Source organism: Anabrus simplex, chromosome 1 (genome assembly GCF_040414725.1).
Source record: "Anabrus simplex isolate iqAnaSimp1 chromosome 1, ASM4041472v1, whole genome shotgun sequence".
NCBI classification, from domain to species: Eukaryota; Metazoa; Arthropoda; class Insecta; order Orthoptera; family Tettigoniidae; genus Anabrus; species Anabrus simplex.
This window is the reverse complement of record NC_090265.1, coordinates 1,057,545,591-1,057,617,679: the sequence shown is the minus strand read 5'-3', so window position 1 is coordinate 1,057,617,679 and position 72,089 is coordinate 1,057,545,591.

Here is a 72,089-nt window from a genome sequence, read left to right as displayed (position 1 = left end):
ATAATAATTGTACCGGGCGGTACACCTCTACACCGTTTATTTAAAAGTTGCGCCAGTTGAAACTCCTCTTCTGGAGGAAGGTTGAACTTTATCTACTCTATTAATTCTCTACTTTCTCAGAAGATGTCACCACGTGGAAAATTTTGAGTTTTTGAACTGTGTCACTTTTGATGTGTTTTTGTTTCGCTTGAAGTAAGAAGTGTGAACTTTCTCTTCTAGAGGACACTACTGAAGATCAACAATAGTGCACCCTAGTGCGGAGTCAAAGAACTATTTTGTTGGAGAAAATTTTATTTCAAAAGTTTGTTTCTTGTTAAATTTCTTTCTGTTATGGTTTAAGTTGGCTGTTTACCTCTCTTTTTCCCCTTGTTTTAGATTTATCCAATCCCGAATTTCTTTTAGTAATTTCTGACCAATCTGGTGTATTTTCCCCCAACTTGTATCTGTTGCGGGGTCCTATCCAATAAAAACATTGTGGGCGGGTGTTTTCTTTCCCCTAACGCCTAGAAACTTCCGCGAGAGTATTTAAACTGCTGATTTTTGGGTCTCTGGGCCACTTCTGTTCCATCTTTCAGTGTGTTAAGTACCTAGCAGGAGGCGGGAGGCGCCTCTTTCTTCGGCAGCGGTCAACAATAAGGTAATGGCCGATTAATAAATTCTTTCTTTTCTTGCTCAGCAGTTTAACTCTCGGGGCGGGTGCGAAGCGTTCCACCATGTAACCTTTTCCTAAAATGTAACTAGTCTTTTCTTCTATTCTCTTGAAAAGCTACATACTGGGATAGAGAGTGCTAACCCTCTCGAGCTCCCACTCATAATGTTTTGAGGTGAACTTATTGTTTCACAACCTATTCTTCCGTAATGTAATGTAAATTGCTATTAAGTCACCTCTGTAGTATGGGATTAGCCCTTGTAACAACGGCCTAGTGCCAAGGTAGGTTTTAAAATCAAAGTGTATTAGGAGTGCAAGTTCGCCTCCTCTCAAATTGTTTTAGAGGTCATTTAATTAACCTGCTTTTCATTTAATAGACCTCAGTAGATTGGGTATTTTACCCCTGGGTTTGTGTCCGTTGTGGACAACTTGAAGGTGGAGTTTGGTGTGGCCTGGGAGAGGCTTAAATTAAAGAGCGGGTGGCTCTTTTGGAAACGGAGTGTTGTGTGCCTCGAGGAGGCTTAACTGTGTAATTTGGAGCAAGTGCTCCAGGGTTTGATTGGGGTCTTCTGCCCCTTTGTTAAAATTTGTATATCGGAAAGTTGGGCTAGTTGCTCAAGAATTGTGAACTCTGGGCTCGAAGCCCAAACTCTGTAACCCCTGTAATTGTACATTTCAAATTGTGTTTTGGCTACTAAGTACCTGTTCTTTGTTATTACTTAATATTGAAAAGAAAATATAACCTCGTTAAATTTTACATTACATTACATTTTACATTTCCGTAGTTTGAAAACCCATTCACGCCCGCACCTTCTTACACCTCTACCTACCGCTAAAACACGGTAACAAGTGGTAGCAGAGCGTGGTTGAATGGGTCTCAATTTAGCCCCTTTTGACGGCTAAACATTGTTTGTTCCGAACTCTAACTATTTTCCCAGTTGCTGGAATTTTTTGAGTTTTTCAAAATTGTTCTGTCACCATGCCCGGCCCTCGCGATGTTCTCCTTCTTAACTATTTGCGCAAGGAGGAGTTGATCTATGAACTAACTATCAGAAATGTGCAATCTGGAGGCACGGTTGCAATAGACACTAACAAGCTTAGAGAGTCTCTTGATTTGCCCATTTCCATCCCCAATTTGGGAGAGAAAGAAATTGACGACTCTCTTTCCACGATCACGGAGAATATTACTGGGCTAGCTTCTGTAGTTAGTTTTTTTGATGAAAATGATCCGTCTCCTAATCAAATTAAGCGTGTGCAAGGCAGGCTATATCATTTTTCGAATTGGGTTAACGATCTGTTGTCTCTAAAACTGAATGACGTTCAGAGGAAGGAAGCTAGTACGCTGCTTGAAAATATTTCTGAATTATCTAGTAAGGTCACTCAATTGTTAACTGGGGAAGTTCCTCCCAAATCTGATCAACCCACCATAGTGAATGCAGGTAGTGAGGAAGCGCCTCCCAAGGGAGAAGTTAATAGGATAACCGTTGCTGCTCAAACTATCCCTGCCCCATTGGACAACGAATCTGAACGTCGTGCATCATTGAGTAACATCCGTTCTGAATTGACTTCCTTGCCATTGAAACCTTTACCTACTATGTCACCCGGATTTAGTAGCTTGCCTCATCCATTGGCAATGTTGCTCAGAGGTATATCCAAGTTTTCTGTTAATACCACCAGTGACGTAATTTCATTTTTAAGATTTCTAGTGGAATTTCAGGATCATGCCCTTGTTTTTTCTCTGTCTCCATGTCAAATCTTGCAAATTATCTATCCGTATGCTATTGGTATTCTCTCCGACAAAATAGTAAGAGCCATAGCTGAACAGTCATCCATCGAAGATTTTCATGCACATCTACTTGCTAATTTTATTCCTGCCCGCGCAAGGTCATCTCTGATTCAGAAATACTATTATCGAGTACAGAGGTTGGATGAAAACTTGGCTGATTTCATACAAGACATTAAGTTTTATACCGGGGTGTTTGCTCTTCACTTCCCTGAGGACCAAATTGTACAAGCTATTGTGGAAGGCATTTCACCATCTTATAGGTCATACTTGTGTTTTGCGGCGTGCCCGCAAACTTTTTCTGAACTTGAAGCGTTGGCCGTCTCAGCGGAAGGAGTTAGATACGCCGATTCTTTGCGTGTAGCGAAAGAACCCCCGCCTTCCTTTAGTAACACTCGGCCTCCACCTCGCCGACCAGTCACACCCCGTAAATGTTATGCTTGCGGGTCGCCTGACCATCTTCGCAATAAATGTCCATTGGTCAAAAGTAGTAGGGCAAATAATGGAGCTGGTTCAGCACAAGGCTGTTTTAAATGTGGGGCCTTCTCACATATCGCCAAGAATTGTCCGAACTCAAATAGCACCCCCTCCTGCTCAACTTCTGGTGCAAATTCCACCTATGCCAATAATAAAAAGTGACTAGTGGCTTCGGTTGAGTCGACTAATCCATCTTCCCGAGACTCAGCCCCTAGTAAACAGATTGTAAATGCAGAGAACGATCAGCCTTCAAATTCATCTTTTGAATGCCCTAAAGAATGTCTTAGGATTGCGGCGGATACCCCCGCACCTGTTCCTTTTCTTAAGATTGAGTTAAATAACGAGCCTATAACAGCTCTCTTAGATTCAGGTAGTGTTTGTTCGATTATTGCGGCTGAATGGTATTCTAAATTGAAATCGGTTTGTAAACTTCCTGACTTTGTCTCTTCTCCTGTTCAATACGTTTCGGCTAATTCATCTCCATTAGAAATTCTAGGTTCCTTACTGGTCAAAATTCGTGTTTTTAAGTTTACATGGAAAATTAAATTGTTTGTGGCCAAGCAATTGTCTTGCCCCATTATATTGGGAGCTGACTTTATCTCTCACACTGGTCTTGTGCTCGATCTCAAGTCTAGGTCGTGCACATTCAAATTTGCTTCTAGTTGTAAAATACCACTATTAAAGTGTAATTCTGTGTCATGTTCTTCTATTTCGCCTACCCAGGATGAGATGTTGTTAGACCTTAGACATCTACCTGAGGAGCAGGCTGATAGTATTCGCAAACTGTGTCAGTCGTTTCCCGAGGTGTTCTCTGATACTCTTGGTGTTACTGACCTTATTGAATACAAAATTGAGGTTACGGATTCGATTCCTGTCCGTTTTCCACCGTATAGGCTATCTCCACCTAAAATGAAGGCTCTGAAGGAAATCATCGATCAGATGTTGAAGGACGGTATTATTAGGCCCTCTAAGTCAGCGTATTCTTCGCCTATTTTTCTAGTACCGAAACCCCAAGGAGGCTTCAGGCCTGTCATTGATTACAGGGCTCTCAATCGGAAGGTGGTGTTACAATCTGTGCCCCTTCCCGACCTTCATTCTTGTTTTTCATGGTTTTGTAAGGCCAAGTTCTTCACCATCTTGGACTTAAATCAGGCCTATAATCAAATTCCCCTTGCCGAAGAGTCTAAACACCTTACAGCGTTCGCCACGGACTGGAATTTATATGAATACAACCGCGTGCCTTTCGGGCTCCCCACGGGAGCAGCTGTGCTCACTAGGCTGCTAGATAGGGTCTTCTCCGACATCAAATTTGAATACTTATATCACTACTTGGATGATGTCGTCGTGTTTTCGGAGACCTTCGAAGAACATCTAGATCATCTGCGAGAAGTTCTGAATCGCCTTCGTAAGGCTGGGTTAACTGTTAAGTTGTCCAAGGTTGCCTTTGCTAAGCCCTCTATGTCTTTCCTAGGGCATATTGTGTCACCTGATGGTGTAGCAGTCGATCATTCTAGAACACAGGCCATCCGTGATTTTAAACCTCCCAAGGACATTAAAGGCATCGCCAGGTTTATCGGTATGGTGAATTTCTTCAGAAAGTTCATTCCTAACTTTGCTAATAGAGCGGCGCCCTTAAACCTTCTTCGTAGGAAAGGCATCAAATTCGAGTGGGGACCTTCTCAACAAGCCGCTTTTGAAGATCTGAAATTAGCTCTCTGTAATGCCCCTGTCCTTGCTATGCCTGATTTCTCAAAGAAATTCATCGTCCAAACGGACGCGTCGTCGTCAGCTGTAGCTGCAGTCCTTCTTCAAGAGACTGAACTAGGGAGGCGACCCATCGCCTATGCATCTAGGACTTTGTCGGCTCAAGAAGCCAAGTATTCCATCTATGAGCTCGAAGGTTTGGCAGTCTTATTCGCCTTAGAGAAGTTCCGTCTCTATCTGGAACATGTCAAATTCGACCTGGAAACAGATAATCAAGCCTTAAGCTGGGTCTTAGGTAGGCCGCGTCGTACTGGTCGTATAGCCCGTTGGGCTATTCGTATTTCCGCCTTCCAGTTTGATGTTAGACATATCAGAGGTACCGAAAATGTTGTTGCTGATGGACTCAGCCGTATGTTTCATAACGACGTCGAGACCCACGAACCGGTCGACAGTTCATCACCTTCCGAGTCCATGCTATCTGAGGTTAATGCCATCCTAACAGATGCTCCCATGCTTTTTAGGGATATCGAGAAATACCAACGTGAAGATCCGACGCTGGCTCCGATAATGGAAACCCTTTCTTCTGGGGAACATGTTGTCCCTTATGTTCTGAGGAATGGTGTTTTATGTTGCCCTTCGAGGCATGATAAGATGATGAAAGTTGTTGTTCCAGCAGTTCTTGTACCAATGATCTTCAAGTATTATCATGAGACCCCATTAGGAGGGCATCTGGGTATCTTTAAAACTCGTGAAAAGATTCGTGAAATGTTCATCTGGAAAGGTATGGACGGTGAAATCCGTGAACTTGTAAAAGCTTGTAAATCATGTTTGCTGAGTAAACCCACCATGTCCACCAAGGTAGGCCTTTTGTCTTCGCATCAAGCGTCGCGCCCCATGGAACGCCTGTATATTGATTATGTAGGACCCTTCCCCCAGTCGAAGGGAAATGCCAACAAATTCATCTTTGTATGTGTAGATGGTTTTACCAGATTTTCTTGGTTATTTCCGACTAAGCTGGCTACCGCTCAGTCCACCATTACCTGTCTAAATTCTATTTTTGCTTCTTTTGGTCCGTGCCAATATATTGTATCTGATAATGCTAAGGCGTTCACATCAAATCTTTTTCGTAAATTCTGTTTTGACTTGTCCATCTCTCATGTAACCACTTCTGCTTATTACCCTCAACCATCTCTGGCTGAACGGGTTAACCGTAATCTCAGGTCCGCACTTATTGCCTATCATCATGAAGATCATTCTAGGTGGGACACGTCCCTGCATTGGTTAGCTTTTGCTTTGAATTCGGCGGTTCATGAATCATACAAGTTTACTCCAGCTTCCTTGATGTTTAAGTTTGTTCCCAACACGCCGCTCTCTAACCTCTGGTCTCTGAGTGACATTCTGCCCGAGACAATAGATCCGGATAATATTAAAGATCTTTGGAAGAAGGCTAAAGCCAATCTTAAGGTATCTCATGAAAAGGTTAGGGAAAGGTATGATCGTGGACGGAGACCCACCCCTTTAAAGGTAGGTGACCAAGTAATGGTCAAAAATTTTGTTCCCGCGGGCAAGCTTGCCCCCAGATTTCAGGGGCCTTGTATCATTCTCGATTTTCTTACGCCGGTTACCTTATTGTTAAGTAATCCAGCCACCGAGAGGATATTTAGAGTTCACCTGTCCCAGGTGAAGCCGGTGTAATTTCTGTGTTAACTTGCTTTATATTATTTTGAAAGGATATGAAGGTTATATTTTTTTTTTGAGTTTCATTTTTAAGGCATTCTGCACTACCTATAATATTTTGTTTCAGATGTAAGCATTTTTGTAAAACCTGTCCCGACCCGTTAAACTGCCATTCTGTCCTTTCCACGGCCATTACCACGCTCCCGTCTCCTGCTCCACTACACTCAGTGGCTGGCTTAGATGAAATGCCATGGATATCTGCACGCCGCTGGCCCCTCAATCTCTTTACATGCCTGTGCCCTTAAAAGAAACATGATGGTCCAACACAATTCTGCCGCCTAGCTTTAATGTTTCAGTGCCCCCGCAGCCGCGCGGCGCCGTGCAGTAACTGGGGAGGGGGATGGGCCCCCTCCTCTCCAGCGAGGACGACATGTGCACGGCGAGCCGGAGCTCTCCTCCCGGCCAAGGCTGATGTGCGGCGCACGACCTGCTACTTGCCCGCAGCCTGTATATGTTCACCGCGGGCGCGGCGTGCTTCAACACCTCTGCTCCCCTCATGGTGCGGGCGAGCGGTATCTCAGGGTACTTAAGGGGTCCGAGCGGCCTCCTTTTGGACGCAAGCTGCAACGGCCGGTCCGGCCATCCAACTTCATCAACATCAACTACATGGACAGTTACTATAAGAGATAACTACACTTGGGAATTCAACAGCAATATTTGGTGGACATTGCAAATTTTTCCCTCACTTTTAAGTATTAAAAGCTTATCTTCAGAAATTCAACTTCTATAAACATAAAGACTTTACTTCTCCTGCAACAACAAAATTTTGGAACCGACTTAAGAAATTTCTCAAATCCTTCTGCAAGTTATCTTAATCTCAACCTCAAAACTTGGAACTTATTTTCAAACAAAAGTTTATGTTCTTCTGTGTTACCCCTTGGAGGAACTTTTGGGGGGGGGGGGGGAGGTCTGTACCGGGCGGTACACCTCTACACCGTTTATTTAAAAGTTGCGCCAGTTGAAACTCCTCTTCTGGAGGAAGGTTGAACTTTATCTACTCTATTAATTCTCTACTTTCTCAGAAGATGTCACCACGTGGAAAATTTTGAGTTTTTGAACTGTGTCACTTTTGATGTGTTTTTGTTTCGCTTGAAGTAAGAAGTGTGAACTTTCTCTTCTAGAGGACACTACTGAAGATCAACAATAGTGCACCCTAGTGCGGAGTCAAAGAACTATTTTGTTGGAGAAAATTTTATTTCAAAAGTTTGTTTCTTGTTAAATTTCTTTCTGTTATGGTTTAAGTTGGCTGTTTACCCCTCTTTTTCCCCTTGTTTTAGATTTATCCAATCCCGAATTTCTTTTAGTAATTTCTGACCAATCTGGTGTATTTTCCCCCAACTTGTATCTGTTGCGGGGTCCTATCCAATAAAAACATTGTGGGCGGGTGTTTTCTTTCCCCTAACGCCTAGAAACTTCCGCGAGAGTATTTAAACTGCTGATTTTTGGGTCTCTGGGCCACTTCTGTTCCATCTTTCAGTGTGTTAAGTACCTAGCAGGAGGCGGGAGGCGCCTCTTTCTTCGGCAGCGGTCAACAATAAGGTAATGGCCGATTAATAAATTCTTTCTTTTCTTGCTCAGCAGTTTAACTCTCGGGGCGGGTGCGAAGCGTTCCACCATGTAACCTTTTCCTAAAATGTAACTAGTCTTTTCTTCTATTCTCTTGAAAAGCTACATACTGGGATAGAGAGTGCTAACCCTCTCGAGCTCCCACTCATAATGTTTTGAGGTGAACTTATTGTTTCTCAACCTATTCTTCCGTAATGTAATGTAAATTGCTATTAAGTCACCTCTGTAGTATGGGATTAGCCCTTGTAACAACGGCCTAGTGCCAAGGTAGGTTTTAAAATCAAAGTGTATTAGGAGTGCAAGTTCGCCTCCTCTCAAATTGTTTTAGAGGTCATTTAATTAACCTGCTTTTCATTTAATAGACCTCAGTAGATTGGGTATTTTACCCCTGGGTTTGTGTCCGTTGTGGACAACTTGAAGGTGGAGTTTGGTGTGGCCTGGGAGAGGCTTAAATTAAAGAGCGGGTGGCTCTTTTGGAAACGGAGTGTTGTGTGCCTCGAGGAGGCTTAACTGTGTAATTTGGAGCAAGTGCTCCAGGGTTTGATTGGGGTCTTCTGCCCCTTTGTTAAAATTTGTATATCGGAAAGTTGGGCTAGTTGCTCAAGAATTGTGAACTCTGGGCTCGAAGCCCAAACTCTGTAACCCCTGTAATTGTACATTTCAAATTGTGTTTTGGCTACTAAGTACCTGTTCTTTGTTATTACTTAATATTGAAAAGAAAATATAACCTCGTTAAATTTTACATTAACTTTGATTCCGTAGTTTGAAAACCCATTCACGCCCGCACCTTCTTACACCTCTACCTACCGCTAAAACACGGTAACAATAATAATAATAATAATAATAATAATAATAATAATAATAATAATAATAATAATAATAATAATAATAATAATAGGGAAAGCATCAACAGTATGCCAGCACGAGAACTGACACGTGCATGCACGAACCTGTTAAGACTTACACATTTGTGTTTCATCTGATCGAGGATGTTCTCAAAATTTCCTTTGAAGTTTTGTACAGATATTTGGTTACTTCCAGTGAGATGAATTGGGCAGGTTTATCATTAAATGAAAATTTTCTAATCTTGATTTAAATTTAGGAAAATAGTCATATGGTCACTAGATACAGCACTGGGTAAGTTGGCCGTGCGGTTAGGGGCGCGCGGCTGTGAGCTTGCATCCGGGAGATATTGGACAACGAATCCCACTGTTGACAGCCCTGAAAATGGTTTTCCGTGGTTTCCCATTTTCACATCAGGCAAATTCCGGGGCTGTACCATAATTAAGGCCACGGCCGCTTCCTTCCAACTCCGAGGCCTTTCCTATCCCATCGTCGCCATAAGACCTGTCTGTGTCGGTGCGACGTAAAGCAACTAGCAAAAAACGAAAACACCATACAGTATTTAATAGATGATGGATGCAAAAGAAGTATATTTAACTACAAAGGAAAAGAAAGATAGGCTGATGACGACCGGACTATAATAGATTTGATGAACGAGAAATGGCAGTGAGACAGCAAGTAAACTGGAAAGGAACCGCTCACAAGTGAAGAGAGGTCAGTGAAGAGGACGACTATGTACGAATATTTTGACGTTTAATATGATTAATTGATAGTACTGTGACTCTTCAAGCGAGAAGCTTAGCGGGTGATTGTTACACCTGACAACCGAGTTTCGAATCTCGATGAATGCCCCAAAGAATTTTCTATCCTTCAAAGTGTATGACTTAATATTAACAGTCACCCAAGTTCTTCGCTTGAATTTTAAAATGAATAATCATGCAATGATAGGAAGTGTAACCAGCCTTAAACACCAAAACGAACCTGGGTAGCTCCAGTAACCCAAGTAATAACTTACGTAAGGCGGAGGAAATTTCTCTCAGAGTGCGGGAGGGGTTCCCTTCATCTAAGATATTAAAAGTGGAAGGATAATGACCCCAGATCTCGGATAATGTGAATGTCAAGGTGCAGAAGGATAAGGTCTATTAAGAGATGCTTCAAATGAAAGACAGTCTTAGATTCAGGTTCCATAATACTGTTTGGATTAAAAGAAAATAAGAGCTGACCTATCGTGCTCCATGGCTAAATGGTTAGCGTGCTGGTCTTTGGTCACAGGGGTTTCGAATTCGATTCCCGGCAGGGTCTGGAATTTTAACCATCATTGGTTAATTCCGCTAGCACAGGAGCTGTGCGTGTGTGTGTGTCGTCTTCATCATCAGTTCGTATTCATCACGACGCGCAGTCTACGGGATTGAAATCAGAAGACCTGCATCTGGCGAGCCGAACCTGTTTTTGGAAATCACTCAAGAAGGAGCCCACGAAAAGTAAATGTTCACAACCATAGAAGTATAACTTCAGTGACCGTCCTCACCGCACACGTACCGTAAGTTGCGGGGCCCGCAATAACCCACTAATCCGTATTATGTTTTATATTTGTAAGGATTAATTTAGGAATATATTGGAAATAATTACGATTGCATTACATTCGGAATATCGAATGACTGTGGAGGGGTTTGGACCTGTTCCTTTGAAACAAGTAGTAAATCCCCCTCCCCCTCTCACACACGCACACACACACACACACACACACACACACACACACACACACACACACACTCTGAGAGAGAAGTAAACACGGAGTTTTACGTCACTGTTAGTCTCTTGTTTTAAACTACAAGATTTTCCGTTTTGTGTGGAGTTCGAACCAGTAGAAGGTAACTGTCTAGTTTAAAAATCTCTCACCGAGCTCGATAGCTGCAGTCGCTTTAGTGCGGCCAGTATCCAGTATTCGGGAGATAGTAGGTTCGAACCCCACTGTCGGCAGCCCTGAAGATGGTTTTCCGTGGTTTCCCATTTTCACACCAGGAAAATGCTGGGGCTGTACCTTAATTAAGGCCACGGCGGCTTCCTTCCCAGTCCTAGCCCTTTCCTGTCCCATTGTCGCCATAAGACCTATCTGTGTCGGTACGACGTAAAGCCAATAGCAAGAAATCTCTCATTATCTGAAATTCTAATTGTGTCCAACTTGTAAGAAACTAGCGACAAAATAACTGATTTCAAATACAAAAGGAAACAGTTGGTGTTATTATAACGAAATCCTATAATATTCCATATTCGGTACTTGGTAGGCAATGCAACAGGGCAGTGCTGATCTGTCTAAACTGCAGTGATTTATTTGCAAATTTACAACCTGCTTCTTTTTCTGATATGGATCAGTATTAATTTTCCTTTCACGCGCTTATTAATACTTTAAATCTATCAAATTATTTCATTCTGTTTAGCCTAGAGTTATAAGTAAGTGTTATATCCAGTAACAGGGAGACACAGTACGCAATGGACCAAGAATATTGGAGAATATCTCTCCCTGGTTGCACGTAAATGGTAACAGCTGACAATTTCCCCCGTGTACATGTGATATTGCCTGTCAGGAAGATGGCAAGAATGATGGACTCTCATTTCCTTTCCAGTGTTTGTAATATACAGATACCTACGGTCCTCTCAGCATGCCAGTGGTCAATGATCGACTATCGCGTTATTCGTTTTATTTTATTATTTGAATAAAATCTAAAAGGGGGATTAAAATAAATGATCAGTCCAGTAAATATTATAATTTTACAACACACATTGCCGTTCATATTACCATTCTTTCTTTGGGAGCTTCCTGTTGTAGACTGTAAGGACGTGCTCCGTTCACGGGGTAGAACGTAACTTCGTTTTACTGTTAATAAGACAAGAAATTTAGATACAAAGTTACCACGCTCAGAAAGGCGCATGACATTTAGGTATTCTCATCCTAAACTTGATACTTAGTCCTTTCCTGGGGAAAGGAAAGTGAAATAGAGGATTGCCTTTCTATACAAACGAAGTTTTGAATTGCAGAAGCCTTTACCTTATACTTCTCGAGATTATCCACCACATTAACGTATATTGTTGTTTTGTTTGCTGTTATGCATTCTACAGAGTATGTAAATGCTTATTTAATGTCTTTTAAACAGTTCTTATAGCAACGAAATGGTACAAACAGGTAAATGAAAGATTTTATATAGCGTCGTTGCACCTAGAAACCGCTCAAAACTCTGAGCAGAAAGGTTCTGTCATCTAAGGTTCAGCAGTGCATGAACTATATCAAAGAACTTTCGTTCTTTACGTGGTAGTTGGAATCCACTTGGAAATTTGGCATTCGAGAACATACTGTGCAGGTGCATCTCCGTTGCTGTTTCCCACCGTCTTTTCCACTCTGTAGTTGGGTTGTACCCTCTAGCAACCATGTCTAAGACGTTACATAAAGTTGGATGCCGTAAAGGTAATCTGTTTTGGTTGATAGTTCGTAGAACTTCATGTACAGGTAGATCGGGGCTCCTTAAGATTTTATTGAATTCCTTGATGAGAGCGGTGGATCTGCGTAAATCAGATGGCATTATTCCAGATAGAAGCGGGAGCCAATGAGTTGGTGTAGATCGAATTGTGCTAGTTATTATGCGCATAGTGGAATTCAATTCAGTATCAATGAGTCTTGTGTGATGACTGTTCATCCATACTGGAGCACAGTACTCAGCACTTGAATACACCAAGCCTAAAGCTGAAGTCCGTAAAACGCTTGCCGAAGAACCCCAGGTAGTTCCACAAAGGTAATGAATGATGTTGTTACGTGTTTTCAGTTTCTGTGCAGAGCCCAGCAGATGTTGCTTGTAGGATAGTATTCGATCCAAGGTTACTCCAAGATATTTTGGGTTCCAGTTGTGGTGAAGTATCCTGCCACAGAAACTTACATTCAATTTAGTATTTGCTAAGTTTTATTGGTGTTGGGCTTAAGTCTCCAGTTCCTGAAGTAAGTTTCCAAAATGGACAAATCCCTTGTTAACATCTCTTCAGTTCTCTCCAGTTCTTTGTGTTGCAAAGCTAATGCTATATCATCAGCGTAGCAGAATTTCCGTGATGTAACTTCAGGAAGATCAGATATATATAAGCTGAACAGGTGTGGCGATAGGACTGAACCTTGAGGCAAACCATTTTAAGCTTCCTCTCCTTGCTCACATTGTTCCCGATGATAACCTGAAGCCTCCTATCACTCAACATATTGTTAGTAAGTCTTGCTATCTTTATGCATGGGATGACTCGGAGAAGTTTATGGACCATACCTTCTCTCCACATGGTATCAAATACAGCAGTGAGATCAATAAAAGCAACAGATGTTTTCTATTTTCTTTGGAACCCCATTTCTATGAATGTTGTAAGTGCCAAAACTTGATCACAACAGCTGCTACCTGGTCTGAAGCCTGCCTGATCCATCCATGGGAATGGCCATAGGTTTAACCTCAAAATACCCTACACGTGACCCCTGGGTGGTGCTAAGAGAGCAACAATATATTTGGCAGCCAGTCTACCACTGCGATCTCCTAGCAATTACATACAATGACTTAAACCAAACCAAACCAAACCAAACCAAACCAAACCAAACCAAACCAAACCAAACCCAACCCAACCCAACCCAACCCAACCCAACCCAACCCAACCCAACCCAACCCAACCCAACCCAACCCAACCCAACCCAACCCAACCCAACCAAACCAAACCCAACCCAACCCAACCCAACCCAACCCAACCCAACCCAACCCAACCCAACCAAACCAAACCAAACCAAACCAAACCAAACCAAACCAAACCAAACCAAACCAAACCAAACCAAACCAAACCAAACCCACGGCGCAAGAGTCCCGAAGGGCCATGCCCTACGAAGCGACCGCTGCTCAGCCTGAAGGCCTGCAGATTACGAGGCGATGTGTGGTCAGCACGACGAATCCTCTCGGCCGTTATTCCTCGCTTTCTAGACCGGGGCCACCATCTCACCGTCAGATAGCTCGTCAGTAGTAATCACGTAGGCTGAGTGTACCTCGTACCAGTCCTCAGATCCAGGTAGAAATCTCTGACCTGTCCGGGAGTCGAGCTGGATCAACCGGGTAAGAGGCAGGCACGCTACCCCAACACCGCAGGGCCGGCGCCTTTTTAAAGCAACTTTAACCTATCTCAAGTATCAAGTAGCAAGGGATTAAACTTAGAGACATTTTTGTTGTAATAATATTACTTAACTATCTAGTATTGGTTTATAATTATTAATACTTTTACTATTTTTCATTACAGAATGTACACATAGACAAACAAAACATGTAATATACATCACAGAGTCCAAAATTGTATTGCTAGTTGTCTCAAAAATTCGAGCAAGTTTTAAGTATTTGAAGAAGTGCCATATAGGCCTACTTCATTTCGGAGCTCTCATATGTGTGCTGAAATCATAGTAATCTACAGGAAGAAGAACGTCGGCTTCATAATCGATCCTGCTGTGACGTTTGAACGCAGAAACACACAAGCAGAAGAGATTGATAGTGAAAACTAGAGACACTACGAACCGTGTTTTAACATTTCGAGGAGAACTACAACATACCATTCCCAAATTAGGAGGCGATTGGACCGCTGTTTGTTGCTCGAGGAGTGATATCTAATTTTTGCGTGACCTTCATTTGGGGTTTGGGAGTTAATTTCTTGGAAATAGAAGAAATTGACACTAATTTTCTCAGCGACTCTGTCCAAATTGAAATTCACCATTTGTTTAGTACGATAAATTACAAACAAAATACATGTTTCCATTCAGAGATAGCTGACTATTTAGGGGAATCTTGAAAAAAATTGAATCAGTACTTTAATTCAAAATGCTATTGAAATATTTTTCGTTTCTTTTATTATTTGTTTTACGTCGCACCGACACAGATAGGTCTTATGGTGACGATGGGAGAGGAAAGAACAAGGAGTGGGAAGGAAGCGGCCGCGGCCTTAATTAAGGTATAGCCCCAGCATTTGTCTAACGTGAAAATGGGAAACTACGGTAAACCATCTTCAGAGCTGCCAACAGTGGGGTTCAAACCTACTATTTCCCGAATGAAAGCTCACAACTGCGCGATCCTAACCGCACGGCCAACTCTTTCGGTAAATATTGTTAGCAAAAATCCTAATTATGAGCTTGTATTTTCACGGTAGCCATTGCACAAGTGCAGCTATCCTTTTTGGGGTGTCTCTCTAAATAGGCTTATTTTTCACACCCAGAAGTTATACTTAACAATCACCATGTCAGAGTACACGTATGCTCTGCATGGCCTTTGACCAGTGAGGCCCTCCAAGAAACGTATTCTTCGTTAATAACATACTTTAATAGTAACGTCATAGCTTAAATACAAATGATCAAATAAATCTTAAATCTCTAGATCAGAAAGATAATTGTGTTTGACATTGGTGCTTGTGCTTCTAGAATGTTTGTGTTAATGGTATAAAATGTTCAAAAATGCCATGAATCAATGGTCATTCCAATTGCGATAGTAAAGTAATATTTATATAATTACTAATTATTATTTCTACGAAATTAATACCTTATCTCAGAAGTAATACATGAGTTTCGGACGAAATCAATTTAACTTCGTTCGCTGTCAGGCAGAAGTCCGGCGCTTGCCATGTAAAAACACAAAAGAAAAACGTGAGAGAGAATATAAGAAAGTCATCACTGGAGAGTGCGGCCGGCAGTTTCATGACCTATCTGTACTCGCTTTAATCTGGAGAAGAAAGATTATGAAGGTTCATTGTCATCAAGTCGGCATCATGCGTGACGTCAGATGGAGACCAGTCATCAGGAAAACTGGTGCGGTCGAAAGTGTAACTAGTACTTTAGAGTGTTGCTGAAAAGCAATGCAATCTTGCACAAGCCAGGAAGAGTATAGATCGCGAGTATCAGGATAAAAATCTAGCATTTGTATACTGTGACACATACATTACGCACATTTTGTATGACATTGTCTTGCTGAGTGGCTGAGGTTGCGTCTGAGTTCGCGAATTCAATTCGGGCTCAGTCCGGCGGTATTTGAAGACGCTCAAATACGCCAGCCTTGTATCGATAAATTTACTGGCACGTGAAAGAGTTCCTGGCGGACAAAATTTATTATTAATGATAATTTTGGCTTTACGTCCAACTACCATTTTCATGGTTTTTGGAGACGCCGATGTGCCGGATATTAGTCCTGCAGGAGTTCTATTACTTGCCAGTAAATCTACCGACACGAGATTGACGTACTTCAGCACCTTCAAATACCACCAGACTGAGCCAGAATCGAAGTTGCCAAGTTGGAGTCAGAAGATCAGCGCCTCAACCGTCTGTGCCACTCAGCCCAGCAAAAATATTATTATTATTATTATTATTATTATTATTATTATTATTATTATTATTATTTTTATAGTGGAATAACGTCGCAATGACACGCGACGCTGGGTTGGAAAAGGACAAAGATTTGAAAAGTAGCGGTCATAGCCTTAATTAAGATACAACCCCAACATTTGCCTGCTGTGAAAATGCGAACCACAGGAAATCCTTTTCATATCACCAACGCTGACAACGATACGATTTGAATCCATTATACCCAGAATGCAATTTCATAGGTACACGACTCGAACTGTGCAGCCAACTGGGTATTTTTTTTAGTTCCGTTTGGGCCTGCTATGGACCACGTGGTTCTTATCTCTAGCAGCTTTCTTCTTTGACCAGTACTCCTTCATCCTTGCACTGTGAAAGTCTTTTCGCTCCTGGGTCCATTTCACACCTCCTCCCGGACGTACTGTTTTTTCTGTTAGTGACTGGAGAGAGTTTGATGTTCTGATCAACGTTCTGTACCTATTCCTGTCATAAATTTCACTGGGAGCAATGTCCAATTCTTGAAGGTCTTTTCTGACGAGTCTTACCCACTTGGCATTAGTCGCTTTCCCTCTAGAGATGGTGTGGAAGATTCTGGAGGTGAGCCTCTGATTGTCCATTCTCATGACATGACCATAGAAGTTCAATCTCCTCTTCCTCATAGATGTTGTAATGCTCTCCAATTGTTGGTACAGTTCGTTGTTGTGCCTGATTCTGTACTTGTCTCCTTCTTTAATAGGGCCCATGATTTTTCTCAGGATCTTCCTTTCCTTCAGCTCCAGTTTTCTAAGTTTCCCTTTTCTTACCATGTTTAGGCATTCTGAGGCGTATAGTACTGACGGTCTCACTACAGTAGTGTAATGCCTGATTTTCAGGTTAAGTGAGAGGGATTTGGATTTCTACATACTCTTACATAGGTGGTAGGCATTTTCCAATTTGATGCATCTGCTGTTCATGGCCTGATCTTCATTCGTGTTTGGGGTTATCCATTCTCCTAGGTATTTGAAGGAGTTAGTCCTTTGTACTGTTTTGTCCCCCAGTGGGATTGATTTGGGTGCATCTTTGATGTTGGTGATAAACTGTGTTTTGTTGATGGCGATCTTCAGCCCTACTTTAACTGCTATGTGGTCGAGAGAGGGTAGTTGATGGATAGCTTCCTCCACACTGGATGCCAGGAGTGTAAGGTCGTCTGCGAAGGCTAAACAGTTAACTGTTAACTTGTCTTTCTTGTAGCCAATTCTCAATCCAGGGCCATCCTTTAGCATTTTCGTCCACTCACGAATGACTTTCTCAAGTAGGCAATTAAAGAGGATTGGAGATAGACAAGGGGATGGCCTAACACCTGTTTTGATCTCAAAGCTCTGGGACAGTTCCCCTCTGAATTTGATTCTTGCTGTAGTGTTGGTAAGAGTTGCTTTCACTAGATTCAAGGTTTTCTTATCTAGTCCCAGTTCAGCAAGTGCCTGGAAGAGTGACTCTCTATCTACTGAATCGTAGGCCTTCTGAAAGTCAACAAATGTTGCCACGTAGAGTGAGGCGCTTAGGTTTTTTAGGTATTGTGACCGTGAGGCCACAAATGAGTGAACAGGTGTTGGTGCGGCTTGTGTTCGCTTGTCGGCGAGATGGGGTGCGCGCGACCTTGGACAAGGGCGAGAACGAGTTTTTTTGTGCGGAGAGCGGCCGGCTGGCTAACGGAATAAAAATAAAAAAATGAAGGTTGGCGAGTGAAAGAAAGAGGCCAGCGCGTGTCACCTGTAATTGCGAGGAACGATATGAATGAAATATTTGTAATATCTTTGGTGGCGACGTGCATAATTACGGAAGGCCCAAGAACTATAGTAAAATAAACTGGATAAAAGAATAGCACATTTGGAGGATATAAATTAAAAACTGAAATTTTGAAATAATTTGCACGACCTTGTGGCTAAAATGGTGATGAAGTTGTAGATTCGTACAGTAGAAGAATTTAGTGTCTAAATTGACTTTACTTCCGTGCATGTGCACCAGACATGATATTTAAGTCATGTGATACGAATACTCATTCTCACACACTGGCGTGTTCCTGGACTATCACCTTCAGTCGCTCAGCGTGGAACGTCGTGAATACTGGCTTCACTCCTGTGCTCTACACCTCTGAAAATTGGATACAATTTAGAACAGTGCTGTGATCAGACGTCGAATGTGCAGATATTAATCCCTTAAGTACGTGTCATTTCCAAAATACAGTTACGTGTGTGTTTGGAGCCTACTCTAAAGCATTTTGTGTAAGTTTCAGCTTTCTTACGAGTGGACGCGGAAGACGTGGACGTGAATATTTCCAGAAGAGGACGGAATCTCACATCATGGATTACCAGTGCTTCACCATGAAGTTCTAAACCTTTGACCATCGTTGGCGGCGTCGGGATGCAGATTCTTTCTTCCTGGCATGGCTGATTGAGAACCCAGACTTCCAGACATGAAGATTTCTCTATAAGTTAAGTCGATTACGTCTCATTTATATCTGTTCTATGTAGTTTTGTTCTATTCTTTCTTTCTTCTTAGTAAGCTATTTTGACACATTTTATGGTTGTTTATTTGCTCGAATACGTCGTAAAACTGACACATGTGATTACTTAATGACCATGTGGCCATGAATTTGACAGTGAGGGTTCCGATAGAGTTATCCATGTGTTATCGACACCATCTTTGCTTATTGAGTAAATTTCGTCACGAATATGAATTAATTTATGTCTGATAGATTTAATGGTAGGATATTTCGTCCACATTTTCTATATTTTCCTTGTATTGGAACTTCTACTTGTACCTCGTGTCTGAGACAACGTGTCATCGGGATATTGAGTCCGAATTCTATGTACGAATTTAATGTGAACATGTGCATTGGGAACATGTGATAATTAGTTGGAGTAATTAATCATCGAGACACTTTTAAGTGGATATTATGTATTTGTAGGACGTTGGTAGGTCCTGATATTTCACGGCTACACATATTTGAGATTAGGATGCGACAAGTTAGGGTCGTCATTGTGGTACACTGTACGTGTAGAGTATATGGAATAATTGTGCATGACACAAATCTTCGTGAAACTGAGCTTTTCACATGTTAATGGATTATTCGCGATAAATGCAGTGTAGCCTAATATTGGTGTCTTCAGATGAAGAAAATGAAAGTCCATGTTAATTGATGTACTTTTTAATTCGTGGGAATATCCCAAATTTTCTCAAGTAATGCAGTAATTTCAAGCTCAAGGTACAGATGAATGTTCGAGAAGGCCTTAGGTCTAAAGAACAGGTCTTCGACGAAATATCTAAATAATATCTGATTCGTGACTATATCAGCTCATTCGTTGATGCAATTTTTCGCTCTCATGTGATAACTCAATCTTGCTGTAACTCAATAAATTCGTTAACAGGAGAGTAATACGGTTGATCGACACTCGTCGACGTGTACATAGTGTAAATATTTTCTTCTTGGTACTTACAGTCTTCTTGACAATTTCCGTAGTTAGCTGTAGAAGTAGTAAGTTGTTAGTATTTAGAGGATTATTTTTTATGTGTTCTGTTCTGAAATATGTGACACTGATATTATCGATTGATAGTGGACAGGATTTCCACATGGATGGTATTCTCCCCATTTACTTACGTTTGCAAGCCCAGGAGGCGTTTTGTTTTGTTTAATTGTTGGTCAAATACTTAACGTTCAGTATAATTCTCACGGAAAGAGATGTGAGACGACGTGAACAGGTATATCCGACGTCTCGGATTAACTTAGAGAAAACCAAGGCAAATTCAACTTTTCATTTTATTGTTAAGACAACGACTGTAAATTTTATTTTGCTATGAGTGTTAACTTTTGAATCTTGGATATTTCTTTATTATACTCGTTCTTACAATTACTGCATTTTTTCCAGATTATCGATGAAGGCTTGGCCCAGACCTCATTTTTCTGAATGAAAATTTTAATTCAACTTTAAACCAATAATTTAATAACTTTAAAGACGAGAAAACATTTTTTCACAATGTAAATACTCTGTTAGAATGTCAGGGAAATAACTGTCGTGTACCATCCCATTTGATTGTGCCTAGGTTTGTTACATCAAGAGCCATATTAAATTCCATAACGTAACGATCATAATCATAATCACAGATTTCAGGATGGCCAATATTGCATTTAATTAAATAAAAGTGTCATATATGTTCTATACTTGGAACGTGCTTATTTGATGAACCCTATGATAATCCTGCCACATTCATTTACTTTATAAGCCTACAGCCACCGAACTGAGCACCCCTGGGGTGTCTCGTGTTCGCTGACTGACTACGACGGGCACAGTATTATTATTATTATTATTATTATTTCAAAATTCAAACTAGAAAACGAACATACTGAGCCAATATATATTTTTAAAGGTCATAATTTCAAAGCTAATTACTCAATTGAAGCCAATTATTGAACTTTTCTTAATTTACCATATATTCATTTGTCACCAAATTTGATGTACATCAAGCTAAAATTAACAAGGGTAGAAAATTCAGTAGGACCCTCCTTAAAGGGTTAAGTAACAAATAATGGAATCAAGAGACAGGTTGGAGTTTGACTACAAGAATGTTATGGACATATGATGAAGATACAAGAGGGCAGCATGTTGTAACTGTAAGAAAGTATGGACAGAACTCCTCCAGGACGATCCAGGAATCTATGTACAGGTGATGACAGATAATACAGGAAAATGGAGTGTTTTGGTAATAAGTTAACGCCCTGGCAATGCTTGTCAGACAGACTGAAAGAGAGAGTTTTGTTACACTGCTCGACCGATGCTACTGAAGAGACTGAAGATGATGTTGATCCTTTACTCACATGCACTCCGTAAGTAGTCGACATTTCAATTATAGTATGTTCCCCTGCATCTGAGGGTGGATCTATCAGTCTCCTGTTTAAGAGCGTACGCTGGGCGGGAGAAGAGTGTGAATAGTGCACGCACTAGTATCATTCTAGACATTAACTGAGCACTGTCTAATGAATCCGTCGCGCCGTACTGGACTTCATTACCAACACCGCGGCACAGCGTCGCGGCGACAAAGGCTAGCGATGAACCATTGTTTCTGCTCGCAGACGCAATTAGGAGGGAAGAGAGCGCTGCACTGGGGCCGAGATTAAGGAGCACACAAGTGGAGGAGGGACAGAAATAGAACAAGGAGGAAGAACCCGCGGGGAGGATGGCTAGAGCTCAATTAGATACCTCTGAGTATTTTGATAAGCAGTGTACTATCACCCATAAAAGAAATGCTAGTTGTTTTACGTCGCACCGACACAGATAGGTCTTACGGCGACGATGGGACAGGAAAGGGCTAGGACTGGGAAGGAAGCGGCCGTGGTCTTAATTAAGGTACAGCCCCAGCATTTGTCTGGTGTGAAAGTGGGAAACCACGGAAAACCATTTTCAGGGCTGCCGACAGTGGGGTTCGAACCTACTATCTCCCGAATACTGGATACTGGCCGCACTTAAGCGACTGCAGCTATCAAGCTCGGTTCACCCATAAAGTACTTGGACAATGACTGCATGATGCTTCAAAGGGTGTAACATATTTAATGTTACAAGACTTGCTGGTATGTTATCTTATTTACAATATCAGGTTGAATTTCCTTACTCAACCTGAAATCAATAACCGAATATCCACTGAACAACACTCTAGATTTGAAATTATTTACCCAAAATTGTTTCGTGGAATAGCAAACCCGGTTGTCCGCAGCCTTTAAACATATATTATAAAAAACCAAACCAAACCCCACGGCACTTAACGCCCTTGAAAGGGCCTTGGCTTGCCCAGCGACCGCTGCTCAGCCCGAAGGCCCGCAGTTTACGGGGGCCGTGTGGTCAGCACGACGCATCCTCTCGACCATTATTCTGGGCTTTCGAGAACAGGGCCACCATCTCACCGTCAGATAGCTCCTCAATTCTAATCACGTAGCCCTCAGGTCGAGAGAAAAATCCCTGACCTAGCCGAGAATCGAACCCAGGGCCTCCGGGCGAGAGGCAGGCACGCTACTCCTACACCACGGGGCCAGCATTAAATATATATTATAGCTACAAAAACCTACTTCAGTTATGCTCCACGATATTACAGTAGTAATATCTTGCTGTCAATCAATCGAGTACTAATATAATAATAAGAGGCACGCTTTATTTATGAACTTCACCTGCGCAATCTATTGGTCATATCATCGTTGGAACGGCAAAACTTCGTATCCCACAATGCCACGTATGAATATGCAGTCCATCAGAACAATTTTTGTAGTGTTCATTTTCGTAAGTCAATGCGTAAAAGAAAATGAATATTACTGTACCATACTGTAGGAATGTATGTTTGCATGACGTATTCACACACTCCTGTAGTATAATGCATTTACGGTTCATTTTCGTTTACGGTCAGTATAGTAAAACGAACACGGCATTTGTTCTGATGGATTGCATATCCATATGTGGCGTGACAAGTCTTAAGAAGAATAATGGATAGGAATAGCGTTGTGGGATACGAGGTTTTTCCGGTGCAGCGACGATATGATATCTGTTCCGAGACTCGCAATTCTTTCACACTATTAATCGTAAGGACTGACGTTGTTATCATCGCTCATGCCACAATCACTATCATATCACCAAAGCCAAAGATCAAGAAATGAGAGTAACAAACTTATTCTAGCTCATACCGGAAGAAATCGCACACTGCAAACACTATATCTCATATATGGCTACGAGATTTTGGAAAGATACCAAATCGAATTCTATTTCATAACTAGTCTATTTCTGTGAGATCCCGGTTAGTAGGTTGTCACTGAAGCAGAACACTGCCACTGCCAACCTAGCACTAAAGTGTAACTCATCACAAACTATCCCTGATCAATCAATACCCCGTCTCCCCTCTAATAGCGCTACAGCCATGATAGACCCTGGTCTACCAAGCGACCACTGCTCATCCCAAAATCCCGCAGATTCGAGGTGACACATGGTAAGCGCGGTGAATTATCATAGATAAATGGTTATAATTAAATATTCACACATACCTTATTCCTCGTTTCATCCAAGTGTCCCTCACCAGATCGTAACTATCACTGAACAATTGTGAAAATTCAATACACACCTTGACGAAGTCTAACCCCTTTTGGTTCACTTCACTGTTGACAGACCAACAACAATGTGTTATTTTTCCGACAAAATAATTTGAGCGCCATAGTTCAAATGAGATGCCTTACCTAGAACAGGCATCGTCAATAGAGAGCGAAATGCCTTCGGAGCCAGTTTGCTCCCCGCTCTCGAGGAACGAGAGCAGCTTAGCGAGCAAGTAGGGGAAGTGCATGACGTAGTACGTACTGCAGGCCAGTGGCGCAAAGGTATAGTACGGGCACGGTATACAACCCGCCTGTCCGCTGCTCTTTTGTCACGTGACAAACAGCCGTCCCGAGCTGAACAAGTAACACCGGCTCCGTAGAGCAACTACGTGATGACGTCTGATCTAGAACACATCGTGAAATATCATCAATGCAGCCAATGACTTAATTCAAGAATATCGCACCTGAGTAGTGCAGGTATCAATTGTACATTTCCACAAAATGTCTACATTAGCAACACTTACTTTCTGCATGTTAAGCATACCGGCTATCGAAATGTCGTCCATGATTTCAATGAAAGGGCAATAAAAGGCTAGGTTGAGTTGGTTCCCATCATGCAAATGAGATTCATCTCCCTTTTATAATATCGTTAGACTCCATTTGTTGTATTATTCACTTATTATGAGAAACGCATTGAGTTGTCATTCTTCTCCTCTCCATATGCAGGGATGAATTTAACATTCGCAGCACCTATGTGCCCGACAACGTTTGGGACTACCTCAATTCCCAAGATGTATGCCTCTGGTAATGAGAATGATCAACAGTTTAGTGATTGCTGTCTTTCTCATTATAGACACCTTCGCAATCTAATAGTACAGTAAAATTATGTTCAATTGAAGAGGGAAGCATAATCGAGGAAGTGTTGTTGAGTCTGAGATAATCGCAGATATTTTAAAACTCTTATGAGGGCTAAAAATAAATCTTTTATCTGAGTAATTTGAAACATAAGTAACTAAATAAATATTTACAATGTAAATAAACTGAATCATGCGATGACGCGGACTCTCAACCAACAAAATAGACAGCAACTAATTAACCGTTATAAGCCGCTATAAACAGTGTGGAAACGAAACGAATTATATCGTCGTAAGTTATCTCTTTCCGAATGAATTCAAGAATTGTTCAAGACGTTCCTTTTACACGATTCATTTTATTCACTCCGATAAGTAATGCGCTCTTATCACGACCCCCTTTTGCTACTGATTAAATCCGGCACTGTACATGTCGATATAATTTCGTTAGTACGCTTTATTTATTTATTTATTTATTTATTTCTGTATTTAATTATTTAGTTAATTATAAATGTACCGGGTGATTTGGCCAACCGGTTAGAGACGCTTAGCCGTGAACTTGGATCAGAGATATGGTGGGTTTGAACCCCATTGTTGGCAGCCCTGAAGGTGGTTTTCCGTGGTTTCCTATTTTCACACCAGGCAAATGCCGGGGCTGTACCTTAATTAAGGCCACGGTCGCTTCCTTCACACTCTTAGGCCTTTCCTATCCCATCGTTTCCATAAGACCTATCTCTGTTGGTGCGACGTGAAACAAATTGCAAAAATAAAAAATAAAAATCAATGGATTTATTCCTTCGAATAATCTACGGCAAAATTAGTTATATTATTTAGTAATAATATCTCTGTCACAAATACATTGCTCAAGACAAATACATAGGAGGTTCCTTTAAATTAACCCCAATTACGGCGAAACTTATGAGGTGCCATATGAGAGAGTATGGTCACTTAAAGAAGGACGAATTTTGCGTCATCAAAGAAGTATTTAGCATACAAATACACCCAGTGGAACAGGCAGGCAGACTGAAACGTGGTGGACAAACATAGAAAATGTCAATCAGGATAACCCAATTAGCACCAGGGGAATGACAAAATCGAACAATGTAGTACCGCTCTAAGAGAAGACCTGAATGAATTGGGAAAATGGAAAAGAAGAGGAAGAGTAAGAAGAAGTTAAAGAAAAGTTATATAGGAAGCACATTGCTAAAGAAACTTCCTGGGAATATATTTTGAAAGTATTATTGCATCATCCAATATTTTATGATACACGAGGACAAAACATGACGAGTTTAATAATAAGAAACTCTCAAAGAAGGACTAAAATGTTACACCACTCAAATAATATTTCTTATTACGATACCATAAATTTAGAACTACTTTATTTCCCTGTTACAAATAGGCAGACCACGTTTCACCGTCGTGAAATATCGGAAGCTCCAGTAAGGGTTATAATGGCCTATATCTTTAACGACTCAATTACCTAATTGCTTCTTTCACTTCCACAGTTTGTTTTCTAACGAATTTAAATGGAAGCATCAAATGTTTCTAGGAAATTTTCATGAATCATATAAATCTCCTTTAAGGAAATTAAATTAGCTTGCAATTCATAAAAAACATTAGAGGCCATAAATTGTGTGTCATTAAAATTACAATATATTACAAGAGCTGCAAAGCTGAATGAACCAACAGTTGATGCTTTCAGCTAATGAGTTCTTTAGTAGTAAACTATATGGTATACAATGTCGTAGGACAGAGATTTCTATGAAAATTGTATAGGTAAGGTAAGGGTTATTCTGCCCGAAGGCAGGTCCAAACCTCCGCAGAGGTGTTCCTGAGCCGGAGTTTACGTGCGGTAGGGTGGCCAGTTCCTTTCCGCTCCTCCATTCCCTTACCCCCCACCAACAGCGCGTGGCAACCCATCCAAATCCTGACCACGCCCAATGTTGCTTTACTTCGGAGATCTCACGGGATCCGGTGTTTCAACACGGCTACGGCCGTTGGCAAAATTATATCATGTTACGCTTTTCATAGACAGGTTTCAAACGGTAGGAGTAATAGTGTAGACAGCCGAACGAGTAGAGAGTTGATCTATAGCAGCTTAACACTTCTTGGCTATCGGAACAGCATACTTATGAGAGTACATATTGTATTTTTACGTGAGATATACTATTGTCAGAGGATGTGTCTATAATTATTTGAAAATAATTTACGAAAATGATAAGATCATTTTCTCATATTGAATTGCAAATCCCAACTCCAGCGTTAATTGTATCTCTGATCACAGGGATATGATATGATTTAAAAATAAATAAGGGCTACATAATAAAAACAAAAATCTAATATATTATGATTGAAAGTTCCGAACAGTCACTCCGGCCTAGAACGAAATCGACGTTCACTCGCACTCTCCCCTCCACTTCAATTATGCGAACGTGAAATGCACTTCTCACACAACAGTTAAACAGGTAAGCTGTTATTGGGCATGCCACAAACTGGGATCTGTCTGTACTCACTTCACATGTAAAGGCTATGCATAATTATTGGGATTAGGGGGGGGGGTAATAATAATAATAATAATAATAATAATAATAATAATAATAATACCGAGCTCGATAGCTGCAGTCGCTTAAGTGCGGCCAGTATCCAGTATTCGGGAGATAGTAGGTTCGAACCCCACTGTCGGCAGCCCCGAAGATGGTTTTCCGTGGTTTCCCCATTTTCACACCAGGCAAATGCTGGGGCTGTACCTTAATTAAGGCCACGGCCGCTTCCTTCCCAGTCATAGCCCTTTCTTGTCTCATCGTCACCATAAGACATATCTGTGTTGGTGCGACGTAAAGCCAATAGCAATAATAATAATAATAATAATAATAATAATAATAATAATAATAATAATAATAATAATAATAATAATAATAATAATAATAATAAACCAAAACACTCTCCACCACTACAGTGTTCTTGCACATTGGATGCTTTACATAGCTGGATGAATTAAAAATGAACCAATACCAAATAGACAGTGCAATATTATTTTTTTTGCTATTGGCTTTACGTCGCTCCGACACAGATAGGTCTTATGGCGACGATGGGACAGTGAAGGGATAGGAGTGGGAAGGAAGCGGCCGTGGCCTTAATTAAGGTACAGCCCCAGCATTTGCCTGGTGTGAAAATGGAAAACCACGGAAAACCATTTTCACGGCTGCCGACAGTGGGGTTCGAACCCACTATCTCCCGAATACTGGATACTAGCCGCACTTAAGCGACTACAGCTATCGAGCTCGGTGCAATAATGTTTCAGAGCAAAAGTGGACAAGTAATTTCATATTATACTTTCAGATAAAATATGTCCAAAACTGTATCTTAACTTATTTTCCAGGGACTCTGTTTACACAGATTTGTATAAGTTCTAAAATAAGATGATATGCTGTTAATCCTATGGATTTAACGTGCCTAAAATCCAGAAAAGATCACATTTAAACGTCATGTCAAAATCTTATTCCAATGATGAATGTTCTTCTTGCTCAGTGTTCGATGACCCCAGGTAATCTCTTAACGGTTATCTGTATGAAGGTGTAGTATGATTTATTCAGGTGCTGATTTGTTGCTCAGAATAGCTATAGTTGTTATTGTATTCTAAATGTTATTATGGTGTCTAATATGTAATATTATAATATCCTTCAAAAATGTATGTTTTGTTCAACTGGCATATTGTATACAGCATTTTAACTGTAGTAATTCGCGCCATGGATCTCCACATCTGAGCATTAAGTTTACTAACGTGCTCATCTACGAAGGCGATTTTGTTGAAATACCAATACAAACTGCGACTAAATTAACTGAATATGTTTAATACCGGTTCTATTCACCGCTTACTTCAGGTAACACTTGTACAGTGTCTTCGTTGTATGTTCAGATTGATTTTACGATATCAACCAGAAATCAACAACAAAATACACACATTTTCAACAACACAATATATACGAAGTTATTCATTAAAATATGTAGAGTACACGAAAGAGCTAATAATTTTGTCCACAGCTTTCAAATATTTAGCAACAACTATATGTTTGTAATATTCCACGACCATGCAGTTTTAAAATACAGCGTACCAATCGATCGAATACATTCATGATTGGCAGCAGTTAACATAATCGAAAAATACACATATTATTAATGGACGTCCATTTCCAGTTGAAACTGTGTGGGCTCTTCAGTGATTAATGATTGGAAACCACGAAACTGTGAGCATATTTTATTTATAAATGACAGCACTCATGTCCATACATGATCCATATTGCGAGCCACATGACTTTCTTTTAACGAACTGGTAGACACTCAGGCTAAGTATTGTGCCTATTAGGACCACATGTTGCTATTCTTGTACCACATGGAAACTTTCTTCAAAGGATACAAAGATTACAGGTGGGATCATATTACGGGTACATCGAATACCGAGCAAGAACAACAGTCATTATTTTAATGAAATTTTCACAAGACACTTTCTGTTACCATTTAACCGAGTTGTAATTATAACATATCACACTGTGATGTATAATTAAGAAATTAATTCATAATTTAAACTGTTGTAATAGTATGGTACCTATAAAGAATATATCGTTCGTTTAGAATTTTTTTCTCAGATACTGTTCAAGTTAGTTTAACTTAATTAAATATAAAATTTAGACACTTAAGACACTGTAGCTGTAGATAATAGCATGTGTAACATAGTGTGGCATAACAGCAGGCATCATAGTCTGAGCCACGCACGTAGAAGTCAATAAATAATAATAATAGTAATAATAATAAAAGACGCCTATAACAAGAAATAATAGTTTTTCAAGTACCGCTATTCATAAGATTAGAAAACGTAGACAGCTTTATAATAAATAGGCCTATGCAGATTAATTGGAAGAGTTGGGTGGAATGGAGAAGGGTGAAATGGATCGGAGACATCCAAGAAGAAGTACGACTGAAAATATCTTCAATATCTGTGGGGTTTCTGCCTGGGTAGGAGCCTTCTTGGGAGCTAAATGTGATTAAACTATTGTGGTTATAAGAGAATATGTCTATTTTAGTGTCGTAAAGTATAATATTTGACACTAAGAAGATTATGGTAATGATTTGACACAACGTTTTCATGTATAAAGATTCCAAAAATAAACCACAGAGAATCTAACTCACAACACAGATGTGACCTCATTCTTTCGTAACCAAGATACTGGAACTATGAAAGTAACTACAGGAAAACAAATGCTGACGTGAAAGAATACAAAATCTAACGCACTTTAAAATTAAGTTTAAATCAATTTCCCTTCGAAGTAGGTAACACTGTACGATATTCATTTGGTAAATAAAGTATCCAGCTCAAGTAGATTCGATAATTTGAGCAACGTTTAACATTAGTTACTATTAAATGATCCAACTCTACAAACAAAATGATAACATCAATATAAAAAATACCACGAGTCATAAAGCATCCTTCAAAGTTTCTATACACTGTGGGAATTAATAAATATCATAATCTCAGAATATATCGTTGGACTGGGAAATGTTAAAACGAAGGACTGATTCCTCATAAACAATTCCATCACATAACATCTGTTCCAGAACAGAGAGCACACATACGTGAGCAAGTAAAAACATGCTATCTTTCAATTTCCTCACATCCATGTCTGCCGGAAACTAATGAGAAAGAAGATGAGTTCTTGCATCTCGATATAACGAATATCCATTCACTGCACACATGACTTGGTGTTCTCTGTCCTGCCGGACGAAGAGAGGGCATGTAATGGTCTTACTCGTCTTCTTTTAGATTAAACTTCTCCGCATTCCCTGGAGTCATATCCTCTTTACATTCTCTGCAAAAAGAGATATAATTACTGTAGAGAAAAGCATGTATTATGAGTACGCATTAAGTTTTAAGGGTAGTTTATTTCAGAAATGATCTCCCTTCTTAATCACGTTGCTGGCCTGTGCCGCAGGGTCCTTTCGCCCGACTTGTTTATGGAAGTCCCTTTTCCCACCCTCATGTCTAAATTCCACTTGATTTCCCTAACGGCAGCAGCAAACCCTGAGACGTCCGGACTTTCTAAGGCGCCTTCCTCTACTTGAATTACGAGCTAGCTTTACGCCTACCGGAGAATGAGTGCAGGGCTTAATTACAAGAATAATGGAGGCACTCTTCTGTATTCCTCTCGAAAAATTGAGCAATATATTGGTGCTGAATAAAATATATGCGGTTATCTAATAATTGGTGCTAACACCGAGATTTAAGGGTATAAAATTTATTTGGCCCGAGAACTAACTAACGCAAACGCCATCATCATCTACGACATTTCTACAATATTATACTCGTTCATCACATTCCATTCTCCACATCTCTCGCCTTCCTAAAGATCCATTCCATTAAAAATAAATAATTTCGTGTGGCTATTACTAGCCAAGTGCAGCCCTTGTAAAGCAGACCCTCCGATGAGGGTGGGCGGCATCTGCCGTGTGTAGGTAACTGCGTGTTATTGTGGTGGAGAATAGTGTTATGTGTGGTGTGTGAGTTGCAGGGATGTTGGCGACAGCACAAACACCCAGCCCCCGGGCCACTGGAATTAATAAATGAAGGTTAAAATCCCCGACCCGGCCGGGAATCGAACCCGGGACCCTCTGAACTGAAGGCCATTACGATGGCCATTCAGCCAACGAGTCGGACATCCATTCCATTTAAATATTCTCTAAAATTCACCATGTCCTTCTGGGCTTTCCTCTTCTCCGTCTTTCTTACGGTATCAATAACCTGTTTGCTTCTGTAGTGTGATTTATATTGGTAGCAAAACCCATCGCATTGCGGGTATCCTAACTTCTTCTTCTTTTGTCTCGCAGCTTAAGTCACAGCAACGTCTCGAGCATCCTATTTCCATCGCAGTTAGTTGCCTTCTTCGGATTACCATTGTTATCCATACTTCTGATCCATAAGTGATCATACTTACAATAGTCTTATTTACCGAGCGAGTTGGCCGTGCGATTAGAGGCGCGCAACTGTGAGCCTGCATTCGAGAGATAATGGGTTCGAACCCCACTGTCGGCAGCCCTGAGGATGGTTTTCCGTGGTTTCCCATTTTCACACCAGGCAAATTCTAGGGTTGTACGTTAATTAAGGCCATGGCCGCTTCCCTCTAACTCCTAGCCCGTTCCCATCACATCGTCGCCGTAAGACCCATCCGTATCAGTGTGACGTAAAACAAATTGTAATAATAAATAACTATACATTTATATTCTGCCTGCTGTTATATCTTTATGGATGCAGTACTTTTGCATCCACCTCTTAGCACTAGCCAGATAAAGTGTAGCTTCCACTGAAGTCCCATTCTCATCCATGGTTGTGACAATATGGAAGCTGCTGGTGTACGGGTGGTGCTGAGTAACGATATTCAGGGTACAACCTATGCGTCTGAGTGTTGTAAAAGGTATTGCTCATAGGGTTAGTCGAGCTGCAATATCACTGTCAGAACCAGTGAAGAATGCAACGGCAAACTACCTCACTCCTCATCTTGCCTAGTACGCCTCAAGTTGGTGCTACCATTGGTTTCTCTGGATTTCCTGTCACTGCATATAGTCATTTCAACTGTTGTCGATTTTACGAGTTTCAAAAGTGACGGTCTTATTAACGTTGTTATTATCAGAGTAATACGTCATTAATTTTAGCTACCTGGGGAGACAAAAGCATTGACAGTACTTCTGTTTATCCTATTAAGTATTCTTGATCATTTTCCTTTCTTCTTTCACGCTGATTTTCCTTTCATGACATTTAGTGATATTTGTTTAAAGTCGAACTGAAACATGTAGGTTTTCGGTGATAATGCGATAGAAAAGGTAAAGTCATACCGGCCGTATCATTTACTAATATATTTTTATGCTGTGAAACCATAGGAAAGCTATCTTCAGGGCTACCATATTTTCCCAATAAAAGGTATGGCTAGACAAACCAATCCTCATAGCCAACTCGATCGATTTACTTAATATGAATATATATCTTTCCTTAACTTAGTAAACAAGCGACCGGGTGCGTTGGCCGTGCGGTCAGGGGGACGCGGCTGTGAGCTTGCATCCGGGAGATGGTGGGCTCGAATCCCACTGTCAGCAGCCCTGAAAATGGTTTTCCGTGGTTTCCCATTTTCACACCGGGCAAATACTGAGGCTTACCTTAATTAAGGCTACGGCGGCTTCCTTCCAACTCCTAGGTCTTTCCTACCCCATCGTCGCCATAAGACCTGTCTGTGTCGGTGCGACGTAAAGCAAGTAGCAGAAAGAAAAAAAGTAAACAAGCGTTTATAGCTAAAGTTATTTTTCATTAACCGCTAAAGTTCCTTCCACAGTTTATAAACAATTAGCGAAAACAGCTTGCGAGTAACTACGATATATATTCTTATCATATACGGGAGGGGAAGTGGAAATTACCTGCCTATAACAAGAATTATTCCGCGGTCGACCATAGTAACTCATTTCCACCAGGCATACACCACTGGTCAATTTAATACAGCACAGGACCATTAGGAGCAGGTAGCCTTAATGCACTTTGGTTGTTATTAGAAGAGCAATGTCTGCTGTACTGAGTGTGTGGGGGTCTCGTTATCTCTTGAGCCATCTCTACGTATCGGGATAATCTCAGATTAACTGTAACACTGTTTAGCCCGTCCTCTGCTTAGACTGAATTTATTGTTGATAAATCGTAATAATAATGTCATGTATTTATCGTTACATGAATTGTTGTTGATTTTAAAGGGTTTCACAAGAGGACTTTTGCATTAAAAGAGATAGGCCTACTTAAACGTCCCAGTGAACCTACCAAGACAGATCTCTAACAATTAAGCTATTATAGAGGCCAACTGACCACGCCGATATTTGATCGTGCAACCCACATATAAAGTAATATTAATACCAACTGCGCTACGCTTCCGGTCATTGCGAAAACTCCTAAAGGGACGATAGTCACTCGAGATTAATGCGAACTGGACGATTCAGAATACGAAAAAGAAAAATTTACAGATTTCACTTATGCTCATGTCTGTCACCGCTGCTATGTGCTTTTCAAGCTGGCATTGGTTTGTATCCCAGTTTTGGCACTAATTCACGAGTGGGTTTAACAGTTTCAAGAGAAAGGAGTAAAATCCTGGAAGTTGGGTATTTCACAAGCGTTTTACTAGAATGCTATCCAGCGACTAGGTCAGGGCCTAGATGGATGAATACCAGATATTAAAGTGTCACGCGGTCAATGTAAGGTCTACCTCAGCAGTATCAGTTAGATTTATTGAACAGATTGGTTGCCCTCTCATACCATGTCTTTAGTTGACCTCACAAGGCTGATTGAATCCATTCTAATTCTCCAACCAGGATTAAAATCATTGTAGTAACCGGAAATTAAACTCAGTTTATGACGCAGAGGTGCTACTTGTATACATCTCTATACCTTATTTACCTGGCATAAGTAAGGGAGTTTCGGAGAACCTTGCCTAAATTATTTAGCCTGGGCTTGAACTACAGTAATTTAGCTTCACAGCTCTACCGGAAGAGTTCCGTTGAGCTCACTTTTAAGCTCATCTATGCCATACAGAAACGTCGACTTTGTCTTTTAACAGACACGTGTTAGCTTAGGCAATTGTAATTTCAGAGTTCATGGACGGCCATTTGATTTATGAAAAATTAGTGAAGATGAGTCGAGGATTAACATCTTTAAAGACATTCTAAACCATAGTATCGCGGAGACAGTCAGGACGGCGGTTCTCTTTTCATGTAAGTACTCTTCATTTCACAGTTCTAAACCAGCCCGTTGTTTCCTAAATGCAGAAATTATTATCCATCTGTCCCAGTATTGCGTTATTTATCACAACTGTTTACACCAAGATGTTTTCATAAAAGAATTCGTCCGGTTTCCTACGCCGATGTACCAAAAAAGCTTCAGTGATTTAGAGAAGTACGTTTCTAAAAGCCACTGCCTTATGCTTGGGTGTTTTTCCAGCACTGTCACCTTCACAGTGGGTGAGTTCCCTACGGTCCTCGGTCCAGGTACAAGGGGAGAAGTGATTAAAGCTGGTCCTATCCCCACTGCAGTGTGGTGACCGCAGTGATCGCCAGACAGCAGCACTGCAGCTGCTTCCCTTCTTGCATTGCGGCTGACGGCAGGGGAAGCATGATAATAGTGACGACGGAAGAGACGAGAAACATTGCGATGGTAATTAAACGATAAATTATCCGTGGGGGCTCACGGAGCTTTTTAGGGAATTACCGAGTAGAGGGTTATGACTCGGCGTTACCGAGGCGTGACACCTCATTCTCCGTAGTCTGGGTTAGCCTTCACTGAACACTGCACTGGATCCACAGCCAAAGTTGGTTAAGCGGATCTTGTTCAATGTAAGAGCCAAGAAATAATAATAATAATAATAATAATAATAATAATAATAATAATAATAATAATAATAATAATAGATGAGCTTCCTCGCTGTGGTTGCAAGGATGCGTTCGGTTCATCTAGAGGAATTATTATTATTTATTATTTTTTTTTGTTATTTGCTTTACGTCGCACCGACACAGATAGGTCTTGTCCGACTCGTTGGCTGAACGGTCAGCGTCCTGTCCTTCGGTTCAGAGGGTCCTGGGTTCGATTCCCAGCCGGGTCGGGGATTTTAACCTTAATTGGTTAATTCAAATGGCACGGGAGCTGGGTGTATGTGTTGTCTTCATAATCATTTCATCCTCATCACGACGCGCAGGTCGCCTACGGGATTCAAATAGAAAGACCTGCACCTGGCGAGCCGAGCCCGTCCTGGGATATCCCGGCACTAAAAGCCATACGACATTTCATTTCAGATAGGTCTTATGGCGAGGATGGGGCAGGAAGGGGCTAGGAGTGGGAAGGAAGCGGCCGTGGCCTTAATTAAGGTACAGCCCCAGCATTTTCCTGGTCTGAAAATGGGAGACCACGGAAAACCATCTTCAGGGCTGACGACAGTGGGGTTCGAACCCACGATCTCCCGAATACTGGATACTGGCCGCACTTATTATTATTATTATTATTATTATTATTATTATTATTATTATTATTATTATTATTATTATTATTATTATTATTAGGTGAACTTCTACTCAATTTCTATAGCTTTTGGAAAATGGTGAAGTCTCGCAGGAGTTCTTTTCTTTAACCTTCTTGAAACCATCTTCACAGAGTTACGGAGTTGTCTTTTTCAAACGCCCTAAAGTATTACCCACCTCGGCTATGATGCAACCTGATATCTTCATCCAGTACGGACAACAATTAATCGATTGTGGTACTGGGAGATTAATTTACTACACCAACTTCTAACGTCCTTCTGATGACTATCTTTCCACAGTGTTGAAAATGTGTCCAGCCACTTTGCGCTGAGGAAATGGACTGTCTGAGACATTTTGTTTATTTGTTTATTACATGAGTCTGTCATTCCACTACTGTTCCATATTTCACCAATGCAGGATATCACTACTGTTCTGTTTTTCACTACATTGTACTATATTCTAATAAAGTTATATCAATTAATTAACTGCTACGAGATTATTTTGCAGCATATATTTTGGATCAATCCTTAGTTTCGAAGTGGCGATTTATTTACTTTGTTGTCCAGAACATGTTGAAACCTGAGCAAGATTCATTGCTGATGTATTTAACATACATCAGTGTTGCTTGCAGGTAAAACACAGGTTCCTCAAGGTTTCTTTTCCGTGGTTTAAAAAAGGCTGTAGGTCATATTATTGTGTGAACAATCTAAAATTCCAGAAAACGCGAAGGTAAAATGATAATACACTTTTAACATTATTATTGCCTTAAAATTCCTGTTTTATGACGATTTATGAGTTTTAGTTATACAATATCACACCGCTGAAACCCACGATACCATACATAAAATGATTAATTCCTGTAATGTCTCCTGTTCTTATCCTTATTTTTACTTTTTGGTTATTAGATGCATTTTATAAGGTCAAGGTTATTGGGAAGAAATGGTTACTACGGTACTACGAATTGTAACATGAATGAAAAACACTAAATGCAGAAATTAACCATGACTTGTGTGAAATGTAAGACAGGAAGCAAAACAGAAATATGAGGAAGTTTTCACAACAAAAGTGACAACAAAAGAAGGATTCAGTAAGACTGAATGGTATTTCCATTTTCTTGCATTTTTATTAGTTTTAATTTCATATTTTTGAGTTTGTGTTTGTGAATACAATACAAACTAATTAACGAAATATGTTCTCAAATTTTTGAAACTATACTGTGGTCTTTTTATCATAACTAGGGTATCAAAGAGACTAACCAGATTTTACTTGTAGAGTGGATAGTTTGAAAGCTTAGTAAAGGAGATTAATGTTACAATACAATGATGCTCAGAAACGTTATTGCTCACACTGTAAATAATAAATATTAACAGAGTGTTTACCCTCTTTCCAAAAAACTACGGTTTCCATTGAAATATCCGTCACTGTCTGATGGGTGTAATTCATTATATCGTACGTTGCAATGTAAACAGTCTAAAAGTTTTCATTTCTACGGTATGTTCAATGAGTAATTTAAGTATGCACACACAATACACATCTCTTGAACCAAATCTTCATTGAAAAGGAAACTCTTACTTTCACTATTAGTTGAACGTTCTTCCGAGGATAAAGTAGATTAACTACTCACTGAGAGAATATATCACCCTTGGGGTGTATTTAACAATGCTCTTTCTATCTATTATTTTCCTTAAGGCTCGTCACGCCTCTCAACCACGTACGGATATGCAGTCCATCAGAACAATGTACGCTATTTTCATTTTCCTATGCGCGTGTGCAAAACAAATTGAACATTACCGTACCGTACTGCAGGAATGTAAGTTTGCATGACATATTTACGCACTTCTATTGTATTATACATTTAAGATGTATTTTCGTTTACAATTTAGCATAGAAAAAAGGAACACAATGAAAATTCTGATGGATTGCATATCAACATGTCACCGGGTGTCATGACTATTCTTAAAGGAAGAGCATTGTTACAAACGCGGCATTTTATCCTCGGCGACATTATTGTTTCTCACTGAAAAAAAAAGTTTGATTTTTGTAAATGAGGTATTAAAATACTATTATTTTCACATCAGCACTTGGAACGCATCCCCACTGCATCTACTATGCGTGAAGCCAAGAGCCTTCCTTGTACAACCTGGGTCTATTCTTCTTCTTCTACTTCTTACTCTAGTGAAGTATATCCTTAATACACATCTCCTATTTCGCACAAGTCTCTCCAAATTTAATCAAATATTTACAATTGTGTTAATATCGAGTTATGTAAATACTCACGGAGTATTATACCTCTAGCATCCAAGTTATCCCCTGTAACAACCAGTTATCTCGCACCATGCACCATACACCATGTTTGACGGTTGGCACTTTATACTTTAAACATTTTTCGTTTGGGATACGTCACATTTACTCTCACCCGTTTGATCGACAGATGTTGTACTTGATTTCATCATAAAACACAACCTTCCTCCATAATTCCAATGGTTACGAGCTCCCAAATTCTATTCTCTTCACTCCGTTGCGCTCACTAATGAACAGCTTCTTTCTTGCTGCTCGGCCTTTGTAGGCAGCTTTATGAATGTAGTTTCTTACTGCCCCAGTGTCACTTCCTTGCCCGTTGATGTCGCGACGTCTTCAGCCCAGTGCTCGAAACCTAACTAGCGAGTTCATGCGCACTTGTTTCACTATGTACCGTGATTCCCTTTCTATTTTAGGTCATCCATAACTCCGCTTATTTGCAACAAATCCCGTCCTTTTGAATGTACTAATTACATACTGGCTGCCATTTTCTGATAACTGGCTACAAAGAAATAATTCTGTCTTTAACACCGGTGGTCAACTCACCCTTTCGGAATCCCTAATCACCCAACACTGATGTATTCTCCACACGTTCGCTGGATAGCAGAAACGCGTTAGACAAACAGAAAAGTGTTAGTGGGGACTAATTATGTACTATTCACCAATGCAGTGTGACTGTATGAAAACTTATTTTGCTAGAGATCTAGAGAAAGCATATGACAGGGTACCAAGGGAAAAGATGTTCTCCATACTGGAGGACAATGGGATCAAGGGTAGATTCTTATAATCAATCAAAGACATTTATGTTGACAATTGGGCTGCAGTGAGAACGATGGTAGAATGAGTTCTTGGTTCAGGGTACTTACAGGGGTTAGACAAGGCTGTAACCTTTCACCTTTGTTGTTCGTAGTTTACATGGATCATCTGCTGAAAGGTATAAAGTGGCAGGGTGGAATTCATTTAGGTTGAACCGTAGTAAGCAGTCTGGCCTACGCTGACGACTTGGTCCTAATGGCAGATTGTGCCGAAAGCCTGCAGAATAATATCTTGGAACTTGAAAATAGGTGTAATGAGTATGGTATGAAAATTAGCCTTTGGAAGGCTAAATTGATGTCAGTATTTAGTAAATTCAGCAGAATTTAATGTCAGATTGGCGATACAAAGTTGGAACAGGTAGATAATTTCAAGTATTTAGGATGTGTGTTCTCCAAGGATGGTAATATAGTAAGTGAGATTGAATCAAGGTGCAATAAAGCTAATGCAGTGAGCTCGCAGTTGAGATCAACAGTATTCTGTAAGAAGGAAGTCAGCTGCTGGACGAAACTATCTTTACATTGGTCTGTTTTCAGACCAACTTTGCTTTACGGGAGCGGAAGCTGGGTGGACTCAGGATATCTCATTCATAAGTTAGAAGTAACAGACATGAAAGTAGCGAGAATGATTGCTGGCACAAATAGGTGGGAACAATGGCAGGATGGTACTCGGGATGCGAAGATAAAGGCTAAACATTTAGTAAATTCACAGAGACTTGCAGACTTAACGCTGAAAGGCATAACGGTCTATAATGATGTACGTATATATGTATGTATGTATGTATGTATGTATGTAAATGTATGTATGTATATTACCATCGTTGTTTACAAGGAAGAGTATTAAGCGTACATCGTAATAATATTTTATCATGCCAAACACTAACATACACATAATGAAAAAAATATTCGTTAAAATCTTAACTGTAAAATTAATATGGATACTTATTTTTCCCACTGTACTTCTCTTCCTTTTATTGACAGCCAGTCTGCACACTGGTATTTCACTCCGCAGTTAGCTGCTGACTGTTGACACAAGTTTTCCTTCTTCCTGTGGAGTGACGGGAGCAACTGGTGGGCGGTGATGTATGTGCATGTGCTTGGTAATCTCGGCTTGAAGTGGGCGGTCCGCATTTCCATAATCACCTGTTAGGTGTGTCCAGTCCTCGCTGAATACACAGTGGGCTGGCTAAATCCACTGGCCACATAAAGCTCCTGCATGAGATACTGCTGAATTCATCTTGAATGATATGGAAATGTGGCGTCTACCATCAAACTGGGATCTTTTTCACATCAATGTGAATGGCATCTCATGGTAGGATTCCAAAACAGAACCCATTTTCAATTAAAAATAAGTGAAAAAATAGCATGGCCTCAGCTACCGTCGTGCAGATGTTATGAAGTGGCACCATCCATGCGGCCTGCCTAGCAATTTGAGATTTCGATTGTGCTGTTATGTAGCAACGAAAGTGGAATTCTATTAGAAAGGATAGTATGACTGAGTTAATTTAATAACTGAGTGTGCCATCAGATAAGCTTATCACGTCAACAAGAATGACATGGAATGCCAACTATTTTGATCGTCCTCCGAATGTCAATTACCTCAGTCGGGATCGAACTCCGCATACTTAGGATCATGAGTCGGAGACTCTAACGGTGAGGTAGGTAGAAAAATGCAAAAGAAAAAGGGTGGTTAGATGGATAAAGAATAGCCCGCCTGATGGCCAAGATCGTTAAAGCATCAAGTCTATATGGCTTATCATCGTGGTTATCCAGTTCGAGTCCCGTTGGTGGAAATGATTACCAACAAAACTTTGGCCGGAAGGCTAGGAGAGGTGTGCTACACAATTTCTAATCAATAGATAGCCCGCCAAAAGCCCGGATTAATTCTAAACCTCTCCGCAATATTCATACGGAGTGAGGGTTTATGACGCTGTTCATGGTGATTCGTCCGTCGGATAGAGACGTAAAGCCTTAAGCAGACCCCTTGATGTTATTCGACAGGAGTAGACTCTGTGCCGACACCGGGTTTCACCTTCCCCTACCTCATTATATTCATCATCATCATCAGATAGACCTGCGCCAGGCGAGTCTCGCACACTCCCCGCCCTAAAAGCAATACGATGAATAAAGAATAATACCCACCAAGAAAGGTATGCGGATATCGTTTCGAGGATAGCAATAACATATACAGATGCTGGTGGCCCAGGTAGTATTTAAAAAGGAAAACATACCCATGGCAGACAGAGCGCAAGGGGTTGCTCTTATTTATTTATTTATTTATTTATTTATTTATTTATTTATTTATTTATTTATTTATTTATTTATTTGTTTATTTATTTATTTATTTTAGTTCATTTTCCAGAAACCGGGCGAGTTGGCCAACAGGCTTAGGACAATTAGGGCACAACTTACGTGGTGTATGCCATTTCGTAAATTATCAAATTCTTGAAACGTGATATGCTCCGGCTTTATAATTAGCCATCCGTGCCGCTTCACGACCACCGAGGTAAGTTAGTACGCAATAAATCAATAACGCAACAGCCGTAACTGTTAATTGGATTAAATCAGCTCCAGTAAACTTTCGGAAACTTCATGAAATAAGCGAAAATGTAATTCGTGAACTAATGCACAGTAAGTTTGTTGGAAGTTTGAATCATGACGCAATTGGAAGTGACAGTGGTCCGAGGATCGTTCTTTAATGGACCATTATCCGCTCTCGCTTACAAAACTAATCCAGTACTTTGGACGTTCATAAGTTGCTAATCGTTATCTCCAATCGCTTGTAAGGTGCAGTGTGGTATTAAAGAGAATTACGAGGAGACAATTTCACACACACACACACACACACACACACACACACTCACACACACACACACACACACTCACACACACACACACACACACAAACAACTAAAGTGGAGCTGACTGGTAACGCCAAGTCTCCGGATACAATACCATCTTCAGGGCTGCCGATAATTGGGTTTGCCGGTCCCGTGGTGTAGGGGTAGCGTGCCTGCCTCTCACCCGGAGGCCCCGGGATTTTTACCTGGACCTGAGGGCTGGTTCGAGGTCCACTCAGCCTACGTGATTAGAATTGAGGAGCTATCTGACGGTGAGATAGCGGCCCCGGTCTAGAAAGCCAAGAATAACGGCCGAGAGGATCCGTCGTGTTGACCACACGACCCCTCGTAATCTGCAGGCCTTAGGGCTGAGCAGCGGTCGCTTGGTAGGCCAAGGCCCTTCAAGGGCTGTAGTGCCATGGGGTTTGGTTTTTTTATAATTGGGTTCGAACCTACTAACTCCCCAATGCAAGCCAGGAAAAATAATAAGGATATTTTATTGATGACGTAAATAGAGCGACCCTCAGACATTCATTCTTAACTGACGCCGGAGTGCAGGGGTTTTGTTCTCTGTGTTTGTATACTAGAATCCAATTTTACCCACAGTCTATTATAGTGTAGACTCGTGTTTTCCACATAATTGTAATGTTTCGATTAAGTCAGAACGTTTGAATTGTCTTGTTCGTGTTCGATGATGCCTGCACCTCAGTTCTTGCCACATGTCAGAGCTTGGAGAAGGTAAATGAGCAACTGAATAACAGGAAACATGGCTGGAAGGTAACAGATAAATAATTTACGATATCTTCAGTTTTGTCAGTAAACGAATCTCAGTTGATGTTCAAAAGGAGATATTTGTATGGGAAACAATTTTACTTCTTAGAATAATTGAAATTATTAGGGGTTCTACTAGTTAATACAATGACAATACAATACAAGTGTGAATTAATCACATAAGGTACCAGTTTCGGCACTTACATCGTGCCATCATCAGTCAAATCAGGCAAACACAAACAATCTTTAAACAATTTAAAACATATTATAACACCTGCAAAGATGAATTTTAAATAAAATTATGGTACAAGATGACGCACCCTAATATAAACTCCTTCTAAAATGATTATGACTCCGTTTTATACACGTAGTGTATAGTCCAGCTTGTATATCGTCGCTGGCAGGACAAAACCTCCTATGTGAAATATTTTAGCTTAAAACTTTGGCGGGTAAAGTTTTGTCATCTAAGGTGCAATATTGTGTGAATATTGTCAAGGCATTCTCGCTCTTCATGATGTATGTGCTGCGGGTCAGTATATCTCCAAAAATATTACCACATAGGAGGTTTTGTCCCGGCAACGACGAGATGTTTTAGTCTTTAATCTTGTTGAATGTACGCTACATAGTTTTGTTGTCATGTGATGCTGACACTTGTTTAATCTGTGGTTTGGCGGTTTTAAAAGGATCGTATATTAGAGTGCGTCATCTTGTACCATAATTTTAATTAAAATTCATCTTTGCAGGTTTTATAATGTGTTTCAAATCGTTTTAAGATCGTTTGTAATTGACTGATTTGACTCTTTGGCTGATGATGGCACGATATAAGTGCCGAAACTAGTACCTTATGTGATTAATTCACACTAATAAATGTCATTGTATTGAATAGGTGGGCCCCTAATAATTTCAATTATTGTAATCGCCCTTCAATAAACGACCATGATGAAATTTCTAAATTACAATTTTACTCCTGTCAGGAAAAATTCGTAAGTGGTCAAAAATTGGCAATGGGATTTTTTTTCAGTGCAAGTTGTCCGTGAACATTGGTACGGTATGAATGTTAATAATAATTTGAGAATGCGCCCTTTAAGAATTGTGATTATTTTGTGTTCTTTCATATGAAAATTGCTGTCTGTCCGAGGGAAAGTATTCTTATGAAAGGATGAAAATGCTAGTAAATGAATTAACAAGAATATCTCGTGCTATATCTTTAAGTCACACCACTTCTTCGTACTCAGTGGCGCTAGGCTGTGGAATAACCTCGCTGCCATGTATGTACAGTAGATTGACTGTTTTTGAAGCAGAACTCAGGTATAGTTTAGTAACCGTAAGTGAGGTCGGTGAGCATAAAAAGGAACAAGATTTGAAAGCTAAATACATTTTGGAAAACACGTTCGACGGCAGAGTTCAGTATCTCATTTCAAATACGAAGGACCAAGAAGAGAGTGACTTCTGCATGACATCCTCGGTGATATAATAGTTCTTGAGATACTACCGTCACCATGTTGTGCAGCTAATAATTAGTGTAGCCCTGAAATCCTGCGTGGTAGGACTTAGTATATGGTGTCCTTTTACTTGCCTCTTTGACGTATACAGGTAAGGTAGGTAAGGGTTATTCTGCCCGAAGGCAGGTCTGAACCTCCGCAGAGGTGTTCTTGAGCCGGAGTTTACGTGCGGTAGGGTGGTCACTTCCTTTCCGCTCCTCCATTCCCTTACCCCCACCAACAGCGCGTGGCAACCCATCCAACTCCTGACCACGCCCAATGTTGCTTAACTTCGGAGATCTCACGGGATCCGGTGTTTCAACACGGTACGGCCATTGGCGACTTATACAGGAAAAGGAATAAAATAGCAAACTTTTCAGAAAATTGTGGGGCGAAGAATTTCCTTCCTGCGTAAAATGTTGCGATATAAGGACAAAAATCGGCCTAAAATACCGAAGTCCGCCTTTGTGGTGTACTGGTTAGTGTGATTAGCTGTCACCCCCGGAGGCTTGGGTTCGTCGGTTCCCGGCTCTGATACGAAATTTGAAAAGTGGTACGAGAGACGGAACGGGGTCCACTCAGCCTTGGGAGGTCAACTGAGTAGAGCGGACCTCGATTCCAACCTCAGCCATCCTCGAAGTGGTTTTCCGTGGTTTCCCATTTCTCCAGGCAAATGCCGGGATGGTATATAACTTATGGCCACGGCCGCTTCCTTCCTTCTTCCTTGTCTATCCCTTCCAAACTTCCTATCCCACCCCCACTACAATGCCCCTCTTCAGTATAGCAGGTCCTCTGGGTGAGGTACTGGTCCTCTCGAGTTGTATCCTCCCGACATAATGTCTCACACTCCAGGACACTGCCCTTGAGGCGGTAGAGGTGGAATCCTTCGCTGAGTCTAATGTAATAAACCAACCCTGCAGGGTAAACTGATTAAGAAAGAAGAAAGAAAGGAAGAGAAGTAAGGGAAATAAGCATCTTTGAGAGAACAGAGCGGTTGTTAGAATACAAAAAAGTCCAAAATCACCAACGGGAGCGTGCCAGCCTTTGTTGTCAATATTATTATATTTTTTAAGCATTATTATGGAATATAATGTTGTATTTATAGCGGTTGATTATTACCATAATTACTTTATAGCCATGTAGTAGATCCATTTACATAACGACACTGAGCTATAGCTGTGAGGCAGAGGACGAAGAGTAAAATGCAGGCGGCAGATGTGCGATATCTCCAAAATAAAGAGAATAAGGCAAGGAGTGACAAGGTTCGAAACATATCCGTTCTGGACACCACTGAATACCATACATGAACACAAACTGAGCTGGTTAAGTCAAGTTCAGCAACTGTCGACAGACCACCCTCCAAGGCAAATGAAGGACAGAGATGGGGACGACGACCAAGAAGAAATGGGAGGACGGAATAAATGAGACACTGTAGGAGAGAGGACTCTCTGGGACAGGGGTAGATTTAAATAGTTGCAAATAGAAAAACGGTTTCTTGTAGCCTCGACACCGCAAATTACAAGGGAGCCGAATTAAGTAATGTTAACTTATAATAATTCTGTACATTGTAATAGGAGTACAAAAGCAGGGCTTCAAGCTCTAACTTCGACGAAAATAAAGCCACTATATATCTACTACGCACTATTAATATACAAATTACTGTTCAGGGATTATATCCAATAAAGTAATAATTATCTAGGTGTAGCTATTTCGCTACTGTCAATAAAAATTCGTAAGTGGTTAAAAATTGGCAGTGACACACCCTGAAAGAAGTTGGGTGGCATCTACCGTCTATGAGTTAACTGCAGTTTATTATGATAGAGGAGAGTGTGTGTGGTGTAGAAATTGCAGGGTTTTGGGGGCAGTAAAATCACTTTGTGCCTTGTTGATAAAGTGATTGCCTGACATAACAGTAGCTGGTAAACACTACGACATGCTGAGTAGTCTGTACGTACGACTGACAGGTGAAGTGCAGTGTGCTCAGTGTATAAAGCCATGTACACTGAACGAATACAATCAGGGGGTTACTCGGTTACATTGTAACTCACAAATTTGGCAACAATAAAACCAAATTTTCAATTGCGCTAAGGCAAATAAACTTGATTTTTCTTCTTTATAAAATTACTTGAGGTATTGAATCAAGAATACGTTTTGGAGTTCCTGTAGCTTTTAGCAGTACTAAAAATGAAAATCCTCAGCCTGTTTCCAATCATTTTACAAGGTCAGTAATGGAATGAATGAAGACCTCATCTGGCGGCGAGGATAGGAATTGTGCTGGCTGCCGAAGCCTATCGCACTCCTCTGGGGCAATGATTAATGACTGACAGATGAAATGATATTGGAGAATGTTGCTGGAATGAAAGATGATAGGGAAAACCGGAGTAACCGGAGAAAAATCTGTCCCACCTCCGCTTTGTCCAGCACAAATCTTACATGGACTGACCGGGATTTGAACCACGCAACCCAGTGGTGAGAGGCCGGTGAGCTGGCGCCTGAACCACGGCGGCTCCCATGGAAGTAGTTCTTTGTGTAAATGTCTTCTTCTTCCTCTTTTTTCAAGACCTTTTCCCCAGTTACATGGGGTCGACAATAATGTGGATTAAGCCTAGTTTTACAGACGGATACCCTCCCTACCGGCAACCCTATGTGAGGGGAATATTCTATACTTCGTGTTTCTGTGGTGGTTAGTAATGCGATATATTGTTGTGATGAAGATATGTGTTACAACGACCAGAAACACGCAGCCCCAAGTGAGAGGAAATAACGAAATGTCGTTAAGTTCCTAGACTCAGACGGAATCGAATCCAGAGTCCTATGGACCAAGTAGCCAAGCAGCCACACTGCGTTGTGTCAATGTGATATAATAATAATAATAATAATAATAATAATAATAATAATAATAATAATAATAATAATAATAATAATAATAATAATGAAAGAAATTAGAACTGGCCGAGTCAGCAAAGAGCATGCGTTTGCATATGTTGTGAGTTAATGATATTCGGGTAAGGAAAGATAAGGACGAAGAGTGATAGAAGATTTATTCTTTTGGCGAACGAAATTGAATTCGATTGGAAGCTATCAATGTTAATGGGACTTATGGAATAAAGAAAGTAGAACTGGCAACAATTTAGGTGGCACCTGCCGTGTGAGGGGAAACTGCATTTTATTGTGGTGGACGATAGTGTGTGTGATGTCGGAGTTGCTCCCGGATGGAACTATCTTTATACAGGCCTGTATTCAAACCAAATTTGCTTTACGGGAGTGAACGCTGGGTGGATTCAGGATATATTATTCATAATTTAGAAACAGCGAGAATGATTTTTGGTACAAGCAGGTTGGAATTATGGCATGAAGGTACTAAGAATGAGGAGATAAAGGATACGTTAGGTATGAACTCGATTGATAAAGCTGTACGCATAAACCGGCTTCGAAGATGGGGTCTTGTGCGGCGAATGGAGGAGGACAGGCTACCTAGGAGGATAATAGACTCGGTCATGGAGGTTTAGACAATTAGAGAGAGACCAAGACGACGATGGTTAGACTCGGTTTCTAATGATTTAAAGATAAGAGGTATAGAAGTAAACGAGGCCACAGAACTAATTACAAATAGAGAATCGTGGCGGCGTTCAGTAAATTCACAGAAGCTTACAGAATAAACGCTGAAAGGCGTAAGTCTCTAATGAAGATGTACGTATGTATGTATAATACAGAGTGCTCAAAGAAGATTTTGTATATTTCGTTTAGTGCAGTTGGTTTTACGCTGTATGTACGTACGAACAGGAAGGGTATTTACGAGGGATGATAAAAACTTAGGTTACAAGGTCGATATTCCTGGATTTTTGTCTGTTATAGATAAATTAGTAGTGTGTGGTAATTCTAATACATTCGATTGGGAACTGTGCAGAGTTTCATCCACGCTCCACCTACAGCGGTAGTTATAGGCACACACAAATGGCAACTCGTTTGGATAACTTGTCTCGCGAAGAAATCCAGTCAGTTATTCGATTTATGTAGGCGAAACATGTAAGCGCGGCTGACATTTACTGGCAACTGGTAGAGGTTTACGGAGAGACTAATGTCTCGTTAGCATGTCGCAGAATGGTGTCGAAAGTTTGCGGCCGGTAGAGAATCGGAGATCTCAGTGGCCGACCCAGCGCACAGCTCCGGTGGAGGAGCTGATTCAGGACAACAAGAGAATCAGCTAGGAGACCGACGATTCGCTTCAGACGAGGAGATGAAACAATTCGCGACAACGTATCTGAACACGCAAGGACAGGAGTTTTACCAGGAGGGAATATCGTAACTTATCTCACGAAGCGCGGCCATGAGGCATGCTTGAACAGGATGAGGAATACTCAGCACCAATGAATCCGACTTGTTTCGGAGCAGATTATCCTACTCTTGGATAGCAGCTTCAGTTAGTTGCCAAATGTTAACAGGAGGATTAATGCGGTGGGCTAATGCTTTCTCCAGTTCACTCCGTACACAGCTCATGTGCACAGAATCTCCCGGCCACACTATTCACTCTATACCGCGCGTCTCAAGTCACTCACCACTCTGGCTCAATAGGCACGAGCATTATCATCCAATAGCGTAAAAGTTGGAGGATGTTATCTCTGCATACCAGCTTAGTTATATTACCCTTTATAGGAAGTAGAGGCATATGTCGACCAAACATGATCCCACCCCAATAAATGATGCATCCCCCTTGCCGATGAGGGTGCTCCCGCGTAAAGGCTCGTTTCATTTCTCACCGGATCGTTTCCAGACACTAATGCAAGATAGTGACCTCATCAGAAGAGAGTGTACGGTTCCACTGTTCCTGATGCAATGGGCTATGAGTTGTTCCCCAGCTGCACTATGGTGTGGTTTAAGAGGCGTTTTTGGCACAGGTCTCCTTGATATCAGTCCCCCATCATCCAGCGGATTTCGCACTCTCTGATCTGACAGATTCACTCCGGTGGCCCTCCGAACTTTCTTGCGGAACGAGGTGGCAGTAGCGGTAGGCCTATGCCGCGCCGTGCTGAAGGCAAGAAATATCGATCTTCCCTGAGAGTTGTTTTGCGTGGGTGTCCTGTCCGTTGTTGGTCAGCAACAGTTTGTAGAGAAACTTTTCCAGATACTGGATACATCACTCTGATTCACTCCTATACGAACGGCGACATCCACCAGCCGCCATTCCTTTTGCAGCAATGTCATCATTCGAATGCGTTCAGTACAAGAAATGGCTACACTTGCCACGTTCACATGAGTGCTACCTGTATATACAGCACCGACCTTACAAGTGGTGCTATTAAACTGACCGACACAGGAAATGCCCGCTATCGGACAAATATAGAATCTGATTTGGGTTTAGTGTCGCTATGTGTCACAGACATTGGTCCATAGCGCACACTGTAAGCATATTCGGGGTACCGTTACACGTACTGCATGAAATCGTAATATGTAAAACAACTCGGGTTAGATTCTCGGACGGGGTGAGGATTTTTAATTGAGTAAGATTATTTTTTCTGGGTCGAGGACGGGGTATTTGTATTCGTTTTAATACACATATTTTCATCTACGTACATCACAAAAAACTACCACAACCACAGAAACACGTAGTAATGAATGTATCTCTTTTTACAATTTGGTTTATGTCGCGCCGACACAGATAGGTCTTATGGTAACGATGGGATAGTAAAAGCCTAGGAGTGGGAAGAAAGTGGCCGTGGTCTTAATTAAGGTACAGCCCCAGCATTTGCCTGGTGTGAAAATGGTAAACCACAGAAAACCATCTTCAGGGCTGCCGACAGTGAGGCTCGAACCCACTCTCTCCCTGATGCAAGCTCACAGCTGCACGAAAAACTCACCCGGTAGTGAATGTATCCCTACACATACAGTTGATATCAGGAAGGGCATACGACAGTAAAACAGCGCTAAGACCCCACTTGCTACACAGTCCACACTACGTGAACGCACCAGAATATGGAAGAAGCGGGATAGTAATAATGGCCAGCCCTATGGTATGGGGGTAGCATGCTTGCCTCTTGCGCGGAGGCCCCGGGTTCGATTCCCGGCCAGGTCAATGATTTTTACCTGGACCTTAGGGCTGGTTCGAGGTCCACTCAGCCTACGTGATTGGAGTTGAGGAGCTATCTGACGGAAAGATAACGGCCCCGGTCTAGAAAGCCAAGAGTAACGGTCGAGAGAGGATACGTCGTGCTGACCACACGACACCTCGTAATATGCAGACCTTCGGGCTGAGCAGCGGTCGCTTGGTAGGCCAAGGCCCTTCAAGGGCTGTAGTGCCATGGGGGATAGTAATAATAATAAATATACATTAGAATATAGAGTTAACTTAAAAACTGAATTAACCGAAAAGGTCACCACAATTTTGATAGATTCATAGGGAGATTAAGGATGTCTTCTGAAGATTACCATGACAGATTCGAAACATTGCTGTTTGCTGTCGGAGTAACTTCGATGCATATAACTTTACACCTACGAGTACTGTGATGAATAATTATTTATGTCTTTCTTAGAGTCATCTATCCAAATTTTCAAGAGAATATTTTCGAAATATTCGTTTCTTATCTGTAGAATTAGGAGTTTAAATCGTCCTGACGTCGCCATAAGACCTATCTGTGTCGGTGCGACGTAAAGCAACTAGCAAAAAAAAATCGTCCTGAATATTCTACTTTCCCCTTCTTTTGTCAAACTCATGAGCCGGGGCAAGTTGTACACTTGGAGATAATCTGCCAAAAGGGCAGGGTACGACAGATGTGGCCAGCCACACAAGTACAGTAGCCCCTTGAAAAGGGCGCGCGGTAGCGGACAGTCTTGTTAGCCCGTCCCCTTGCAGCGTGACACTTCAAATGTGCAGGGGGAGAAAGTTTCTTTGTTAAACGAAAAGTAGAGGAAGAAACGGAAAAGTTGAGGCGAAGAAGGAGAGCTTTTAAAATGGAGGACGTAAATCGGCTCTAAGTAGTGCCATTCCATCCCCCATCTTTCTCTCTGTCCTCCTCATAGTCATTCACTCCATCCTCGTCTTCCTCTCCTACATTCGCAATTCTTCCTCTCCACTTGGTTAGTTCCAAAATCGATTATTGAGATCCAATGCTGTTAGCTGCTACCTTCGGTCTATGTCAAGACTTAAGAAAGTCATTCGAGAGAGAATTTTTACCTTTTATATTTGAGGGAAGTCTTGCAAAGTTTGTTTATGTAAGTTGCAAAGTCTCATCAGGTAGAATAATTTGTCTTTGTAATTGTATTCGTTGATATATTTACGTTATGATATACGGAAATGTGAAAGAAACGGGGCACAGAAGAGTTACGTCTTAAAATTTTATTCGACATTGATGTATGCTAATGAGAAAGGACACCAATATTTCTAAAGATTTGATAATACAAACTTAGGCTTGAGGGTTCCTAAATTGTGACTATCAACATGTTACCGCGTGCTAAGTTTGCAAAATTTTACACCCTGCCAGTATTTGCCGTCTACGAAATTTTCGAACGAACGTTTTGAAATCAGTCTCTCTCCCACCCAAAATGAGTGGGAACTGCGAGCATCTGTACGATTGCCACTTACAGTCGGTGAAAAATAACAACAGTCTTCACTAAGATCGAGGAAATGTTTATGCTGTTGTTACGACACTTGGTAGATTTTACACGAAGACATCTCAAACGGAGAGCCGGGCTGAATGATTCAGATGGTACAGTGATGGCTGTCTGAGCCCAAGTTGGCGGTTTCTATATCGGCTCAGTCTAGTGGTATATGACGATGCTGGGTCAGCCTCGTGAGTTAGCATTAACGGCTTGAACTTCTGAGTATTAGAATTCTAGCACTTCGGCGTCTTAGAAAACCGTAAAAGTAGTTACTGGGGCGTAAAAAAAGGATAACATTGTTATTATACTGTACAAGCTGAGAAATATGGAGGGGTTTCCATATTCAAATATTCGCCCTCTAAGGCCACGTGGGCGCTCTGTCCACTAGAAGTGAAGCATACAGAGTGGTTGACATGCTCCCTAACTGAATGTAAACTGACTGTCAGATGCAAGCACCTCTACTGTAGGCATAAATGGCTTAGTTCTTCGTTGTGGAATAGCAGTAACTTTGGAGAATTGGCAGTTAAATATAAGTAACACGTTGAATTCCTGGCAGCAGATTATAAGAATGGTTACAATCTATGTATTTCCAGTAGATTTGGATATAATGCGTCCTGTTTATTTACTGGTATAATCTACGTGCACAAGAGCATCCAACTTTTCAATACAATATATCAAGTAAATAATATTACATCACTCTTGGGACTAGTTTCAGCCACGTGGTGCTCAACTTCAGCCAAATAAAAATGAAACAGATAATGTGATAACTAAAACATATGTACACTCGATGGAAGAGAAGGTATGAAGTCTTTAATCTTGCCAGGTAAAATAAAACCTTACTAACTAACTGACTGACTGACTGACTAACTAACAAACACAATGTTTCGCTTAGAAATGTAAATTCGTGCACGAGAGAGTTAAGAAAGATCTTTATACTTGGAGCATGTCTACATTTCACATTCTCCTTTTCTCCACTATATTGATATAAAAATGTGACATCAGTTAATATATCTCGACTTGCTGACAAAAATCGTGACAACCAGCCTCAGAGACTCAGTCGGCTAGTCGCTCTTCTTCTGTTTCTGAAGTAGTGAGCTCGCTCGATCACAGCTGAAGTCCGTGGCATTTGAGTTAAAATGTGATAATTCCGAATTGTTGGTCTTAAGTATGTTGAGAAACTCCTACCGAACAAAATCTTGGCGTTTTGTCGTCTTTAAAATTCATAACAATTGAAACAGCATTAAACTAATATCATTATTTATTTCTGAAATTGTAGTGTGGCTAAAGCATACAGGATGCAATATGAATTCAGTATGAATTTACAAAAATGATACAATTTTGACTATGTAAAATATTTTAGCTTAGAACTTTGGCCGGTAAGGTTCTGACCCCTAACGTCCAATATTTTGAGCCTTAATGATAATGTGCTGCGGGTCGGTATTTCTCCCAACACATTATTATATAGCAATTTTCGCAGGCGAAATGACGATGTAATTATTTAAAATTGTACTGGTTAGTTGAAATAAGTTACAAATTATAGGAGAGATTATCATATTAACTTTTCGAATGGAATTGGAAGTACAGTATTTTTCAGCTTATGAGATTTTACGGCGAACGGGTATCACTACAGGCGCCGCTCTCTCAGTCAGTCTAATCCGATCTAGAGGCACGACCATTCACACTGAATAAGTCCCTTCAATAACGCAGTAATATGCAGTCTGGTTCACGGTTTCCTTTGAGATAGCTGAAGAGGCTTTTCGTTGCAGATCTCACGAGAAATATGGATCGAAATGAAATACGACAAGAGACAGGGTATCTGGATAGGGGATTTAATCAAATACAGTGTATCGTTCTATATTCCGGATATTGATAAGTCGTATTTGGGGATAACAGATACTACTTGTCACTTGGGTTGAGTTGAGTCTTCGAGAGTGTACTAAATATTTTTTAATTATTCTTAAAACATTACCAACAGAATGTGAATGTGCGATAATTATACATTATTATGACTTTCAACAGAAAGTCATTTCTGTTAGATCACTAAAAGAAAAGAAATATCTTCTTTCTTCTTTTTTTTGCTACCACTTTTCCCCACACCTGTGGGGTTCGGGATGCGAACTGCGCCGCACATGTGGATTTGGCCCTGTTTTACGGCCAGATGCTCTTCCTGACACCAACCCTATATGGAGGGATGTAATCACTATTGCGTGTTTCTGTGGTGGTTGCTAGTGTGGTATGTTGACTGAATATGATGAGAAGAGTGTTGGGACGGATATATACACTCAGTCCCCGAACCAGAAGAATTAATCAGAAGCGATTAAAACCCCCCACCCGGCCAGGAATCGAATCTGGGACTCTCTGAACCGAAGGCCAGTGCGCAGACTATTCAGCCAACGAGTCGGACTAAAATAAAGAAAATGAATATATTTATCACTTATCCTACACCCATGGGATGTATAACCATAAATTTTTTTATGCATTTTTCACGTTTTTTAAAACGATTATACTTAGGAAGTAACAAGTTCATGTGTTTATGTCCTGTTTGCCATCGTCATCATCCCGGTAACTTAAAATACCAAGGATACCTTTCAGGTTCATACTCAAATGAAATCACTTAACGCTAAATAAGGACTATTTGGGAACCATAATTATTTGTTCCCGGGCAAATGGATTCGTACTATTTGTATATGGAAACGGAAATTTTAACTATTCATATGTTTCCCACAGGGAGCAATGAATATCTGACGGTTTTTAATTTTTTACACCAAGGAAATTCTAGGAAGTGTTACTGTGTTGCAAGTATTAACCACGTTCAGGTATAACGAATTGTACACAAAACACAGTGAATATGACATGACTTTATAGCCAACACAGCGTGAAGTTAAAAGGCTCAGTTCTATACAGTTCTGTCAAAAATTAGAATTTTGAATTTATTTATTTATTTATTTGTTTATTTCCTTTGGATGAAATGGTAAAGTAGACAGTCTACTTAGACATGGAATCATGCTTTATTATGGACTCATTCCATTCAATTTCAAAGACTACCGGGCTGAGTAATTCAGGCGGAAGAGCTCTAGGCATTTTGTGTCAAGTATGGCGGTTTCGATCTAATTCCAGATCGTTCGCATTCGAAGGAACTGAGATAAACTATCCTCGTGTCGGTAGAATCGCCGCAACGTAACAGAAATACATCGGGACTAAATCTCCAGAAACGTAAAACCAGTAACATTGTCCTCCAAGTATCTATGAATGAATTCAGCATCTCTACAACACTCTATTTGTATATATCACTGATATATCGCTTAGTTTATACCCTTAATTTTGAGATCATTTTCATCTCAGTTTAACAACTGTCGCTTAGGTCTTCCTCTATTTCTCTTACCCTCCATGGTCGAGTTCATTATACTCACAGGTGACTCACGTTACTCAAACACTGAAGCCGGTTCAAACTGACAGTATTTATTTGAAATCCTATGTTAAGCGTAAACTGTATGAAAATTATTTATATGAATGCGGAATCTTGCGGTGTTAAATAAGCTTATGTGATGTGCGAACCTCAGCTTCATATTCACCAACAGGATACCTTAAATACCTTGAAAACTATTCATTCCAATTTTTATGTACATACATTGATAACGTTTTACGATGTTTTAGAAAACCACGGATAATAGAACAGATGTGAGGTTTCCAAAAGAGAAAGTTACGTTCTTTGGGAGTCAATGAAAATATTTTATGTCTCGTCGATAACAGGAGAAGATTAGTTTCTTTTTTTTTTGCTAGTTGCTTTACGTCGCACCGACACAGATAGGTCTGATGATGATGATGATGCTTGTTGTTTAAAGGGGCCTAACATCGAGGTCATTGGTCCCTAATGGTACGAAATTAAATAACAGAAAATTCAAATTCATCCACTGACCAAAATAAAATTTAAAATGTCATGAAGAATGAATGGATGATCATGAACCCTACAAAAAATACAAAAACATCACGTCTAAGGCCCCACAGAATGGTACATGTCGCGAGTAAAGTAGAACCATGGTATTTGTCATTTTGGGGTACTGATCAAAAGTCTTCCCACACAAGATGGTATTACTCACAAGTATTGCACTTCGTACAGGGAACGCAGACCTATGGTGTTTCTCACACAATGGCGCCACTCATAGCAAACGCAAACCGGTAAGGCTCCTCACCTAGGTGTACTAGTCACGGGCGCCGGTATCCCCGTGGTGTTCCTCACATAGTGGGTACCAATCACAGGCAACGCTGACCCACGGTGCCGCTCATATAGCGGTACAACTCACAGGCTACGCCCAGACACGCGGTGTTGCCCACATGGGTACAACGCACGGGTACTGGAATCCACCAGGCCAGGCTTTTTACTGCAACTAATCACAAACCTATTTCGTACCAATTTAGTGAAACTACTCGCAAGTACATGCAACCCATGGTGTTCCCCGCATGATGGTACGAATCAAGAGTAGTTTCATGGTTCTAATTCAATCATCCCTTGGTCGCCCCTTGTAGTCGCCTCTTACGACACGCAGGAGATACCGCGGGTGTATTCTACATGTGCGTCCCCCATCCGCAGTGGGTAGTGTGTTTGGTCCGCGTGAGGTATTTTATTTCCCTCAAGTCCACCGGCAAGCCGGTTAGGACCCCCCTATCCGCCACCTGGGATGCGCCACGTGGGAGTATCATCTCTCCCCCTGCTACGCCTGCGTAGCAGGTTCATGGACAGATAGGTCTTATGGCGACGATGGGATGGGAAAGGCCTAGGAGTTGGAAGGAAGCGGCCGTGGCCTTAATTAAGGTACAGCCCCAGCATTTGCCTGGTGTGAAAATGGGAAACCACGGAATGCCATCTTCAGGGTGAGAGAAGATTAGTAGCCGCGGTAAACTCGAAGCTTGTTTAGCTAATTTTCTTGAAGATATTTCCCAGATTATCTACAAATTTTAAATTGTATTCACAATAAAAACACAGTATTGAGACCTAGATAATACGGCGTACACTTGAGGTCAGTCTGTTACATCATCAGCCCGGAGGCTGATTGGATCTTCATATATCATCACCAGAAGTTACCGGGCTGTAGAAAAACCACGATGGTGGCACCATAATGAGATACACTTGGAAATATGGGAAGTGATGTGGTTCATCATTATTTTCTTATATACCTCTGAGGATCAGTGACGGAGTGTTGTTCTCTAGATTCCAAGAATTTGAGTACAAACAAGGCAGAGGTAGTCGGATTTTTGCAGGGCAGGAAAGGGTCCATTCGACACGCTATGTCGTACGAAGTCTCTGAAAATATATAACGTCGAAACCGGCATGCAGTCAGTCCATGTGGCGTCAAATGGCACAACAAGGAAGCTAAGTCTACATTATTATTATTATTATTATTATTATTATTATTATTATTATTATTATTATTATTATTATTATTATTATTATTATTATTATTTACTTATTTCTTCACTGTTCCAGCAAATGTTATTGCAACCCTATTGATGCTGTGAGTCACACCTTTCGTAGCATCTAGACGCATTAATCCTTTTCAGGACTCCAACCAAAATCTCCCGGTCAAACGGGGGCTGTATTAATTTACTCGGTAGGACACACAAGAGATTCTTTCTCATTTTTTCTGATGTTCATTTCAATTTTATGAAGCTAGATGATGGGCAATGATTTGGCAATGCCCACAGCGTTCTAACAGCTACGCTAAATACGAGAATCGTAGAATGAAAGACTGATGTTCAAACATCGAGTGTTACCCCTCTTTTGCCTTTGGTAACATTTATGTTTATAACTTCTCTAAATTCCTCTATTCACTCATAAGATTAACCTCACTAGGTAATGCGATCACAAAATTGTTACTAGTTACTTTAAATCCTAACTTCAGATCTTCATTTTAAAGGAGATACAACAAAGCAGGAAACGAGGGATTGTGAGAAGGCAGAAAAACACTGTAGAAGGAGTTAATGTGACCAGCCAGACGGAATAAGTAACAGGGGATGAGGGTCCGAAGTGCTTGGCTAAGGGACACAACCGTGTAAATAAATAAGAAAGTGTGATGTTGGTGCAGCTGAGCACCAGGTGGTGCGATCCCACCGTTCCCCAGACTGAGAGCAAAGTTCTTGCGATTGTAGCCTCTCTGCTTGTCGCGGGAAGCTGCCAAAGATGGAGGGCGGTTGAGTGAACATGAAAACTGGAAGCATTCGAAAACTGATGATACAGTGATATATAGTAAGAATGCATTAAATTAGACATATTCTAGTGTAATTTAAGTATTGATGTAAGATAAAGCATGGACTCCATGTCAAGCACCTGAAGACAGGACAAGCTGGAAATTCTAAACCTCCTTCCATCTAAGAGCTCCTTCAGTGGTAAACGAGTATGGATATCAATCGATTTCGGCCAGGACTGGATGATCCAGTACCTCTCGAACGTTGTACCGTAGCAACTCCAGTGTGTGGTTAGCTGAAGAGGCCTGGAGTTGTCGTGCAGCTATAAAGGCGTCTATTTTTAGCTACCGTTACAGCTTTTGATGTGCAATTTAAAAAAGAGAAACGGATCACACAACACATATCAATATTCAATCAGTTTTCCACCAGACCCTTATATTAAATCCGATATTGGGACAATGTGACTGATGTAAATTCCAGTTTAATGGTAGAGATAATACATCTGCCCTAGTTTGGTAATATATTAAGAATGAAAATGAAAGAAATGCACATGTCAGAGTTCTTGTTGCCTTAATCATTGAACAACTTATTTAGTATACTGCAAAGTAATCAGTGCTAGTAAGAAATGTTCGATTACGTCTCTGGCCTAAGCAGCTGAGTGTTCCCTAAAAATCGAAGAAGGCGTCAATCTTTTGTACTTTTGTTTAAAAAATAAAGGTAGAGATGCCAAACCTCCAGACTTCGAATAGCGAAGGTGACATTTTGTTGGTTCTCAGTTTTCATTATATTTTATATAACTTCTACATTCTACGACGCACTACACCGCACAGTGATCTTCGGAGTCTGCATCTTAAGAGGACAGCGGCGACATGTTCAGCGTGACGCACACTCGTAGCGGAAGGAAATCCCACTCTACAATGAAATATTCATGTACGCAAAGGGAGAAACAAGAGTTTCCATGTTGAAAGTAAAATGTACATAAAGCAGGCTTCTACTTTAAAAGGTTCCTATCCCAGCTCACCGCCATACATAAATTACGGTCGGCTCCAATCCTTCCTCACCGCACTAATTCATCGCTCTCAACGCTGAAAGGGGATGGAGGACATTATATAAGTATGGGTTTGTGTGATGATGAATGTTTGTGCATTCTTCCTCCTCTTAATAGCGAGAGTGCTATTCTTGCAAGACAAAGAATTTTGTGTTTCGTATCACACTAATAAAGAAGTGAAACATACGAGGTGGTCTGTTCATAACGTTTTAACGTTCAGTGGTCCACAGATAGGATTAATATTACAAGTTGATATCTTCAGTCGATCAACAAGTGAACTGATTACTAAGCAGATGAGAACTTCCTCAAGATAAATTGCAGATTTAATAACAAAGTTTTTCTCGTTTTATTTCTGTTTTCTTTACTGTACCATCCAATATATTTTCTCTTTATAAGCTGCTTTACGATGCACTGACACAGATAGCTCTCATTGCGACAACAGGTCAGGAAGTAGCTGTGTCCTTAATTAAGGCACAGTCCCAACATTAGCCTGGCGTGAAAATGGGAAACCACGGAAAACCATCTACAACGGCTGCCGACAGAGGGGTTCCAACCCACTATCTCCCGAATACTGGATACTGGACGCACTTAAGCGACTGCAGCTATCGAGCTCGGTCTATCCAATATAAAGATAATTCTACTTTACCTTAAAATATTTAGAGCTAAAGATAAGAAGTTAATCAGTAATATGAGCTTGTAAGGTATATAAATGTTGAAGTCGTAATCATAAAAGAAGTTACCAAATGTGCAGTACAATTTCATTAGAGTTAATGTTTTCGTGCATAAAATTGAAATGCTATTTGTGTAATAAGTCGTTACAAATAGTTTACAAGATTGTTCTTTCTGAAAATATTCAGTGACCTATGGTATGAAAACACAGTTAGTGATGGAAAGTGAATAAGTAACTAAATAAGTAACAATAATACACGTGAAAAGCTGGAGAGCTAAACATACTGACCAATGCCTCCCTGTGTGGATCAGTAGTAGAAATTCGCTCCCTGTATTTCAAGATCGCATGTTCAATCCCGGCAGAGAAATTGGACCTTTAAAGGACGTGGAAAAACATTTTGAAATTCCATGTCAAGAAGCAAAGCCCAATGGCTTGTTACGAAGAGTAGACCTGTATTCAAGACAGAATGACTGGGAGAAGTGAATTCAGTTGGTACCTTATCTCACTCTTGGAGAATAAAACTCTTTGCGTTCCTTATCTAATGCTGGGAATCTGTGCCTTTCTGAATGACATTAGCAGCTGTTCCCCCAGCGACAAGCTTATTAACACGGCACTCTCCGAGGTTGCTCTTTCAATTGTTTCTCCCCGTCTGCAGAATGTTGATGCCCGCAGTGTCATTCTCGTTACACAAAGTGACAGTATTTGTGTTACTGAACATTATGGACATGCTGGGAATTTACAATACTCCTAATTATACGTGTAAATGTAGAAATATGAACATTCATTTCTTTCCTATCCGCACGATGGTGAGCAAACAACAGTTGGCTTTAAAATTATTGTATCGTCGTTCCGCCTAGGAAAACCGCTCTGCGATAATATTTTAACTAATAAATTTCTTTTTTTTTTGCTATTTGCTTTACGTCGCACAGACACAGATAGGTCTTATGGCGACGATGGGACAGGAAGGGTCTAGGATTGGGAAAGAAGCGGCCCTGCCTTAATTAAAGTACAGCCCCAGATTTGCCTGGTGTGGAAATGGGAAACAATGGCTAACTATCTTCAGAGCTGCCGATAGTGGGGTTCGAACCTACTATCTCCCGGATGCAAGCTCACAGCTGCGCGCCCCTAACCGCACGGCCAACTCGCCCGGTGCTCATAACTCTGACCAGAAAAGTTCTGTCATCAAAAGTTCAGTATTGCGTGAACTATGTATCCACGAATTTTCGTTTTAAGTGATACATGTCCTGCGGGTCAGTATTTCGTCCCTCAAAATTGGACCATGTTATGCATCACTAGACCAAGCGCCATTTTGTAAAAATCAGTATTTGTGCACATTCTGTTGAGAAACAACGTAACTTAAATGGACAAAATTCACCGTACATGTCCTAGTAACAGTTGCCTTAAAATATATGAAAAATCTAAGTGCAAATTTACCTATGTTTGATTTTGTGTTTTGCATCACGAAACCAAAAGCGATAAGCCAATGTTTAGTTATGCAACAGTAGACCAAGCGCCTTTTACCGGTCTGTGGTCTAGTGATGCTAAACGAAACAGGTGGCTGCACTGGTTCACAACAGACCAGACAACATCAGCTGTGTAGTGTTTACTAACCTAGTATGTTGTTACTGTGCATGTTTACATGGTAAACGATTGTGCTGTCGTATTTCCTACATTATGGTACCAGTAATCGAGGCTATCAGAGCAAGAACCGAGCGCATTGTTACAAATGCAATAAAGATTTCTAATAACTATGAGGTTTTACAGGTAAGAAAACGAATGATTTTGGAAACTCGCCCCACGCTAGAAAAGATTACTTTGTGCTATGTTCTCCCAGGACACAGTTTTTTGCCCAACGACAGCAATTTTGGAGACATAGAGTGCGCGTTGAAGCTACAAAAACAGTTGTACACTGTGAATGACTATATGAATGTGATGAAAGTACGTCGTAGAAAGAATGCTTTGGCTGTTCACAGAATGGAACAGAAAGAATTCTTTGGAACACAAATGCTGGAAAAACAGATAACAAACCGTAAAGTTGACATGGAAAATCCTAAAATAAACTGGCTGAAAACGAGAGAACTTGAAATCAGAAAAGACAAACCTGTAAGCATTTTCATGAAGAGTGACTTTGACCAGGACACTGGAGTTGAATGAAGTATTCAAAGAAAAGAAAGGAAAGAGGAACTTCTGCGCAACCAGTTCATTTGAGTGAACACTTAATTCAGCTGTGGCCAGGAGGGAAACTAATTTCAAAACCTAAACTTGAAGACTTGAAGTCTCTTCTGCCGCTGATTCCAGAAGATGCCAGACCAATGTATCGGTCTTTTTTCACCGATAATAGTGTGGAAGACGATATTGATGGGTTCAATGGACAACTTGACTTTGAAATAGAAAGTGAATAATGACAGATTTTGATTTCATTTATGTTTCTTTCTTAAATTTTGTTTAGTTACTGAGCAGTATTGTGTTTCGTGCTAATTAGTGAAAAACACTTCCAATGGCACCTTTTAATTTTAGGGCTTTTGTTTATGTTTATAAGATTAATCAAGTATCTTTCGCTATAATTAATTTTTTACAGTATTGTGATTCAAGCCAGGTAATAAGAAGCTAAGTGTAAAATACATAAGGTCCGGGTTCATTTTGGATTTGTTGTTGTCTTGTAAGCTTTATTATTTCCATTTTTATTCAGTTGTTTTACATTACATTACTATGTTTTGTGCCAATTAGTAAAGAATAAAGTACTTTTTATTGCAAAATTGTGCGTGTTATTGCTATTCCCTCACACTACCGGTAAGAAAAGGAATTTCTACAGAAGTCTTGAGAGAAAAAATAACCGACTTATTTCATAATTCCATAATGTTAAATTGTAGATTTCACAAATGATTTGTATCTTAGGTAATGTAATTTACAACTTCATTTACGATTATGTGTCCAATACGGTGGAATGATTATTTATTTATTGAACTGTAAATTTCAGAAACGTCGTGTAGTTAACTTATGATTTATCGCAGACTAGTCCAAATGCACTGTTTAGTTATGCATAACGCAACCAAAGGACTTACAAGTCACTCAGTCTGTTGATGCAAAACAAAAATGCACAATCAAACAACAAACGTAAATAGACTAACCGCCATTTTATTTATTTTTAGCGTTGTTTGATAAGTAATTAGGTTGAGGTTTTACAAAAGAGTTCAAAAATAATAACTCTTACTTACTGCAAAAAAATTGGGAAATTTTAACAATAAATGGATTTTTAATCGACTGGAAACTTTGAGCTCAATTATCTCAGAATGGTGTTTTGGCGCTTAGTCTAGTGATGCATAACATGGTCCAATAGTCGAACCTCCTATGTTGAAAACACTAAGTGAACGTCTAAGGAAGTTGCGAACGTACATAATTTAATTTATGAATGGGCAATAACAGATGGTGCGCTAAAGAATTTCTTCATTATTGCACAAATATAATAATGATATTTTATATTACGTCCGTTCGATAACACTCTTCACACACGTACGGATATCCGAATTTTGTTCCTCATGAGTTCTTAAAATTATCGGAAGCCAATGGCACGAAGTTGTCGCATTTAAGCAGTCTCAAATGCCACAGACTATGGCCAGGATCGAATGTGGTATTTTGAGAACAGAGGGAACAACGATTAATCGACACCCCTACTGAGACCACTGGGTAAATAATATAGCTAACCAAGAAATGATATCGTCCCTGTTCTGCCAAAACGGCGAATGTGACAATGCCCTTCCTATCCATTATTTCTCTTAAGACTGGTCACGCCTTCCAGCCATATATTGATATGCGGTCCATCAGAACAGTTTTCGTTGAGTTCATTTTACTATGGCGTGTGTAAAGGAAAATGAACTTTAGTGTACCATACTGAAGGAATGAATGTTTGCATGACATTTACCCACTCCTAGAGTGTGATGTATTTAAGGTTCATTTTCCTTTACACACGCACATAGGAAAATGAACTCAACGAAAATTGTTCTGATGGAATGCATATCAATATGTGGCTGGGCGGTGTGACAAGTCTTAGGGGAAATAATGGATAGAAAGAGCATTGTCACATTCGCCGTTTTGGCAAAACAGGGACGATATGGGAACGAAGATCTTGAGAATGAAGGGTTATTGTTAACCAAGGGTGTAATTGATATCGATCAATTCCAAATCCGAGAGTGGATCAGTGGTACAGAGCTGTTCTCCATAAACATCAGTGTTACATACGGCAGAGGTAGACGGATTACTGAAGGTCAGAAAAAAGCCAAATCGGCACTCTGATGACATATTTAGTGTTTTTCGAAAACAATTGAATCATAATTCAGCCATTGGTCACTCAGAAGATCTATGAATTTACTGACATCCGGTAAAGGAAAACCACACCTCGAAATTGCCACACAGACAGCCTGAATGACGTGAAACGACAATTCCGTATGCACTACTTGAGACTGTATGATTATTATTATTATTATTATTATTCATAATCACCAGGAAACTGCAACGACGTCTCAGAAATCTCAAATAAATGATGATGTCACAAATGTATAGTTCCAATTTCAATTGGCTTTGTCAAAATTGGGATTGTCTTTGAAAACTGGTAATTATACAATGCCTACGACAGCCGAACGGTGCGTTATTACATCAACTATAAGGGACAATACAACAATGCCAAACTCTGCCAACTACCCGCGGGCTTAATACTATACAGTAAAGTTGTATGCTTTACCTCCATATTACAGTCTATTCAGTATGACAAGGAGTTACAGTTCCATAGAGGGACGCTGTCAGCTACCAGCGTACAGTCCAGATATGCCTTGTGGCACAAGAGTTTCAGAAGAAGATCGATTATTTATTTTGTTTCAACGTTGCATTAAGAAAGGGAAAGGTTTAATTCATTAATTTTGAAATACAGAGTCTGGTTACTGATCCAATTAATTTTGATTATGAGTCATATTTTGATAACTGATTTTAATTTCCATATGAATCTTCAATGACACCTAGGCTATCTATGGCAGCTGTTGGTGGAGCAGTAGAGGATCAAACCAGCCTTCGGGCTGAATACCATACATACATACATACATACATACATACATACATACATACATACATACATACATACATACATACATACATACATACATACATACATACATACATACATACATACATACATACATACATACATACATACATACATACATACATACATACATACATACATACATACATACATACATACATACATACATACATACATACATACATACATACATACATACATACATACATACATACATACATACATACATACATACATACATACATACATACATACATACATACATACATACATACATACATACATACATACATACATACATACATACATACATACATACATACATACATACATACATACATACATACATACATACATACATACATACATACATACATACATACATACATACATACATACATACATACATACATACATACATACATACATACATACATACATACATACATACATACATACATACATACATACATACATACATACATACATACATACATACATACATACATACATACATACATACATACATACATACATACATACATACATACATACATACATACATACATACATACATACATACATACATACATACATACATACATACATACATACATACATACATACATACATACATACATACATACATACATACATACATACATACATACATACATACATACATACATACATACATACATACATACATACATACATACATACATACATACATACATACATACATACATACATACATACATACATACATACATACATACATACATACATACATACATACATACATACATACATACATACATACATACATACATACATACATACATACATACATACATACATACATACATACATACATACATACATACATACATACATACATACATACATACATACATACATACATACATACATCGAAAGTGTAAATCTGTTTTCAATAAAGTATACATAACTTGAAATAAAAGTAAAATGTACGTATGAGTTGTGGGTAGGACAACGTGATTTTCGCTGACGACTGCTGCTGCTGCTTCGATTTCCCCACAATTTTCAATATTTATGATTTTGAAATGTACTTCTAGAGATCTAACCCACCAGAAAGCTACTCAAACTGAGCAATAAGAACTAGGTTTAACAACTTAAGGGATCGTTACAACTGGCCGCTCTTCCTCAGTAATTCACAGGTTTTTAGCTGGAGATAAACTGATGAAGAGGCGACAGTACTGCAACGACTTTGGAGTCATCAAGTAGTATGTATAATATTTTGATACTTTCAGGTAATAAGAATTATACGAAAAAATAGAATTCAGTTCCCCTATGAATGGAAACTGCAGTAGTCTTGGGGAATTTGGATTTTTGGGTTATTAGCAGTCATTAGATCGGAAATCAGCCCGTATTAAGCAAGAAATATAGATTAACATGAGTTAAGACAGAAAATTCCATTCTGTACAAATTGTCTTGTTTTTAATGTTATATTGCTTTACGTCCCACCAACTACATTTACGGTTTTCGGAGACGTCGAGGTACCGGAATTTAGTCCCACTTGAGTTCTTTTACCTGCTAGTAAATCTTCCGACACGAGGCTGACGTATTTGAGCACCTTCAAATACCACCGGACTGATCCAGGATTGAACTTGCCAAGCTGGGGTGAGAAGGCTATTGCCTCAACCGTCTGAGCCACTCAGCCCGGCTATTGTCTTGTTTTTGTGGATTATTTTGTAACACGCTATTTCCATCAGATATATAGACATAAGGTATAAAATACGTTGTATCTAGAATAAGAATTTTCTGTAATCACTTACATGTGTAATAAGAGGTGGAAGCATTTCAGTGCGGAAAGAATATACAATCCCGAGAGAAACTTAGCTCAAAGTGGCGACAGGAAGAACTCGCGTACTTCCACAGAGTTCACCTCCCTAAACTGAGAAGCTAGTTGCTTATGCCAATTTATAATTATTGATTCCTACACATGTTCACTAGATGTATTTTGATTAGTCTTTTAATACCCCGTCCTGATAATAAATCCTAAAATTAAGAACTCTCCTAGGTTTTTAGTTGGTGTCATCAGGAGTTGTAGTCATCCAATCATCTATTATAACGTATTATATATGAAAACTAGCATATGTACCCGTGCTTCACTACGGTATTCTACATTGTATACGAATTTATCCGTAAATTACTGTAAATGCAGTGAGTAAGATTATATTAAATTATATCTACAGACTTCAGCATCAGAGGCCTCGTTCAGTGTTCTACATGGTTGGTCCTATGACATTTTCTCGTATCTCCTATATTTATGGGTTAGATTCAGTTAGTCATTGAATGGGGTGAAATTTGGTACAGTTTTCACATACTACTTTATTTTTTTGATACTCATGTGACACTGGAATAATAACATTTGGTGAACATATGGCCACTGGTCATGTCAATGTGCGTGCCCAATGTCATGAATGCATCTTTCCTATACGTGTGCCAAACAATAACATGTACGTGTAAAAGTACAAAATTAACTTGAATTCGAGAAATGCAGTTCTATTTAATGTATAGGGGATAGAGATACGACAAAAATTCATAGGTCCAAAGTTGTAGATTTCTCCAAATTGAAGGGCGATTGTGCTTTCTATTTTGTGATAGACTTACCGTTTAGCCACCAATTATTCCCAAACGAAGGTCTGCACCGTCGTTAAAATTGCATCCATATTCCGATATTTTCCGCGCCAAAAGTTATACATTTGCATAGCTTGGAATATATCCTCAATGAAAAGAGTGTCCAAGTTTTGGGATTAGAACTCGCATACATACGGAGGAATTAAGGAAGAAAGTAATACAATTTGGAAAGTTGAAATTAATAGAAAATAGGATTATAACTGAGGACAGCCGGATAGGACAAGCATGTAAATACCAAGTGGATGTATTGGAAAATCAAATGTCCCTCAATAAACTATAATGGTATGAGTTATGGATATAAGAAAGCGGTAACAGGGGAGAAATTTAGGCGCAGGAATTCTGAGGTAAATAGATAAGATGATTGCTAATGGTGTTATTACTTAAGCTACTCGAGGACGGTTATAACCTCAAACGATATGCCACCAATATCCCGCAGAATGGTCAATTGACGTCTCACTTGCTTTCTACCGAAGGAATAAGAGATGATGATGATGATGATGCTTGTTGTTTAAAGGGGCCTAACATCGAGGTCATCGGCCCCTAATGGTACGAAATGAAATAACAAAAAGTTCAAATTCATCCACTGACCAAAATAAAATAAGAAATGTCATGAAGAATGAATGGATGGACATGAACCCAACAAAAAACAAAAACAAACAAAAAACAGTGGATCGGACTCAAGGAAAGATCGTAAATAATATTATTACTGACCAAGGGGCCACTTATAAAGCACAATGATGCTTAATGTCTAAAGGGGTGCAAAATCCACGTCTAAGGCCCCACAGAATGGTACATGTCGCGAGTAAAATAGAACCATGGTATGTTTCATGCTGGGGTACTAATCAAAAGTAGCGAAGACTCACGGTGTTCCACACAAGATGGTACTACTCACAAGTATTGCACTTCGTACAGGAAACGCAGACCTATGGTGTTTCTCACACAATGGCGCCACTCATAGCCAACGAAAACCGATAAGGTTCCTCACCAAGGTCTACTAACCACAGGGACTCGCACTATCCCGTGGTGTTCCTCACATAGTGGGTACTAATCACAGGCAAAGAAGACCCACGGTGCCACTCATATAGCGGTACAACTCACAGGCTTCGCCCAGACCCGCGGTGTTGCTCACATGGGTAGGACGCACGGGTACTGGAAACCCCAAGGCCAGCCTCTTTAATCACAAACCTATTTTGTACCTAATTTAGTGGTACTACCCGTAAGTACAGGCAACCCATGGTGTTTCCCGCATGATGGTACGATCAAAAGTAGTTTCATGGTTCTAATTCCATCATCCCTTGGTCGCCCATTTAGTCGCCTCACACAACAAGCAGGGGATACCGTGGGTGTATTATTCGTCTGCGTCCCCCACCCACAGGGGGTAAAGAGAGAGAAAAGAGAAGAAGGGAACCGTCACTTCGAAAAATGAAGTAACGGACGACGAAAGGCAAGGGCCACGAAGGGCGTGAAAATGAAAGACTCCCTAGGCCTCGAAAGCTCTAATATCGTCGGGGTCGGAAAAGAACAAGAGTTGACCAAGGGAGGTCGGATAGGATAGACGAAAGTGAGGAGCCTGGCACAAGTAAGTGGAAGCAATGACAAGACTCAGCTAAGGGCCCCGTGGTCGCCAATCCACACTCCCAAGTTGAGAGCCCCTTGGGCCCCTTTTGGTCACCTCTTACGACAGGCAGGGGATACCGCGGGTGTATTCTACATGTGCGCTCCCACCCGCAAGTGGTAGTGTGTTTGGTCCGCGAGAGGTATTTTATTTCCCTCAAGTCCGCCGGCAAGCCGGTTAGGACCTCCCTATCCGCAACCTGGGACGCGCCACGTGGGAGTATCATCTCTCCCCCTGATACGCCAGCGTAGTAGGTTCGTGGCCAAGGAATAACAACGAATTTACAGGAATGATGACGAAAATGGCAATACGTTACTTCTCTTCTGGCAAGCAATCAGAGACGTTGCCATGGTAACCTGTAGGTTTGTTGTCGGTCTGTCGGTCAGTCTGTCGGTCACTCAATGCAGAGCATGATATCCCCGCAGAAAATAGTATGTTTCTCCGTCATTTGAAGAGAAAGGTAAATTATGAACATAACAAAAGTTGTTTATAATGAAGAGACGTTTCTCACACAGTCCAAGGAGTTTACAGAAAATTAATAGTATAAGAGAAAATGGAGGAAAACCGTTCTGGTTGGCATGCATATCAAAACCTTCCCCGGGATCAGTATACACTAAATATGACGTTTGGTCGCGATCTGTCCAGCTATTTCGCCGTGATAGTGGAACAGTCAAACAGACAGAAAGACACGAGAAAAAAACACCGATTCGGTCTTGAGTTGACCTAAAACGGATAAATATCTGAAAAATTGGCAAAACAAACGAAATTACAGACAGCGGACCCAGTACAACTTTATTTATATAGATAAATATTTGCAGCCTAGGAAAGTAATTTGCTTAGGAGTCTTATCCCTTACTTTTGCCAGAATAATAAGCGAACTGATTTATTCCTGTAATGGAATGAAATTGATCAATTTTATAAAAGCTTGTAAGAAGTTTTAGAGAGGAAATACAGGTCAAATTAAAGTTATTGTTGTCCATGGCTGCATTGTTGAACGTAGACTGAACTGAGAAGGGCCATTACCAGAATTTTGAATGACTGTACATTGGTAGTACCTCTGAGAAAATTTACATATTTCAGATAACAATACGTTGGCGATATTAGGTGGTGCTATAATTATTACAAGCTGACGCGAATACACATGTTAGTAAGTATATAACGACCTAATATCCCAAACATACTATAATGTTATTTTGTGGTCGTGAAAGTCTACGATAAGATATCGTTTTTGTTAAGAATTAGCTTTACGACACACCGATACAGGTAGGTCTTACGGCGAACTGAGATTACATATTTCGCTTCAAGATTTCAATAATACTCGAAACCAATGTGATGTGGTCAGCTTGCAGTCCGCTACCCGCGTTACATACGGGCAAGAGTTTGTTTCGCTTCAGCATATACCATTCTGTGGAGTGATGAGGTCGTCGCCGTGAGACAGCTGTCTGCTACCCGCGTGACAAAGGTACCGGCAGGAGTTGCATATTTTACTCCTGCTTTCAAACCAGGAAATGACATGGAGGACCAGCGCCGAGAGCCTGTTGTTCGCTACCCGCATGACGGTACAAACATGAGGAATTGCGTATTTTACTCCTGGCATTCAATGAAGACGCAGGAACTCAGAGGGTGGGGTGAGATAACCCTTTGCCAAGATCACTCAGAGATTTCTCGTAAAAAACTATTGAGCACGAGGGATTAATATTGTCGAGTGGAGTTACTGTCCTCGAATCATTCCTGAAATCCTCTGACAACAATTTGTCTCTAAAATCGCGAAGAGATTTGTGTATGCAATCAGAAAGGCATTTATAAAAGAAAACTCTGTTGCATTCAATAAAGGCAATTTATTCAGAATGAATATTTTTATTTAGCAAATTATTGGAAACCAAAGTCGCTTGAATACAAAGCTACACATTTAAGAGTGCGTTTACATTTGTTATCGGTTGCATAAGATAAACAATACCACATAAATTTTGGGTTGAAAATCTTACGATTTATAGTAGTTCAGTCATTGTCCTGCCCGACTCGTTGGCTGAATGGTCAGCGTACTGGCTTTCGGTTCATATGGTCCCGGGTTCGATTCCCGGGCGGGTCGGGGATTTTAACCTTAATAGGTTAATTCTAATGGCTCGGGGGCTGGGTATTTGTGCTGTCCCCAACATCCCTGCAACTCACACACCACACATAACACTATCCTCCACCACAATAACACGCAGTTACCTACACATGGCAGATGCCGCCCACCCTCATCGGAGGATCTGCCTTGCAAAGGCTGCATTTGGTTAGAAATAGCCACACGAAATTATTATTATAGTCATTGTCCTGACTCACTTGGTAATGAAACAACAACCATTTTTAAGCTGATAAATATCGAGGTAATCTGCCCAGGTTCGCTTGAATTTGCCTTTCATCAATACAGAATACTTTATCGACGTTTGCACCGTTAACATTTGAGAAGACTACATATTCACCATCTGAGGCGGAATATTTCTCACTCCCGGCATAATTGATTAGGACACCAAAACTACATTCACTCGTGTGCTGCCGAAGTGACATACGTTATCGATCTGAAACCATTTACTGCAGTTCCACTGTTCTGATTCCCTCAGCGACATGACAGCCGCGTTAGTGAATATATCAAATCCTCATAGAGAATTCTGACACAGCAATAGCAGGGCAGATTAGCTTAGCAAATTTGCAGGCATGTTCTATAGTAAAGTGAAAACGGATTCGTGTCTTAACGCATATGACTTGTACTTCAAGTTAACACAATATACGTTTGAAATCAGTGCGTTAACCGTTAAATGAATGATATTGACAACAATCAACATACTTTACTCTTACTGTATCTCAGATGGAGTTCGCGTATTTCCGTAAATTCATTGTGTTGCTACTTGCTACATTCTCATGTCACTGTCGCGTACTTAGGATTGTTCATAGATAGCAAAACTTCGCTATTTGCTTTACGTCACACCGACATAGATAGGACTTATAGCAACGATGGGACAGGAAAGGCTTAGGGATGGAAAGGAAGAGGCTGTGGCCTTAAGGTACAGCCCCAGCATTTGACTGGTGTGAAAATGGGAAACCACGGAAAACCATCTTCAGGGCTGCCGACAGTGGGGTTCGAACCCATTATCTCCCGGATGCGAGCTCACAGCTGCGCGCCACTAACCGGACGGCCAACTCGTCCAGTAGATAGGAAAATGCTCGTGACAGAATCAAGCACTCTCTTTGCCATATCGATTATCGTTTTCTCGTGGAATGTGTTGTTCTGGATATAAAACGTCTGCTTAAAAGCTCCCTACAGGTTGCAAAGGGATTTCCTGAGTGAAATATGGCACATGTGAAGTTTTATTAAGTTTCCGCAAGGACAAACTCTACATCATAGCGATCTACATAAGGTGATAAATGAATGCAGAAATATGTGTGAGAAATACATTTTATCTCTTCATAGACTGAAATGAAAGTTTATGAATTACTGCCGGGCTGAGTGACTCAGACGGTTGAGGCGCTGGCCTTCTGACCCCAACTTGGCAGGTTCGATCCTGGCTCAGTCCGGCGGTATTTGAAGGTGCTCAAATACGTCAGCCTCGTGTCGGTACATTTACTGGCAGGTAAAAGAACCCCTGCGGGACAAAATTCCGGCACCTCGGCGTCTCCGAAAACCGTAAAAGTAGTTGGTGAGACGTAAAGCAAATAACATTATTATTATGCATTACTTTCAATTATTTTCTTGGTAATCGTGTCAATTGTTTTCCCATAATTGGTCAGTTGTGTGCAGTATCCGCTTGTTAATGGACAATTTAAAAGTTAATATTGTGAAGGCAATAAGTAAAGG